Source organism: Vicugna pacos, chromosome 33 (assembly GCF_048564905.1).
Source record: "Vicugna pacos chromosome 33, VicPac4, whole genome shotgun sequence".
Taxonomy (NCBI): domain Eukaryota; kingdom Metazoa; phylum Chordata; class Mammalia; order Artiodactyla; family Camelidae; genus Vicugna; species Vicugna pacos.
In genome coordinates this window covers 16,519,600-16,572,755 of record NC_133019.1, presented here as the reverse complement: position 1 = coordinate 16,572,755, position 53,156 = coordinate 16,519,600, and the positions used below count along the sequence as shown (strand labels likewise).

At 39.0% G+C, this 53,156-nt stretch overlaps 5 protein-coding genes across 8 annotated transcripts in view; 2 read left to right on the top strand and 3 right to left on the bottom strand.

Annotated features, from left to right (window-relative positions):
* Nucleotides 1-1,248: 1,248 nt before the first annotated feature.
* On the bottom strand, nt 1,249-6,297 carry PIH1D2 (PIH1 domain containing 2). The gene is made up of 6 exons (XM_072953729.1): nt 6,156-6,297; nt 4,972-5,176; nt 4,227-4,350; nt 3,601-3,846; nt 2,808-3,073; nt 1,249-1,476 (listed from the first exon to the last, which is right to left on the bottom strand). Exons 2-6 carry the CDS (start codon nt 5,146-5,148, stop codon nt 1,342-1,344), a joined length of 948 nt encoding a protein of 315 aa, XP_072809830.1. The 5' UTR covers nt 5,149-5,176; nt 6,156-6,297; the 3' UTR covers nt 1,249-1,341.
* A 250-nt stretch (nt 6,298-6,547) lies between these two features.
* On the top strand, nt 6,548-15,790 carry NKAPD1 (NKAP domain containing 1). 4 transcript variants are annotated; one of them, XM_006217865.4, is made up of 6 exons: nt 6,548-7,187; nt 7,826-7,902; nt 9,683-9,783; nt 11,225-11,374; nt 12,637-12,690; nt 13,112-15,790. In XM_006217865.4, exons 2-6 carry the CDS (start codon nt 7,834-7,836, stop codon nt 13,617-13,619), a joined length of 882 nt encoding a protein of 293 aa, XP_006217927.1. In that variant the 5' UTR covers nt 6,548-7,187; nt 7,826-7,833; the 3' UTR covers nt 13,620-15,790. The 4 variants fall into 4 exon arrangements, with proteins under 4 accessions (XP_006217927.1, XP_015106343.1, XP_031531394.1 ...); XM_015250857.3 differs by having other exon boundaries at nt 6,557-6,629; nt 13,112-14,615; XM_031675534.2 differs by having other exon boundaries at nt 6,557-6,629; nt 13,115-13,853.
* TIMM8B (translocase of inner mitochondrial membrane 8 homolog B) lies at nt 15,707-17,733 on the bottom strand. The gene is made up of 2 exons (XM_006217864.4): nt 17,579-17,733; nt 15,707-16,106 (listed from the first exon to the last, which is right to left on the bottom strand). Exons 1-2 carry the CDS (start codon nt 17,705-17,707, stop codon nt 15,939-15,941), a joined length of 297 nt encoding a protein of 98 aa, XP_006217926.3. The 5' UTR covers nt 17,708-17,733; the 3' UTR covers nt 15,707-15,938.
* A 10-nt stretch (nt 17,734-17,743) lies between these two features.
* Nucleotides 17,744-27,610, top strand: SDHD (succinate dehydrogenase complex subunit D). Its single transcript, XM_006217862.3, has 4 exons — nt 17,744-17,881; nt 20,474-20,590; nt 21,971-22,115; nt 26,611-27,610. The coding sequence occupies exons 1-4, from the start codon at nt 17,830-17,832 to the stop codon at nt 26,774-26,776; spliced, it is 480 nt and encodes a 159-aa protein (XP_006217924.1). The 5' UTR covers nt 17,744-17,829; the 3' UTR covers nt 26,777-27,610.
* A 24,583-nt stretch (nt 27,611-52,193) lies between these two features.
* Nucleotides 52,194-53,156, bottom strand: part of IL18 (interleukin 18) — a 17,222-nt gene continuing 16,259 nt past the window's right edge. The window contains exon 7 of the mRNA XM_015250866.3: nt 52,194-53,156. Coding sequence (XP_015106352.1) covers nt 52,935-53,156 — 222 coding nt within the window. The 3' untranslated portion in view covers nt 52,194-52,934.

The following is a 53,156-nucleotide window of genomic DNA, read 5'->3' as shown; positions in this document are numbered from 1 at the left end:
ACAGTTAGGTGTGGAAATTTCTAGGAAATACGTTTTGACTGATTTCGTAGAAGAAAAGGTGAAAGCATTCCAAGTTTTTTGAGGGATAAAGAGAATATAACAGGTTTGTTAATTTTAGGAACTCATACAGTTCTAGAAAATTTTCAGATGATAAATTATCCTATTGCTAGAAAAATTCAAATCCAGGTTAGATTTAAGAAAATTATATTTGTCTTTAATTGTCTATCAATTTATTTCTATTACACACATTGGTTCCTCAAGTTAAAAAGTTTTAAAGTTAGTAAGAACTTTATTTAAGTACCTCATGTTGAGTTAAAAACTAATACAAAGAAGGTGTTTTGTATCTAGAAAAGATTAAGGGATGTTTAAGGTTTGATATGAATGTTGCTTACTTGGGGTATAAATTGGAAAGTTGATGCTTTTGTATTGAACAACCATCTGACAACTTAGATGAATGGGAGTTATAAAGTACATCACTTCGGTATTTAAAAAAAAATCATTTTCTTAGGAGAAAGGCACTTGTCCCAAAGTCACCTCCTTTTACTTAAATTAGAATTGGATGTATTTGGTGTCTTACATGTAATAACATCCAATTACTGTTACTGCATCGTTGTATCCAATCCTTAGACAAGTCCATAGCTGTTATTAAATGGTAGGCCTGGGTAGCTTGGACTCCTGCCAGAGCACAGAGGTACACAAAAGCAAAAGTTTGCATATTGTCAAATTGGCCCTGTATCTTTATTGCTGGAGGAAACTTTCACTGCTATGGCCCATCTTGGTAATAAAAAACTTCTTGCGCACTCTGGGATTTATTTATTCCTGATAACAAAAATTGACTAGAGACAAAATTTTTCTTTCAATGAGTAAACCAAGAATTCTCACATGTTATTGGAAACAAACAGACTTTTCCCAAATGATATTTAAGTTACTTAAGACCATTACAAATATCTTTAAGACAAATATATCCTAGCAATACTGTTTTTAGTAGCTTTTTTTTTTTAACGTTTCTATTTTTATGGGAGGGAGGCAGTTAGGTTTATTTTTATTTATTTATTTAATGGCACTGGGGATTGAACCTGAGACCTCATGCATGTTAAGCATGCACTGTACCACTGAGATACACCCTCCCACCCCCGTAGTTTCTTCTTGATGCCAAGTTTGAGAAGGAGAAAGAGTTTAAAAAAAAAAACAAAACCCAACAACAGTAACAGCTAATGTCATCAAAAGGAACTCAGAAAAATATGAAAGTAGTGTTTAAGCTAAATTTCTTTACCCATAATGAAGGTCCTATAATTCACATGAGTTTAACACTAAAAATCTAAAATCCATGACGCTCTTGACTTATACCAATGGCATTGTGACGATTAATGTAGCTTTTTCTTTGATAAATTTTGCTGTTGTCATTTCAGTATCCACAGGTTCTGGAAGATTCAGGTGTAATCTGTACTTCTCAGAGACCTCGATCAATAAATCATCCTACAAATAGTAAGACGAGAGATTTTACAAGATGAAAATAGAAATTTATTTCCTGATTTAAGGTGTTACTGGATTATTGTTCCCAGTTATTCACTTTTCTCATAACAAAAGGATCCCATTTATTATCATGTGACTTGTACTGAGCAATAAAGTGCTGTTGTCAATCACTGAGATTTGAGGTTGTTATATTGCTGCTCAATACATCAAAAGTTAACTGACATGGTACCAGAAGATGGGTATTGCCATCCTAAGTTATGTGGCATTGACTTTGGGGCTAACCTGCATACAGCAGGTAAACATTGGAGACTGGAAAGATGTTGATCCATGTATTATGCTGGTAAAGCCTTTTATAAAACTATAACAATAATCTGAAAGACAATGTTTAGGTAAAGAAGTGGGGAAACAGGAATGTTAGCACGCACTGGTTCTGTTGGTCACATTTAACAAGGTACTACAAAAAGATGAGCTGAGAAAAGAAGTTCCCAGTTTGCAAGTAGAATTGAAAGGGAATAAACAGAAATTCTAACACTTGAGGAATGAAAAATCCAACTAATTTTTCTTTTCAACTAGTAAAGGATAAAATTGAGAAATGAATTTTTTTTATCAACAAAGGCTGATTAAGACTGCCTAGAAGCAAAGATTAAATCACAAATCTTTTCTACCCTTTGTTAAAACTTGATTAAGGTGGACCTTATTAAATCCTTACATTTGGCCACATGACAGCAATCAAATCAAAAGAGACAGGCTGTTGAAAAATGCACATGCTTGAAAAAGAATTGTAAGCTGCAGCACCGACTGGAATCAAAGGAATAAAGTGCAACCAGCCTGGACTAAAACTCATTTAAAATGACCTTTGACCCCAACATTCCATGGGCAGGACACCGCTGAGTAAGCCACTAGGCACCTAATGAAGGCACATTTTCCAATGCTCTTATCAGATGTGGCTAAGGTAGACTATGTGCTTCCAGTGACCAGCTGTGAGAAGAATGTTCCCCAGCCCTGTCAGTGTAGGACTTGGCCTTGTGACTTATTTCATCAATACAACGTGAGTAGAAGTCATATACGCCTTATCTGAGAGGAAGCTTTAGGGTCCACTGCGTGGTCTGGACATTTCTATTTTTCCTTCTTCCATGAGAATGGCGTATCTCAGATGGGAACTGTGCCTTCACCTGAGTATTGAAATGTGCAGCACTCATGGAACAGAGCAGGCCTAGCTGCCATGTAACATGAGCAAAGTATTTTAAGCCACTGCGATTTTGGACTTTGTTATTACAGCATAATATAATGAATGGTGACTGATACAAATTTACAGTATTATCTATTCAACTTACCTCAGAAACACTGAGGTCACAGAGAGAGACTGAATTAACACCTGGTAATTCAACTATTAATTCAATTTTCAGAGGTTTCTCATTCTGATCTGCCACAATTTTTAATTCATAGGCTGGTCTCGTCATCTCCACTTGGATCTCCGTACTGGAAATCTCTTCTATCAGACATTCTGTTTTACCTGAAGCTTGGCTTTGGGGCAGTAAAAGTTGAGGAAACTGATCTGCATTGCTCACAGTACTGCTTCTTATCTGTTCAAGGGTTAGTTCTTTATGAAAAGAAGAGGAGGAGATGAAATCACAAAATTAACATGAAATACCATCAGGTGGTAAGCTGTAAAGATGCAGTGTTAGCCAAGATGGCAGATAAAGCTGCAGCTAAATTAGCTTGAGAATCTTAAATCAAAAGACTCTTTAACCAAAGAAACTAGTTAAAAAATTTGCAGGATTTAAACATCTTTAAGGGCATGCTAATATTTCTAGTATCTAAACTTTATTTTTTTATCTTAAGTTTCTTATCTTTTAAAATCAAGACTTCTGATAAACAACAAGGTCCTACTGGAGCTATATTCAATATCTTGTATAACCTATAATGCAAAAGAACCTGAAAAAGAATATATGTATAACTTAATCACTGTGCTGTACACCAGAAACTAACACAACATTGTAAATTGACTATCCTACAATTAAAAACAAAAAATAAATTTAAAAAATTAACTTAACAGTTTGCAAAACGTACACAGGATGTGAAAAAATGTTTTAAATAAGTCTATTTTTCCATTTACTATTAACTTACCCTTTCTCATTTGCTCTCTTAAATCTGTGGGAACAGTATGGATTCTCATCAGATTTTGTTTCATTCTGTGAATGCTTCCTTTTATTCTAAATTTGGCAATGTGGTAAGAGTTTGAGAGAGTGAATTGAAGTTGTTGCTCAATGCATTTCATGGCCATCCGTATTAATTGATCTCTTTTGACTTGGTCCTTTTCTGCTGCCTGGAGAACATCAGGATTGTAGGCCACATCGATGACTGTGTAAACATCTGTGTGTGTAATTCAGAGGGTGTGAAATGAAGATGAATTCCTTCACTAACGATATCATCAGGTAATATACGAAGCCATATCCTAATAAAGCTGCAAAAAGTGTAAATTCTATTCCTATATTTTTCAGAGGTAATCATGATGGTGCTATATACACAAAATTTCCAATTAGGGAATTTCTTGGCATTTTATATGGGTTAGAGTTAGCTCAAATTATTAGAGAGTTAAACAGTATTCAGTTTTCATAAAGGAACACTTATTAGTCATTAACTACATTATGACCAAATAAAATAAGCAGTGCCTTTTTACAAATAAAATCTGGTCCATGCTTATTTCTAATAAAATGTTTAAAATGTGCCTTGTCTCCCATAACTCTACATACCCGATGCCTCAGACATATCTTCTGGTCTGCCAACACTTAGAGGTACTGGGTGAGTAGTTGACTGGGGAGCTGGGATCCTTTTCCACTGACATAGGTTGATAAAAAGTGTTTTTTCTTTTGGTTTCTAGAAAGCAAACAATTTTGCATATCTCAAAACCTAGTTTTTAAAAATTTTAAATAATATTCTAAAGGTAACTCATCCCAGAATTTGAAGAGTAAGAATTTTAGGCTCTAAGTAAGTCATTCTATGTATTAAACTGCATTTGAAAAACTGTAAGAAATTATAGTGCTACCTGAGTTTCCCAAAGATGCTGGTTCTTCAATCAAAAATCCAGTTGCTGCTCCTCTAAGAACTGGGAGGGGGGGAATTGATTTAAGCAGCTATTCCAGGTGAATTTTTAAATTTCATTTCACAAATTCCTTACCTCCCCAACCAAATAAATTCTCTTTACTTGAAAAATCTCCAACTCTATTGTTCTCTATTAAAACACTACATTACTTTTAATTTTCATCCTAGCAGAAAAATGGTTCACTTTGAGAGCCCAAAATACGTCAAATATGAATGTCCCATTCTTACTCCTTCAACAGAATCTTCCATGCTATGTTTGGATTTCCATTTAGATCGGCAGTTTCCCTCAAGTTTTCTTGTGTTAAAGTAGCAGTAGCTGATGGCAAGCCATTCTCTGATTATTCCAGGATCATTTCATTCAGGACTTCCCTTTCCCTTGGCACCAACTTTACATACCAGGATCTTGGTTTGTAGACAGAGCTGTGGTTCTGGCGCAACACAGAGCTGTTTCCCCTCTTTCAGCTGCTGCTGAATGAACTTCTCATAGCTTTCAGGGTTATTTTCAGCCAGATCATCTAGGAGGTTCCAGAATTGAGTAACTTGGGTGAGCAGACCCTTTGATGATGACTCCATGATTGAGATGAATAGGCCTCTTTTTTTTCTATCAACAGAGAAGAAAGTATTTATGGTTGTTTACTTTGCCAAATAAAAACAACACAAGACAAATAGTGATGCTTTGTATAATTGTGATATTCATATTGTTTAAATTAAAGAGATAATAGGTTTGCTCAATAATATTAAAGTAGAATCTGGTATTATCCTTGATTTTGCTCCAAACTTTAATTTTTAAACCCTAAAATCCCTGGATATATATTTGAACCAGTAACATGACATCAATATAGATATATTTTTCACCTCCCCCAAATATCGAAAACCAGAGATGAAAAGGCCTCTTAAGTCTGTGGAAAGACATAACTTAGAGGGAAAAAATTTCTATTGATTCATTTATTCTCTGGGGAGAGGAGGAACAGGTCAGGAACTGTTTTGCTGACGTTAGCAGCTATCCTTGACACCTGTGTCTGTAAGAGTGGGGCTCACCACCACTATATCTTTCCCTTATTCTCCAATTATCTGGTACTCTCTCCTACATTCTCAAGATGTCCTCTCAGATAATAAGGCCTTACCTCTGCCTAGACCCTCACAAGCCCTGAGGGGCCAGAGTAGTTATTTAACCCTGGATTTCCTGGGATTTTCCAGTTCCAGCACCTGGGTATTGGCTGACTGGGGCCTATCGAGTTCCTGAATTTTCTAGGGATGTGCTGTGAATTGAGGGCCAAATGAGACTACCTCAATTCTCAGCATAGTTTAGTAGTTAAAAGCATGAACTCTTGAGTCAGAATGCCTAGACTCCAGTCTTGGTTCTCTCTCTTACTAGCTGTGTGACCTGAAGCAATTAATTATATATGTGCCTCAGTTTACTCTCTTCAGAACAAAGACGATAATACCTCTTACAGGGTTATCGTGAGGATTAATACAGAGAGGCTGCAACATTTGATAAGCTTTACATGTGAATAATAATATTCTCCCTACGTTTTGAGATAACCTCCCTCCCACTCCCCTCCCCCAATTGAGAGGTGTACCAGAACATCCACAGGATGAGGAAAAGAAGAGGTCTGGGTCCTTCGAATACTGTATTAGGGTTAGTTAGACTGAATCCTTCCAGCGGCCTGCGAATCCACCTCTTCTCTTGGTTCCTAGATAAACCGCGACGCCTGTCACCAGGGTAACCACACTGGTACAACATCTAATTGGGTCCGGGAAGCTCCAGGAAGAAAGATTTTTTACACTCAGTTCCGCATCTTCTCCTTCTGCTACTGAGCTAGCTTTTCAGCCAAGTCCGACCCACTGCTTTTCCAGGAAGGCGCCCGCCTTCCTTTCTGCACCTGTCGACCTCTAGAGTGCCCTGGAAATCCTCCCTGTGGGAGTCTCTGGGACTCCTGTTGGTGGGAAGAATTTCTCAGCAGCACGACTTCCGGCCCGAAACGGAAGTCGGCTCCCGCTTCTCCCAGACCGCTTCCTCCCCACACCCCCGCCACGCGAGGCTGCGGCGCACGGTATGGGTGTGTTTGTGTGTATTTGTGTGGGGAGGGCGTTTGGAGGGAAGGTTACCGGGCGCTCCGTGGCCGCTGAGGGGCAGGGATCCCGGTGACGAAGATGGGGGTATTTTCTCTGTCTTCCACTCGGAAGCCTCAACCCCCCCTTCAGCCACTCTAGTTACTTTTTGCAGCCCAGTCGAGTATCTAACCTGTCCAAAACGTCCCCATCCTTTTGGGGAGCGAAACCCAATCCCCGGGTCCGTCCCAGAGGAGCGGGAGCGGGGAATGCCCCAGCCAACCCGGCCGCCCGGATTCCACGCCGGAGCAGCCTCCGGCCTCAGTCCGGAGAGAAATCTGCCGGTCGGTCTGGGCTGGGGGAAAGGCGGCCGTGGCCTGGACCACGGGTGAGGGCGGAATAACCGGTGGGAAGGCTGCGTTTTCACAAAGGACTTGGGTGAAGCTGCAGAGCTGCTTTTGAGCCCTGACTCCTTGGTTTCCCGGGTCGGAGGAGATCTTGTAATGGAGTGGTTCTTCGTCTCACACTAACAAGATGCCTGATTTCCTCAGGATGGAGGGGTGAGTGAGCGGTGGGGTGGTTGCACAAAGCCCCTGCTGGCTACACGGGTGAATATCCCCGTCATCTGTTTTCTTGGAGGCTTAAATACAGAATAGAACATGAAATTCCTTTGAGTGGAGACATTTAGGGTATCTCTGCATTTGATGTTTTTATGTGTCAGTTTTTGTTATTGTTGACATTTGTGGTACGTGACACTCTCAAATCTAGGTATTTACTTAATTGAAAACTAATTTTGGGATTAGAGAGTTGATTTCTAATCTGGACTTTGTTTGCCTTGGACTGTGTGGCCTGGGGCAAGTTATAGCTTTAAGGATATTTCATTTACAAAATAGGAATGAAGATACTTGCCTCTCATAAAACATAGACTTATTTTGAGGATTAAATAAAATGATGCTCTTGAAAGCACTTAATTTTGTGCAGTTTCAAAGAACTCCAGTGTACATTATCTCCCTTCATCCTCATGTTATTTTGAGTGTGGTCAGGTGTTTTCTCCTCTTAATGGTGAAGGAAAAACTATTTCTCAGGACCTGTGACTTCAGTGATCTTTCCTTTATCTCATGCTTCATTATAACATAGTAACAACAGATAAGGTAATAAAGTAAATTATCATTAAATGCTGTTTATTGATTCATTTCAGATTGAAGAATGTCGCGAGTTCCTTTGGGGAAGGTCCTCCTGAGGAATGTCATCCGACACACAGATGCTCACAATAAGGTGAGAAGTACAGCTTAGTTATTCCTCACACTTAATGAGGGCATACAGTGTACCACAAATTATTTTGGTACAGTTGGGAGATACAAAGGTAAATAAAACAGATAATTAGAATACAGTTTGGTAGGTATTTATAATAGAGACACATACAAAATGGTTTCATGCACTGAGAAAGGAATAATGAAATCTGCCTTGGGAAATTAGGAAAGCCTTCAACAGAATGGGTGGGTTTTGAGCTGCTGATATTTGAAGTAGTTCTGGATGGAACAGGCTCAAGTTTACCAGGTGTAAAGATCATTCAGGACAGAGAGAACATCATGTACTAACATATGGCAAGAAGGAGCATGGAGTATGGAGCACTTGGGGCGTGGCAAGAGATTGTGTGCATCCAGAAAATTGAGAATTGGGGAGGGGGATAGTGGCAGAAAATGAGCCCTAAGTGGCAAATTAGAGTTGGACTGTGATACTTGGAAATAAGACTTTTTCCTCTACGCAATAAAGAAATCATCAAATTTTTTAAGTGGGTTGTGACATGATCATACTTGTATTTTAGAAAGATGATTTGCTAGCTGAGAGATGATGGAGGATTCGCATGAAAGCAGTGACAGCAGGGATGAAGATGAGGAATTTAGGCAATAGAGTCTGAAGAACTTGATGACTGGGTTGGATGATAGTGATAATTATAGAAGCAAATACATCCACCTTGTGTGACTGTGTGAATGATGATGATGCCATTAATTGAGAGAGGGAACAAAAGGAAATAGCCAAGTATGATGGGAAAGGCAACTATTTGGTTTTGAACATGTTGATAGTGAGATGCCTTATAGGATGTCCAAACAGTTGGAAATTCAGACTTAGAAGAAAGGAGAAAAGTTGAGACTGGATATAAAGGTTTGTGGATTACGGATATATAGGAAATGATAGAGGTCATGAGAATAGGTGAGGTCACCTAGGAGAGCATGTACAATGAAAAGAGGGCCAAGGACCCTTGTTTGGTTTTCTTTGGTGAACTGTATAACCCTGAGTTTGATATAAATGTTATTACTGTCATATCACCTGATACTTTGATTGAGAGTCTGTTATGTAAGCAGCCCCTACAATTGCCTTAAACCACCGCTAGTTGAATGGTGAGCTTAGATTTGAAAGGGGTGGTTAAAAAAAGATAAATCTAGCACAAATCTAACAAAATATTTTAGGAGGACTTAGAAATAAAACATCATTGTTCTTTGCAAGGCTGTACTCTGCTATTCAGGAAATTCTCCAAAAGTTCTCATACTGTTTGTTTTGTTTTGCTTTGCTTTTAATAAAAATTATGTTGTGGAAAGAGACTTTGCCTAGAAAGTTTAAGGACCTGTCCTTACTAGCTTTTTGACTTTGGTAAAATCTCTGAGCTTTTGTTTCTTAGTGAAATACAGTAATGTACCTGCTTTGCTTTCCTCATAAACTTGCTTAAGTTTCAATAGAAGTGATACAATTAAAGTCATAAAGCATTTTAGAAACGTAAGAGGTGATCATTGGCTAATTGCAGCAAAATTGCTTAATTAATAAGGTGATAAGTGTGTCTTTACCGGGGTTAAAAGCTCTTTTGTTCCTGCAGAATTTTACATGATTGAGACTTACTGGGTCAACTTGTTTGACCACTGTAGAGAAACCAGGTCAGGTTCCAATCATAACCCAGCCTATAATCCAAAAATTAGTGCAGACTATATTTTCGGTTACTTTTCTGTGGTGTAAGGTGTTGTTTTTAGTAACTTATTTTTATTTCTTTTAAAAAAAAATCTAGATTCAGGAGGAATCAGATATGTGGAAAGTAAGAGAACTGGAGAAACAAATGGAAGATGCTTACCGGGGGACCAAAAGGAAAATGTTACCTAGCAGTTCAAGGTGAAGTTGCTGTCCTGAGAACCAAAATAATTCTCATCTTGTTCAGAATCCTCAACTTTTGTGTAAAAACACAGTGGTATACTACAGATAGATGAATTCAGTTTTGTGAGTCCTTAAGCCTTTTCTCTTTCATAAATCTAGACCCAAGCATAAAGGTAATGGCTATGATGCATATGGCCCCACTCTTTATATGTATTTGCAATGGAGAACTTGAACACTTGTAAATATTAAGGATCCTGCAGATTCTGACCTTACTTGATGGCTTTTAACTGAAGATTTTTCTATAGATACCTTATGGTCACTTAGCTGATCGTACACATATTTCCCCTAATTAGTTTTCCAGTCTCTCTCAGCCTTTTCTTTGCCTCATCTACTCACTGTTGTCGCCAGGTCACACAACCTTTCGCAGTACCTTAATAATCTGAGTGTGAATCAGACGGACTATGCAGGCTTAGTCGTCTTTGCTGTGGCGGGATAGGGATGTCTGAGTATTGGGAGTATCTCCTGGGCCTCAGATGCCTGTGAATGTGGAGCTGTGTTTATGAAAAATGATTATAAAGTAATAATGCTTATTTCTAAAGCCACCCAGGGAAATAGTTAATAGTGAGATGCTTAAAGAGAGTGAGTGTGCCTGTGGAGTGTGTGGACTTTGGAGTGTTACTGGCTGTGTGTGAATAGCGTTGGATAAGAAAATATTCAGGGTATCCACAGTAAAGCAAGCAGACTCTTAGCATAAATACCTTTTTAGTCTATTTTCTCTCTGAAGACAGTCCTGCTAGAATTTAGAAGTACTTAGTGCAGAGGATGATTTGTTTTATATTGGTTATTCAGTTCCAAGTAGCATTTCCAGGAACAAAATAGTGTTCTTTTAGAGTGGACTGATAATGCCTGTCATGATGAGTAAGTCTTTACAACATAATCTCTTTAGGGGCAGCTTTCTGATTGTCTCAATTGCCATTTATATCCCAGCAGCTAGAACAGTACCTTCCACAAAGGAGGTCCTTAAACACTTTTGATAACTAATTAGCTGGCTTAATGAGTGGTTAGTGGATATCGTAAGCACAGGCACTTCTATAGACACGTTGCTGGCTCAGGGAAGGAGGTGTATTTCAGGAAGTCTCGGGCAGTTTGCAGTGCCCCTAGCTGTGGTTATGCTCTGCTTCCTTCTTTGAGAATCAGCGAGATGCAGCACGCCAGGGCCCAGAAGTCATTTTGTTTATACTCTCCAATAGAATGCGTAGTGATGATTGTATTTTCATTGAACAACTATACAAATTAATAGAGAGGAACAGATCATGTTTAGAAAGTTTTTTTTAAACATTAAGGATCAGGTTGCTTTGGTCTCCCCTTAGCTTGTTCAGTGAGTTCTATGCATGATGTTCCGTAAAGTAACCTCACAGATTGCATCTAAATCTAAAAGTTCTTTTGTTTACTGATTTAGCCGGATGCGTAGTGATGGTTTTGATGAAGAAGCTCAAAGCGACTATTGGAGGCCAAAGAATGAAATTTCTGGTGCACTGGATGACGATTTTCTTAAGGCTAAATCCTGGAACAAGAAGTTACATGATTATGAAGCTAACATGCCGGACAGGTTTGTGGCTCAATTCTTGTGACCATTAATGATATCTGGCCTGAGAATGTGTACTTTTAAAAATTAATTATCCCTACAAAAACTTATACAGAGATGTTCATAGCATAATTATTCATAATGGCCAAAAAAGTGGAAACCCAGATGTCAGCTGATGAGTGGATAAACAAAATGTGATGTATGGGATGGTAATGGAACACTGTTTGGCAGTAAAAGGAATAAAGCACTAATACATACTACAGCATGGATGAATCTTGAAAACATTATGCTAAGTGAAATAAGCCAGACACAAAACACCACTTATTATATGATTCTTTAGGGATAGAAAGTACACTAGTGGTTGCCATGGGCTATAGGAGAGAGAGGGATAGAGAGACTGGAGAAACGGTTTCTTTTTGGGGTGATAAAAATGTTCTGAAATTAGATAGTGGTGATGGCTGCACAACTCTGAATATACTACAAACCACTGAATTATACACTTTAAGAAGATAAATTTTATGGTATATTAATTATGTATCAATTAAGTTGTTATTTTAAAAAAGTTGTCCCAAAGTAAACAGCATTATGGCATTATTATTATTTTTTTTTAAATTTATTTTGGATAATAATTAGTTGAAGATAGACTACAATGGTGCATTGTACAAAAAGACTATAAAACAGTCTTGTGCTGGTGTTCTGACACATCTGTAAGCTTTCACTAGCTCCAGTGTCTGCAGGGCAGGCTGGCCGCCTTCTGCCCACATCCACAAATGGAGATGCTTTCTTTGCAAAAAAGGATTATTCACACACAGTGAACCTAAGCTTCCTTTTGCACAAGGGAATAATACTTTTCTCCATCAAAACAACATAGTCACATCATTAATTTTTCCAGTCCTGCAAGTCCGAAGCAACCAAAACTCCATAGATGAGAAGTCACCACTTAGTCAAAATATAGACAGCATTATGTTATGAAGTGTTTTTGAAGAAGTACTTCACAGCTAAAGAGCAGAGAATAAGAGTTCCTCACTCTTTCTTAAGGAAACGAGTGGCAAGTTCTCTTCCAGGTGGATGAAGGAATCCTTTGTATCTGAAATGACAGTATGCAGTACAGAAAATGTAGCCAACTAATTACTGAGCTATAAATGTGGGGCTGGCTCTTCCGTATCTCTGTTCTCTTTGTGCTGCGTGTGTCTGTATGTGTATGCACTCCTAAGCCTAATTTGTCTTAGTTTTTAAAATACATATGATTGCTTTAACAATACGTGTAATAAAATATTATCTTACAGATGGGGTCACAGCGGATATAAAGAGTTATACCCTGAAGAATTTGAAACAGACAGGTAAGGCAAATAGGCTCACTGAAAAAAAGTTAGAAACTCAGATCAGTAGAGTCTGAACTATAAATTGAGTTCCTAATTTTTGCAAAGAATATGACATTTGCCATTAAAAATGTTGTAACGAGAGAAATAACAGGCCGCACAGGTGGGAGGCGGTCGGCAGTTTCCTTTTCCCTGATTCATGTTCTGCATGTCTATGGCACGTAGGTTTTTACATGTAGTATTCCATACAGTCACTCAGTATGGCAGATTAGAATTTTTATCCTCATTTTAAAGATAAGGAAACAAAAATTTAGAGTGATTGTTTCATAGTAACCATATGTCGAAACTTTGATTTAAAATTCAGATATTCCCAACTTCCGATCTGGAAAGCAGAATACACTTTTTTATTTTCCATAATAAAGCAGTTTTTCTTTCTTACTAGTAGCGATCAGCAAGATATTACCAATGGGAAGAAAACATCTCCCCAGGAAAAATCATCTACTCACGAATCTCACAAACACAAGAAGTCAAAGAAATCCCACAAAAAAAAGCAGAAAAAAAAGTCACACAAGAAACAGAAGAAAAGCAAAAAGGAAGCCACAGATGTAATAGCAGATTCCTCAAGCGAGCTCTCAGAAGAAACTGGGGCTTCTAGTACCAGGAAAAGGAAACAACCACATAAGCGCAAGAAAAAATCCAGGAAAAAGTCTCTCAAAAAATCTGCTTTATTCTTAGAGGCAGAAAATGACACTTCCCAGTCAGATGATTCCGCATCAAGCAGTTCTGAGGAAAGTGAAGAAAGAGACACTAAGAAAACCAAAAGGAAAAAGAGAGAGAAAAAAGTCCACATCCCTGTGGTTAACAATGAAATACAGGAGAGGACAAACAAACGCACAAATTGGAAAGTGGCTACAGATGAAAGGTCTGCCGAGAGCTCAGAGGACGATTAAAGGAGAAAGAAACATTCTTCAGTTTCCTGAGTGACCGGAGATTCATAGCTCTTACACCTTGGGGTTTTGCCGGTGACTCAACCGCTCAGCACAGGGGGCCTGAGATCAGAGCCGTCCTGTGCCACCTGTGTATGTTCTGACAGACTTCTTGTCTTCTATTTTGGCCTGTTAAACTTGATCCTCTAATTGTTAATGGAGAATCTGGTATTTTGTTATGAAGGTTTCTTGGGGAGATTATTTTTTTGCAGTTAATCACATTTAGCATAGTGTGCACCTACAGGAAACTAAAGGACCCAGAAAGCTGAATCCAGTAGTGACCTGGGTACACCAGTTGGAATGGTGAATTTGAGGAAAGCAAGGGCTGGGGTCAAGAGGTGGATTGGAGCTACTGCTGTATAGTGGTCTGACCAGGGAACGTCGTGTTGCTGTTTGTACAGCAGGTGCCACAACTTGATTTTTTTTCGGCTTCATCCTTGGTGCTTTGATCTTTATGTCGGCCCCACAGGTGTGATCTAGTTTACTTACTGAGGAAATGAGCATATGAACAAGCATTTTCTCTTCAGATAATATCCACAGACAGCTGTTGTTGGTAGAGACGAGGGTTTTCTGTCCAGTTTCCCTGTTGGACAGGGTCTGCGGCTATACTCAGTATACCACTGAGCATGGTGATTGAATAGTAAAGTTTTCTAGTTCCATTGTTGTTTATTGACTAAGCGGACTTGTGTTCAAAATTAGTTCCTCAGTTTTCTTAGTTAAGTTCTCAGCCAAATGGGGAAGAATTAGGCATTAGTCATGCTGTCTAATGGTGCTCTGGACAGGATTCAGGGCAGGAACTGCCATTTAAATGTTGTCTTCCTTGTTCATTTGTAAATCTGTTAGTGAACTTTAGATTTTCCCTGAAACTACTTTGAATCAGTTCCAAAATGAAATTGGCTTCTCAGGGACATAGCCGTTTCTTCCTAGTCTGCCTTTGGATTAAAGCACCGAGCAGAGACCTTTGTTACTTCCCCTTTGCTATCTATGGACCCCTACTATGTTCATTCTTAAGAAACCAAAATACCACTGAAAAAAGGCTGGCAGAACACAAAGGAATTTTTTCATTACAGCAGATCAAGTGATGTAACATTGTTTTTTCCTTGTTGTCACTTCATGGGCTGAGTTAAAGGCTTGAAAACTCAGACTTTTGGTCTTGGTTCTGCCACTCATTGGCTGTGAGGTCTGGGGTAGGTAAGTCAGCCTCCTTGGCCTTTCCCCATGTGTAATACAGAAACACTTCATGGCAGCCTGACAGCGTAAGACACCAGCAATAGAATACGGCTATGACAACATTCCACTGATGTGGTAGTATTTTGTAGTTATAAACTATTAAATTTGTTCTCTATACAGAACAGATTTCTAATAAAATGTTTAATCATAAAATACATGGTTGGCCAGAGGTTCCCTATCCCTTGATTATAAGCAGGTGCTACCTTTTGCAATATTTATTTAAAATATGAATACTTTGGTACTCAGTTGTTGATGATCCATGGTGTATATTTTTATCTTTGGGATTAGTAGGGGCCCAAGGATGGAAGAACAGTCTGTAATTACTACCTCTTAACCTAAAGTTATTGTTCTTGGAGCAGGTGAAATCTTTGTTGGAAAGAGTTTTCAGCATTTTTTTAGCATTGTTTCTGTGCTATGAAAGTGTTAATTCTAAGCAGACTCAGGAAGATGGGCCAGTGGAATGAGGCATTTCCAGAAGTTGGTTCTGTTTGGGTCTTGACCTTCCCTTCTTCTCATACTAGCAGGCCTCTTTCCAGCGAATACACATCTTGCCTGTTTTGTTTTTTTGCTGTTTACCTTGGTCATGTATAAGCAATAAAGCTGTTTTCTGTTCTTTACCTTTCTCAACCCCCAATTCTCTTCTATGCCTTAGGCTATGGCTTTGATGGTTCTTCTAGCCCACTTATATATGGCTTAGGGTGGCTCTTCAAAACTTAAGGGCTCCCATTTGCACTACTGGCCTTGGAACATACTTATCTGTGGTGTTCCTGCCATTCAGAGATCTATATATTAACTCCTAAAATGGATTAAAAAAAAAAGAGTTGGAGAATTCACATTTATTGAATAACTGTTGTGATACAAGGTAGAATTTCTGAATTCCAAATAAATAAATTTCACTTTTTGGACATTTTGATCTGTTACTTTTTAGCACCCACAGGCTTGATGACAGCCTGAAGTTGGCCTGACAGTGGGCTGACAACCTTCCCCCACTGGCCCTTCAGTCAGCTTAATAACCAGTCCTTTGCTGCTTCTGTCATTCTCCCAGGGGATGGCCTACTGCCCTCCTTTCTGTACAATCTGGGCAAACCGACTGGTGATGGCAAGAGTAGTGTCAATGAAGCGGTCCACACAGCTAGAGAGACAGTTTTCAGTGCGAGAGTCTAGGCGATTCCCTGGTTTCTCCACGCATTTATCCCAACATAGCTCCATGAAGTGATGCACCTAAGAGGAAAGAAAAATAGTAACCACTGGGGTCTGCAGATAGGCCTAACTCTGCCAGTTTTCTTATTTCCTTCCCATTTTTCTCCTTTTCTGTCCCCTGACTAAACCATTCTTTCAATTTCTTGATTTTCCTAATTCGTCACCAGTATGGCCCAGATCCTCATCCCTACACTGCAACAATCCTTATCTTTTCTATTTTTCTCCTTTGTAATGGAAAAAAAAAAGGGTATTTTCCATCAAGCAACCCCAGTGTCAGCTTAATGCATCAATTTCAATTTCTCTGTTAGTCACTCAGGGCACTCTTATACCCAATCCATACTGTTTCAATACACACTACTCAGCTTGACTCAGTACTCCTGGAATGCCCTCCCTAAAGATTTTTCCAGAGTTCAAAGTATTACCTCCTGGAAAACAACTGTCAATTTCCTAAATTTGTCAAGTCCTTAATCAGATCCTAAAATTTCCGGCAGGATTAATACCTTCTTTTATATTTCCAGACTAGCACCAGCGTAAGCTGAGAAGCTGTACCAATGAACTCCCCCCAAACCACTGCACCCATTTCGTTCCAAACCTATTCCTTTGTAGTTCTTAAACTCTTAACTTTTTTGGGTGTCATGGAAATATCTGAAAATCTGGGACGGTTGGTTATGGACCCAATCTCCAGAAAAATGTACACACAGGCACACACACAAAAATCCGTGTGCACTCCCATAACGTTCCGGCAATAATTTCTAACCAGAATTCGTGCTACTTATCCTCCGCGACCCCTCCCCTTCCCACCATACCCACTCACCCTCTAAAGAGGGGAATAATCTTTTACCGAGGACGTAAGTGTTTTCGGAGGCTGGGTATTAACTAGTCAATCCTTTTTGCGGTACTAAAAGGTGACTGTCACCTCCTTTTAAGAGGCGGTTAAGTAATTAGCCCAAGGTCATGCAGCTAGTAAAGGACCACGCCGGGTTTCGAAACATCTCTAAAATGCTCCAACACGCTTGTTCTAAGCTAACAGTCTAGACTGACTACTTCAGAGCCCACCTTTATCCAATAATGTTCTACTGCTCTACCGTTTCAAGTGCATTATCGCATATGATCCTCAACATGCAGGGAGGCAGTGGGTATTTCGTCTAGAGGCACGTGGCCTGTAAGGGGCAGAGACAGAATGAGAACCCGTATCTTCCAAACGCCAGCCCAGAGAGCTCGCCGCCAAACTAGGCTCCAGTGCTCTGGCGCCGCCCAAATCTTTCTTCTCTGCTTTACACCTTCTCTTTTCCCCACGCCGGGCTTGCTTAGCGGGTATCTGAGCACTACGGGTCACCAGCGGCAGTAGTGACTCGTTTCTTTTGAGGGGCACCGTGCACAGCAGGGCTGGAGCATCCGGCGGCCGCACCGCGCCACCAGCGTTCGGAGCTCCGCGGGTGCCTGAGACCTGTACTTCCCCTCCTTCCTCTTCACACCAGCCCCTGTCCCCGCACCTGTGCAGTGAACTGCGCCTTCTGCTGTTCGGCCGCCACCAGACGCTGCAACTCCGCTTCGTCCGCCTCCCCTAGCTCCGCCATCGTCCGCTTCGGGATCGGGACCTTCCAACCGGCGTGTGTGCGCATGCGCAGCAGGCACGCGCCGACCCCTGACTTCCGGTTCATCCTTTTCGTTGTTTTTTTTCGTCGTCGTGTTGTCGGATGACTGCTTCCGGGTGGCTGGATGACCTTGAGCCTTCAGGAGCGAGATGGCGGCTCTCTGGAGGCTGAGTGTCCTCTGCGGTGCCCGAGGAGGCGCAGGTGAGGGGTCCTGGCAGCCGGAGGTTCTTAGCACAGCCTCCAGCCGGGGAAAGGGACGCGGTGAGGACTCGTCTGCTGGGTGGATCCCTTCTCCTTCCCTTTGACTGCTTTGGCTCCTAAACTACAATAGTGACCAGCGTTGCCTGCGCGCCCAGGTGTCCACCCCAGGGCATGTCTCCCCTGCGCCGGGCTGACGTGGTGATGGGGTAATCTGAGAGCTCCTTCTGGAAGGTATAATCCTGCTGAAGCTATTCATTTGAGTTCTCTTTTTCACCGCGTTCGCTGTCTTTAGAATGCTCTCACCTGGAATCAGAGAAGTGTTAGGATCTAAGTCCCAGTTCCTGGTCTTGCCCATTTTCCCTGGAGTTCAGTTCGATAATTGTTTAACTGGGCATTTGTGTTCTACAGGTACTGTAGTATGCTTGGAATATAAATATGACTAAAACGTAGTTCCAGCCCTCAAAGAGTTCGCCCTTTTGTAGGGAGAAACACATATAAGCATAATTTAACGTAAAGTAAAAACTCTTGTGCTGTACGTGTGTGTGTATGCCAGTCCAGAGGAAGAATATATTAGCCCTTTGTTTTGGAAGGATTACCCTGTCTCGGTTCCTGAAGGAGGTGTGCCTGATTTATTTAAGTCTTGAGGGTTAGGAAGGCCCCAGGAAGAAGGGCATTACAGTTAGGGCTACCGGGATGCGCAAAAGCAATGATGAAGGTGTAGAAACTGCTTGGTATGAGAGAAAACAAATTGGATATTATTAGAGCGTGAAGTTTAATTAAGGTGAGGCATGAGAGATGATTCTGGAAAGTTGAACTGAAATCACATCACAGAAGAGCTTCACCTGGTAGGAAGTAACGCATTTTACCTGGTGTGAAGGGGAGCCGTTGAAAGATTTGACATAGATTTGCAGTTTAGATTGACCACTTTAGTAACATTGTGGATGTTGGCCACATGGAAAATGGAGCAGGCTAAGACGTATTTCAGGGAGACCAGATAAGACACTGTTGTAGTAGTCCAGGCAAGGATGGTGAGGTCCTGAACTTGGAAAGTAGCACAGAAGAGAAGATTATCTCAAGAAATGTTAAGGAGATACATCAGTATGATTTGGCAGTTGACTGAATACAGAGGGAATGTCCTACATGACGTCCAGATTTCTGGGTTAGGTTGCAGAGTGGCTGGGATGTCATTAAGTAAAGTGGGGAGCATGCAAATGGGAGACAAGTTTGAATGAGAAAGTGAGTTGAAGGGAGATTTTCGTTTTTGGCGTGGTAGGTAAGTTTGAGAACCATGTTCGGTATCTTAGGGGAGAGGCCTTGCAGGCACTTACACTTCTGAAACTCTGGAGCAATATCAGGGCTGAAGATACATAATTGGATGTCATCAGTTTAAAGGCAGTAGAAGCTGAGTAGACAAAATGTCTAGGGATGGGCATAAGAAGCCAGGAGAGCAATGGGCAGATGTTAGAATCCGGGACAAAAATTTAAGCGTGGATGTAGGAGGAGACTAATATATAATGGTCAGAGACTCAAGGGAGAAGTAGGAGAGAGTTGTGTCAGAGAAAAGAAGGGGGGAAAGGCCAGCAATGCCAGGTGATGCAGAAAGACCCAGTAAGATGAAGACTGAACAGTGCCTGTTGGATGTGGCCATGTGGAGACCATTGGCGACTTACCAAAGTTGTTTTGGCTGGGATAAAGACAAGTTGCAGAGTCGAAGAATGATAGGGAAGTGAGGAAATCGAGGTGATTTAGACAACTTTGAAGAAGCATGGTGTTGGAAAGAGAAGAAAGAGCAGGGGAAGAGTGCATGGACAGTAGCTAGAGGACACAGGGTCAAGGGAACATTAAGTATAGTACGTCAGATGAGGGCAAATTGTCCATAGGAAGGAAGGAGAGATTAAAGATACAGGAGAGAAATTACCTTTTATTGAGTGATTATAACATTCTGGGAATTATGCTGAACATTTTACATGTGTTATTTAGTTTTCAAGAGACTATTATGAAGTAAGTAGTAGAGCTTGCATTTTACAAATGACAGTGAGGCTTGGAGAGCCTATTTAACTTAAATGCTCATCGTATCACAGCCAATATTGGTAGGGCTGGATGAATTTAGGTCTGCCTGTTTTTTAACCAAGAGACAAGATCTATAGGAGGACTGAAAGGGGTGAGTTCAAGAATGCAAGCAGAGAAATTCATCACGGAAAGTAGGGTGGTATTTCCCAAACTGAATTACTTGAGATCAAAGACTTTGTCTTTTGTCTCTCTTGCTCCAGTGCAGAGCACAGTCTTGCAGGTAGTAAGTATTTGTTGGATGAATAGATGAATAAATGGGAGGCGAAAGGAGCTATAATTTATTTATTTTTTAATTAGTAAAAGTGAAGCCCTTTTATGGAAGTGTTCATTGATTTTTCAGTCTTTCAGTGGCAACTTAGTTGACCTCACAGCAGCCCAGTGAAACAGGTGCTGTCCTCATTTTACAGATGAGATGATTATTCCCCATTTAGGGTTAAATAGCTTGCCTGTGGTCATTTAGAAAGTCTGTCAATCACGTTAAAGGAGAGGTGTTTCTGACACCCCTAATGTCTCTTTCCTCAGCTCTGCTCCTCCAAACCCCAGTGGTCAGACCCGCTCACGTCTCAGCGTTTCTCCAGGACCGACCTAGCCCGGGATGGTGTGGAGTGCAGCACATCCACCTGTCACCCAGCCATCACTGTATGTTTTCTCCATTGCTGCTGCCTTCTGGGCTCTGTGCATCTTCGTCTGGGCTGATTGTCATGCCATTGGCAGGACTTGCTGTCAGTGGGAGGAACTCTTGTGTCCCACTCTGTTAAAAGAGGACAGACCTAGCCTACACCTTTGCCAGCATAGGTTGAATGATGTCATTTACACTCATACAGAACCTTCTGGTCTAAGTCTTTTTAAAATTTTTAACTTTTTAAAAAAGAAAATAGCTCTGTAGGAAGACTGTTCAATATAGTTTAATTACCCTTATTTATTTAGTGGTTGGAGAAGAGCCAGGTAGAGTAATTTAGAATAGCAGACAGTTTACAAAGTCACACATAGTTATTTTTTATTTAGGTTGATAGTAAAATCATAAGCCATTTCTTGGATGAATAATGTTTAGATATTATTAAAGTTAGTCTTAGAAAATCTGTAAGTGAATAATGAGTTAGCTATTTCTAAAGTCTAAGAAGGTCAATATTTTACAGAGATAAAGACTTCTCTTGATTCTTACATCAGACACTTGTAGTTGCATCTGAATTCTGAGAAGTTAGGCAAGTAAATTTTTTCTGCTTTTTAGAATTATTTTATCTTTGAAAAGTTTTTGTTTCTGAACTTCGCTTTGTTCGGTTAGATTTAGCAGAGTGGTTTTAATTTGGAATGCATGGGACTGAAGGAAAGCCCCCAAAATTGTAAGCAGAGTTTTTAATACATACATATCCATGTTTCCTAGGAAGTAGCTCCATCCTTTCATTAGATACCCACAGCGGTAAGTAACCAGAAAAAGAGTCTCTCGAAGAGATATTTAAAGACCATTTTATTTTTCCCGAGTTTAAAAGAAGTTTTTATGTTCCATATCTTTTGGAGGCTGTTTATAAGTAACAGGACCAAAGAAGAACCATGATCCTAAAAGTTGACATTAGAACTTTGCTTCTCTTTGAGTTGACTGGTTTTATTTTGTTTTGGGAAGGTTTTTAATATTACTTAACTTACAAATAATTAGGTGTATATAAAAGAGTAATGTTTTAAAGGAATTCCTCAGGTGTCACCAACTTATATTCATAAGGTCCATTATACTGAAATCCAAGATTGGTAATTCTGCAGAGATATTTTGCCCATTTCTTGCCTGTAAGCAAAGTGGACCTGTCTTCTACGCAGTATATGTAGGTGTTGAGACACCCTGTGCTGAAAGACTTCAAAGAAAGGAGATAGCATCTCTCTCACTTTCTTTAACTTACCCTCTTTATGTTCAGAGTTAAGTCTTAAATGCATTCTGTTTGCCACTCTATCTGTTTGGTTTATTTTGTGGCAAATATTGAGCTGTGTGTTTTCCCCTGCAGCTGTTACAAATCTGGTCCTTCCTCTCCACAGCTGGTTCCAAGGCTGCGTCTCTCCACTGGACTAGTGAGAGGGTGGTCAGTGTTTTGCTCCTGGGCCTGCTTCCAGCTGCTTATTTGAATCCTTGCTCTGCGATGGACTACTCCCTGGCTGCAGCCCTCAGTCTCCACAGTCACTGGCAAGTACAGCAGTCCTTTCAGTATTACAGTGTCTGCTTAGATGGTTTATTGTGAGCCTGTCTCACTATTGCATACGAGGGAGAAGTTGATGAGATTCTCAAGACTTGAAGAGAACATTAAAACATATAAACTATTAAAACATATAAACCATTAGTATGCCCAAATTTATGTATCCATGTGCCTATTCGAAGTCTTCACTTCCATATCTGCTCGGCATTTTGAAGATCGCATGTTATAACCCTGAGTTCCTGAGCTCCCCTACATCTCTCCCTCTGGTACCCTTGCCCATCTGAATTAATGGCATTTCTGTTCTTCTGTTTGTTCAAGCCCCATATTTGGTCATCATCCTTGATTCCAGAAGCAGTCTCCTAACTGGTCCCCCTTGTGTCTATTCTCAACACAGCAGCCCCTGTGATCCTGTTAAAATATTAAGTCAAGTCAAGACATTTCCCTGCTTGTAACCCTTCATTGTCTCCTCATCTTCCTTAGACTAAATGTCTGAGTTCTTACAGTGGCCTACAGACTCTACATGGTCTGGCCGCCTCGTCTTCAGTGATTCTTTCCCTCGTTCACACTGGCTTCCTTGATAAATCTCAAACTCACCAGCGACACCCCAGGCCTCAGGGCTTTACTCTTACTCTTCCTTCCCCCTGAAACTCTGTTTCGAGTTATGTACTTGGCTTGTTTTCTCATTTCCTTCACATCTTAAATGTTACCTTCTCAATGACGCCGCCTCTCACCACTTACTCAAAATGACAGTGTCTTTCCCAACATTGCTTATCCCTCTCCCCTGTCTTAATTGTCTCAGTAGCACTTAGTTTCTTCTAATATACTTTATCATCTATTTATTGTTTTGTATATTCCTTGTATATTCCTTGTCTCCCCTCATTAGGATGAAAGCACAGGTACAGAAAATCACAAGAATCAAATCTATGGCACAATGAATTATTATAACAGTAGTTCCACCCAGGTCAAGAAACTTTGCCACCCGCCCCAGAAGCCTCTTCCTTGTGTCCTGTCCCGGGAACAACTTTATTCTGATTTTTATAACAATCATTTCCTTACATTTCATCATGGTTTTATTACTCAAATTGCATCCCTAGACACTGTCATTCAGCTTTGCCTTTTTTAGAAAAAAAAAATGAATTGGATTTTTGACTGTTTTTATTTATTGTTGTATCTTTAGTGCCTAGACACTGAGCTCTAAGTAAATGTTTATTGAATGAATGAATTTTCAATTTGCGTTTATTTTATCTTTTGTAGTTTGTTAGACTTTCTAAGTTAATGAAGCTTCTAGGAAGTTTGTTAATAACAGCTGGGTTCCTTGAGTTGTTCATTTTATATTGTTTTGCAAGGACAGTATGCTGTCATGGTTGGGGGGCGATGTTTATGGATTGTCTGAACTGAAATGACTTAAGTGAGTATTTTAACCAACCCTGTTACTTTACAATTGAGTAGCTAAACCCCAGGGAAGTTAAGTAACTCAGAATAGTTTTCTAGTGTCAAAGGGGATTTTGCTTACCTAGTATTCTTGGGTTGGTTAGGAGAATCACCCTTTAAACAGACAGACCTTTCAAAATAAAGGATTTCCAGTTCCATATGAAATACTAGATCACAAGCATAGTAATATTTCTCTAATGTATGTTTCTTAGAAGGAGATCTAGCCAAATTGATGAGAAATCAGAATAAGGATAATTCTAAAGTAGTACATTTAAAAAATTGCAGTTGATTTGTCCACTTACCTCATGGGTTCTCTCTTCCTTTTCACATACACACACAAAACGACTTGAAAGAGTTGTCTGTAATTGTGCACTAGTTCCTTAGTATCCAATCTCTCTTAACCCACATTAATTGGGCTTTTATTCCAACTATTTAACTGAAGTCACTGTTATCAAAATCACCAAAGACCTTCATTTTTCCAAGTCCAGTTTTTAGTTCTTTGTCCTCCACTTACTTGAACTCTTACTTAAGCATTCAACTTAATTGACCCTTCCTTTCTTCCATAAGTCATTTCCCTTTGGCTTCCTAGATGTCCTCCTCACCTTGCTTTCTTCCACCTCACCAGCTCTGCCTTCGGAGTCTCCTCTGCCAGCTCCTTCCCCTCTTACTGATCTCTGACTGTAAAGGTCTGAACTCCGGACTCAGTCTTGGCTTTATTAAATCTGTCTATGCGCTTTCCCAAGGTGAACTCAGATCAGACCCCTTTTCCTGAGCTGCGGACTCGTATTTCCAGTTGTGTAACTGACACATCCACTTGGATGTTTAATAGTCATCCCAAATTTAACATTGCCGGAGGTTGCTCTTTTTTGCCTCATATCTCTCTTGATTTCCTTTCCCCTCAAAATCTCCCTCTCTCCTGTTCTTCCCTAACTCAATTAAATGTAGTTGCTCAAGCCAAAGTCTAGCAGTCATTCTAGATATTTCTTTTTGTCTTACATCACAACCAGTCCATCAGCTCTTTCTCGCCTTAAAACAAAGCCTGAATTTTCACTTCACACCATCTTTCCTGTCACCAACCTAGGTCAAGCCAGCAGTCTTGCCTGGGCTACTTCAGTTGCCTCCTGACTAGCTTTGTTTCTCTTCTTGCCCACCTTCTGCCTGCTCTGTCCATTCACCATGTACAGCCAGAGCGATCTTTTTAAAAGGTAAAATTACATTTATCCAAAGAAGATAAGCAAATGGCAAAGAGGCACATGAAAAAATGCTCAACGTTCTTTGTTATTAGAGAAATACAAATCAAAGCCACATTGAGAAAAAGAATATGAAAATGAATATATGTATATCTGTGCATGACTGGGACACTGTGCTGTACACCAGAAATTGACACATTGTAACTCACTGTACTTCAATTAAAAAAAAAAAACCACGCTGATCTCAGGTGTACCACTTTACACCTACTAGTATGGCTGTAATAAAAAAGGTGGACAATAAGGAGTGTTTCAAGAGTGTGGAGAAGCTGGAGTCCTCATATATTTCTGCTGGGAATGTGAAACGTGGTGCAGCTACTTTGGAAAACAGTTTGGCAGGTCCAACAAAGAGTTATTACAACAAAGAGCTATAATATGAGTTAGCATATTATAAAAGAGTTACTGTATGACTCAGCAGTACCTCCCAAAATTGAAAACATGTTCCCATCCACACACAGATTTGTACAGATCATAGTGGTGTTGTTTGTAATAGGCAAAAAGTGGAAACAATCCAGCTGTCTCTCAGTTGACCAGCTGATGCATAGCTAAACAAAATGTGATGTATTTTTACAGAGGAATATTATTTGGACATAACAAAGGAACGAAGTGCTGATACCTGCCACAACGTGGATGAACCTTGAAAACGTTATGCTAGGGAAAGGAAACTTAACACAAAAGGCCACATAGTACATGATTCCATTTATGTACAATGCCCTGAATAGGCAAGTCTGTAGAGACAGAAAACAAATTAGTGATTGGGCAATAGACTCGAGGGTGCAGGGTTTATTTTGAGGGTGATGAAACTATTCTGGGATTAAACAGTGATGGTGTTGCCCAATTCGAGAGTATACTAAAAACCACAGAGTTGTTCCCTTTGTGGTATGTGAATTATATCTCAATAAAACTGTTATTTAAAAAAAGCAAAATTAGGTCACTCCTTACTTGGGTCCCTCCCTACTTGAAGCACTTCTGTGGTTTCCCTTATAGTTCAAGTCAAAGTCAAAGTCCTTATCATGACCCTCAAGGCCTATGTGATCTGTCCCTGCCTTTTGCTCTCCCTGCTCTCCAGCCACATAACCTTGTTACTATTGCTCGAAGGGGCCAGGGTTTGGAGGGTTCTTCTCATTCAAGCCATCCTTTCTGAGGCTTCCTGTTCTGTTTCTTCCTAGCACGTGTCTGCTTTTTCTTTCTTCACTAGAATGTGTGTTCTGTAAGCTCAGGAATGCTGTCTAATTTGCTGTACTCCCAACATCTGTAACAGATTATGACACGTGATATCTGCTAAATAAATTCCTTTTTTTTTTTTGCCTATTTAATTAATTTATTTATTTATTTGAGAACTCCTCTCAGCGGGTTTTTATTTTATTTTTTAACATTTTTTATTGAGTTATAGTCATTTTACAATGCTGTATCAAATTCTAGTGTAGAGCACAATTTTCCCGTTATACATGAACGTACATATATTCATTGTCACATTTATTTTCGCAATAAATTCCTTTTGAATTGATGAAAACCTCTGTAGACCATTTGTTTTGGTTTTGTAAAAAAAAAAACCCAAGATTTTCTAAAGAGAGTAGCAGTTCGTTACTGTCTCTGATACAAATGACTTGGAAAATGAAGTCTGAAGAATAGAAGGAAGTCTGTATTTATTATATTATTAGAAAGTGCTTGATTCCTTCATTTTGGTTTATGATTCTTGTTACTAGGAGTTTGGCATTTTGACCGTGACTATTTTCTGCAGTCAAGTTAACCGTATAGCCTTCACTTGCGGTTTTTCATTTGTACCGTGATTTGTTTTGTTCTTCAGGGGCATCGGACAAGTTGTTACCGACTATGTTCGAGGAGACACATTGCAGAAAACCGCCAAGGCAGGCCTCCTGATGCTCTCAGCTCTCACCTTTGCTGGGCTTTGCTATTTCAACTACCATGACGTGGGCATCTGCAGAGCTGTCGCTATGCTGTGGAAGCTGTGACCTTTTAGACTTAACGCTTTGAGAAGTGATTGTATACCTCCTTGCCTCTGCTCTGTCATGCCGTTCAGCTCACAATAAGAAGGAAATTACAGATAAGTCCACTGGGGAGACAGACCTCTTCTCCTAATCACCTGGTTATTTTTAGAATTTGATCTTTGAGGAGAGATTTGAGAGGAATTGCATCCCAGAGATGGGGAGGCTGAGTTCTGTATTCTGGGGAGTTAACAGGGCTGTCTCTCAGCTTCTCTCAAGACTGACTGTATAACTACACATTACATATGAGCTTTTGCCTTTTAATTTTCTCAGACTCTTAAAGGGAATTCGGCTTTATCACTCTCAATATCTGATCAAACGTCTGTTATTTGTCCTAGGATGCTGGAGAGAGGGAAAGACTGTTAATTCATAAGTAAAGACTTTGCAGAAAATTAGACAGTGTTTAATTTTTGAAAACTTCCCCCGACCCTATTCAGTCAATACCAGTTATTGATGGTTACATGTCCTAGGGAAATTTTAAAAGTAGGAAATACTAATATTTCAGTTACTAATTTCTAAATCCTAGGAAGAAAAGCCTGGAGAGTTTCTGAATATAGAGAAGTTCCATGTAAGGAAGAGGTCCCTTTATAGATGTATCAAAATTTTCCGCATTCTAGACTGGGACTTAATCCTCAGATGTGTTTATTTTACTTGTCCTGAAATAATTTGTCCACAAATACAAATTATCAGTAATTGTTGTTTTCTCACAGTGGGAATCTCTAATGTGAAAAGGTATTCTATGAAGATAAAGTTTTTTTAAAAATAAAATGCTGTATAATAAAAATGTATTCTACTCTTTTATGTCTCAATTGTCCTTAGTCTTATTCAGTAGAACTGAGTGTCTGTTGCATCTACAGCACTGAAACAGGAATGAGTGTGTAAATTTTCTTCTGGAGCTTAGCAGTTCGGTAAATCAGACACAAAGTACTGTAATGCAAAAATGACTTACCTGTAACAGGCAGAAATACACTGAGTCTAAGCCATTTGATAAGCATAGAGAAATAAGACTAAATCGTAGGAATTAGAATGAGGTCCAGATTGTGGTGTTCTGTGAATGCCAGCCTTTGGAATTCCAATTATATTCTGTATGCAGTTAGTCTGATCTAAGGGATGAGTGTGAGGCATGCTGGTTTGTTTCTCCTGGCATCACAGAGAAGCTGGAACTTGGCGCATGTCACTCACTGAGGACCTCGCTGGACAGCTGAGGCAGAGTTGAAGGGGAGCTGGCTAGAAGGGTGTGTTCAGGAATGTCTATGCTAGTGGTTAAAGATAAGATATCCCTAACGTGTTTATGGCCTTGTAGGATATTCAGTTGTGTATTAAGTGTTTAGGAAGAGGTGATTAATTCTGTTTTGGGGCCGGTTAAAGGTCTCAAAAGGGAATGATGCCTGAATAGCAGTGGTTGACCAAGGAGTGGTGGTGGTGGGAGCCAGGAGGAGTATCTTATTATGAACATTGTTTAGAATTGGTGATTCATGATGATGATAAAAAGTGGACCGACCTTTAATCAATTTTATTATTGTTTTAAAATTCTCCCCTTTAGTGTCATTCCACCCCCAACCCCCAGTACACCACTGCGGTAAAGGGGAGTGGTGAAATGGGAGGGCAGTAACTGGGTGAAGGGGAGAGGTGAAATGGGAGGGCAGTAACTGGGTGACGTGGGCCTCCTGTATCACTAATACCATCAGATCCTAGCCTGGATTTGGAAGGGTTTCTAATGCTAATTAACTTCCTTAGATGGTGATTGAGATGTTGGAGTGGAGGCTGGCTGGGTACTGCCTGCCCCAGGTCCCTGTTAGTTCTGTAATTAGGTTTCAGCTGAGCTGTCACTTTGAAAGATCATTGTTTGCTCTGAGCCGCTGTGACAGCAGGGAAAAATGAGGCAGGGGCTAACGGCAATAGGACATTTCTGAGGTTAAGCAGGACATGATCACAATTGTGCTTCAGGAAGAATTTAAGCGACATTAAGAAGGTTGGTAAGCTTCAGGCAGAAGGCTGTGTAAAAAGAAACATGGAAGAAGGAAACATGAACTCTGACGGTGGCAGTGGAAAGTAGGAGTCAATTTCACAAGGTTGTCAAAGAAGTCAGAAACATTCACTCCTTTGATAGGTACTAAGTACCTTACGTGATTGGCATTCTGCCAGTACTGTGGATAAAGTGATAAGAATTTCTCTCCCCTTAAAAGGAATTCATAGTCTAGTTGGGACAACAGATAAATGATTGCAGTGCAGCTTAGTAAGTGCAATAATAGTTAAGCACATCAAGCAGTGTTACAACAAAGGGTACCGTAAGAATTTGCTTGCAAATTTCCTGGGCGATGAGTTTTGACCTAGATTCTGAAAGACGAGCTGACATGTGGCCAAGGAAGCTGGGGTGAAGTGTGAGGACTACAAACAGCTCTGTAGAAAAGTGAGCAAAGCTAGAGACAGACAAATGACTTTTAAATATATGAAAATAACAACATCTTTAGCTTAATAATAATTAAAACCGTAATTAGATACCATAGCACTTGTGTGATTACCAAAGATGAGAAAGCTTAATAACACAACTGGTGAAGTTATGTTGTAGCAGGCAGAAAAGCAGAAAAGATGGAGAAAACAAATCAGCTTGACCAGGGTCCTGTGAGAAAGAGGGGTTAGACTCATTCGATGCCCTGTTGGGTTCCTTTCAACATAAATGTTAATATTCACAGAAAAAAAAAAAGAGTTCATCTACCCCATGAGCACATGATCTGGTGGGGGACACAGATAGGTAAGTGGAAGTTTATGATATAGACAGTAAAGGGCTGTAATATAAATAAGTTTGCAAGGTAAGTCCGGGGAGAAAAAAAATGGGGAATGGGGTTCCCATAGCATTTAATTTTCCTGCACAACGTTTTAAAGTTATAATGGGGGAGAGGATTTGATTAAAAGCAAAGCTCCCAGGCCAGCCTATTGAAAGATGCCCCAAAGGTTGTAGTGAAAGTGGAAAGAAAAAATTGCTATAATGAACCAAAGTTATAGAGAAGCATAAGAGGAAAACTGAGCAAGGGTGCCTGGTCACAGGTGTGTAAGCAATTAGATGCTGAAGTCAAAACATTATCAAAACATGTTTTGCATCTCTTCCCTCTTCCCGGAATGACTTTCCTCGCCTTCTCTGCCAACTCTTCCCCATCTTTTTATTCATTGTCATCCAGGATTGTGTGTGTGTACATGGGTGCCATCAGTGTCTTTTCATCTTTTTTTTTTTTGCCTTTTCCCAACTTATTTATTTAATTAGCTAGAGAGTTGCATATTCCATTTTGAATTAATCTGGTTACATATTATTCTCAGGAAGTTAACCCAGCTTTAAAATGATGATTGCTGCTATATGAATTTAATTGTATTTATGTATTTTTTAATTGGTAAAAGTTTTGTTATTGCCATATAACCTTTTTCCTGACAAAAAATGTGTGTGTTTTGTATTTTTCCTCTGGTTTTTCAGCCATGTTTCTCAGTTTAAAAAGAAAAAAATGCAACTATTCTTAGAAGCCAAGTGAAATGCAGTGGAATCATATTTCTCCTTCAGCAGTGACAAAATAATATGAAAATCAATATATGTATGTATATGCAAGACTGGGACATTGTGCTGTACACCAGAAACTGACACATCATAACTGACTGTAGTTCAATTAAAAAGAAACAAACAGTAACAAAACAGAATAATCTGCAGAAGTCTTCAGATTTGACTCTGAATCTTGTATAGTTTTCTTTCGTTCATTCTCAGAAAATACCTACTAATCATTTTCCTTCTTCTGGCAAAATTAGTAAACACTTATACAAATGGGACTTTAGTATCAGCATTATGGCTGTGAAACAACTCTGGGAGAACTTTAAAAAGGATGTGAAAGCAAAAGAGTGGTCTCTAAGTTAAATTTTCACTTAACTTCCAATCACAATGGAAATTTTCTGTTCATGTTTTACTTACCCAGCTGGATTGTGACACTTTTAAGGGCTAGGATCATGTCTCAGATGACTTTGGAGCCGCACTCCTGCACTCAGCACACTGTCCAGCACATGCTAAATAGTCAGGGAAAAGCCATAGAATGAATGAACAAATTGTGACTTCTGTAGCCTCTGTCTTTTTTATCAGCAAACGAGCAGTGCTCACCCGATGAATGTGTGGCTAGTGAATGATCAATAGATGCTCAACATTGTAAATAAAATATATATATTTTTTGCAGCAGCTGCTTCTGACAACAAAAACTAGACATTAAAAAAAAGGAAGCTGGGATAGGGAGGGTATAGCTCAGCGGTAGAGTGCGTGGTTAGCATGCATAAGGTCTTGGGTTCAATCCCCAGTAGCTCCATCAAAAATAAATAAACCTAATTATCCACCCCCACCCATCAAAAAAAAACTATGTATCATGGCCAAAGAATGCAGAAAAGTAACACGAGTTGTGCCCAGCTCTTACTTTATAAAAATGACTGAGTGAAAACACAGAGTTCAATGTTACTGTAAGAAAAAGTTGCCCTAAAAATGAAAAGCCTGTCATGCCACACAGGGCCACAGGGGACGCACCAGAGGCTCCTCTGGAGGCAGAGAGGAGGGAGGGAAAAGCACAGGCGTAGCCTTTGCTGTGTTTCCTTTGTTGTGTATTCTGTAGGAAAGGCAAAGCAGGGAAAAGCAAACAGTTTAGGATTGTTTGAGGAATTCCAGTGGGCTCTGGGACACAGGGCTGTGGCTAGTCATCTGGTGTCTAGCTCTGAGTTGATTTAGGACAGGCAAAATGTGGGCTGTGGGTGTGAGCGCTAGATAAAGGCCGTCTGGGCTTGGAATTGGTTGGTTTGTATAGGAAACGTGGGCTCACCGACCAACAGGTTGTTTACTGTCTCGGGAATTCACTAGCCCTGAAGGGCAGTCTCTCCCCAGCCAGCCAGGACCCTAAAGATGTCAAAACATCATAAAGCATAAAAAATATAATTAATGCATAAGACCCTAGAGCTTACAAGAAATGTTATGACAAAGAAGTATATGAATAAGAAATTTTAACCCATACCTATTAATGTGATCTGCTTTAGGTATTTGCATTAAATCTGCATATTAACTTGAAAAGAACTGCCATCTTCACAACAGTTTTCTTGTTACGAGCATTTATCTGTTTTCGGGTTCCTTTATTTCTCTTAATAAGTTTCATCATTTTTCCCCAAATAGCTTTTATTATCTAAATTAGATTATTTCCACGATGATCATTCTTACCATTTTAAGTGAGATTTTACAAATTGTTTTCTTACTCATATCACTCATACACTGAAGTGAGATTATTTCTTTGTGGCTGAACAGATTGCAATGTTTTGCAATTTTGCAGATTTATTATCTCTAATAGATCTTTAGTTTTTAAAAACTGGTTCTATAAAAAAATTTTAAACTTACTTAAAAGTACCAATCACCATAATAGCTTCAAATTATTTTGCTTATCTTATATCTTCTATTTCCCCACTCTCATACATTCATGTCTTCTTCAGTTCTACTTAAGGTGCCCAATAATTTCCTATAACTTTTTTCTGGCCCCAGCCAAAAATCATTAAGGTATATATAAAGCCTGTGAATCTCTGGAATACTTTTTCTTTCTCTTGTTTTGTTTTAAATAGTTTCCATGCTGATTTTTTTCCCCCTCTGTTCTCAACTTTGAATGTGGTGGTATCTGTTTAGAGTCAGTGTTACCAGGCAGTGTGAGTAGGAATTTCCTTTTGTCCTGATTCCTGTCCAATGGCGTGGTAGTTCAATCTTCCTTTAAAATCTGTATCTGGGAGGCACATTGGGATGCGTGTGTCCCAGCCTCGTTTGCGGTTTCTAGCAATTTTTCACTTGATAGATTTCTGCTGTGTTGAAGTTGTATCTCCCCCTCACTCCTACCTATTGCCTGGTTTTCTATTAGTCTCAGCCAATCTAGTACATGAGGAATTGTGATTTTTAAAAAATGCTGTTATAGTAAGATTTTCCTGCTTCCTCTCCTAACTCTAAATCACACACAACGAAACAAAAAAATCCCAGCTACGTGTATGATTTGGGGGTGGGTGGCGACCTTCAGGAGAGAAACCATGGACAAGAAGCAAGAAAACTGTTCCTTCTAAAGGAAAGAAAGGAATATTTTTGCTAAAAGGCTTAAGAAGAGCTTATCCAAATCTTTCCTGGCCTATCTCAACATTTTATAAAAACAGAGATTAAAAAAAAAACCCTACACTTAAAATAGAAGGAAACTAAGATGCTGTGAATAAAGAAGGAAGCGACACTTTCTGTTTTCTGCACGTCTCCTTCTTCCAGTCTAAAGATTCTTCCGTAAGCGAGTAGATGTGACTGGCGGCAGGTATTGAATTAACGGTGCCTCTTGAACCATGACTCACCCATGTGGTGGCTCTGCCAAGTCTCAGGCTAGGGCGCCTCCTCCCCTTCCCCAAACCATGACCGTCACTGGTTCCTCTCCCTCAAGGCGGTTACAGCAGACTTCGGGATTTGTTTGTCATTGATGTATTTCTTCCTGTGATTTAGAGGCTTGGAGAATTGAGTAACTTTTTATTTAGCTTCTTTGTCTTACCTAATACATTTCGAAATTCAAAATATTCTTCTGGCCAGACCAGGGTCTATCTGCTATGGATTATTTCTAACTCAGTGCACATTTTAGCCCAACTGTGCTCCACATCTCACGTCAACACACTCAGTGAGGTGAGATGACCCTGATAATATTCTCTGAAAATTTTTCACTCGTTGACCGACCCATATTTTTGTTTCTCCTCATTCCCGCTCTTTAAGGTCAAATAAATGCAGGAGGGAGGGTATAGCTCAGTGGTTCCTTAGCGTGCACAAGGTCCTGGGTTCATTTCCCAGTACTTCCGTTAAAATAAATAAGTAAATAAATAAACCTAATTACTTCCCCCCAAAAGAAAAAAACACACAAAAATTTTTTTAAATAAAAGGAATGCAAACGGGAAATTTTGAACAGTCTTTTTTGGAGACACTGCCCAGTTTCCTATTGGGTGTAGAGCCCAGTCTCTGAACTGGTGGACACGGTGCAGAGGTTTGAAGTTTTAGTTTTGGGGGGTCCCCTTTCTCTCTTCACAATTCATTCTTACATTTTTGCCATCTAAAATACTTCAAGAAACCTCATTTTCTCTGGTTTACATCTCTTACAACATCATCTGAAAACGTTCGTCGACATTATGACAATAATCTTGCTCTGATACACATGCACCTTCACTTGCTCCCCTGTGTGGCTTTCATAGTTCTGTTACTGCTGTTGAGAAAGTGTGTACATTCGTCTGTTGTAGCTTAAGGACATAATTCCTTATTCGGAGTCATAATTCTTGGTGTGTTACAGTGCCTGAAAATTTGCAGGGAGATTTCACATTAGTCTTTATTATTCATTCACTCATGCATTAAAAAATATTTCAGTGTCTACTGTATACCAGGCACTGAGCTGGGCCCTGGGAATATAAAGATGAAAGAGACACAGGTCCTGATCTCCAAGAGTTCACAGGCTCAACGGGGAGTCACAAAAGACGATAGATGGGATAATATAGGCAAAAGTAAACTTCTGATAATGATTTGATTGCTAAATAGATCTTTTTAAAACTGGGAAGTGATTATATTGACTAATGGACACTGGAATTTTATCCATTTGACAGTTTGATTATGTGCATTTGTGTGTGCATAAAAACTGAACAAATTGGCATTTTGGCTTATAAATTAGTCTCTTAAGAGCACAGCCAAAACTTAATCTCTACTGTATAACTGGAGAAATGTGAGGACCTGATCCTTGAGCTTGAAGCTCATATCCATGACCCTTGGTGACCCCATCAAGGCTCAGACAAACCGGAGAGCTCAGTCTGGTTGGTCACTCGTCCCCGCTTTGCTTCTCAACATTGGTCAATAATGTCAGATAAACAAAGGATTCCTGTAAAAGGTAGAACGTTTTTCTCCTTTACTGGTAGTCATGTTGTAACTCACACAGAAGGAGCTGAGCCTTTTCCCACGCTGCTTTATAACTTTGGCATCCTTCAAAGTGGAAATGGATTCTGGTGGCGTAAGTGTCATTTCCTGGGCAAGAAACATCTTAAATGGAGAAGTGAGTCAGCAGGGCCCATGAAACTGATGAACCAAGATTAGTCACGCGGGCAGTGGAGCTGCTTAATCTGAATATAACTTTCTTTTCAAGCAATTACCCTTGAAATTGGGTGGAAATCCCCACACCTCTCTCAATTTGGCAGCTGCAGGGGTGAGTGAAGGCTGAGGACTCTGGCAATACTGTGGTGAGAGTTGTAGCTATTTGAATAATTAGAGTGGTGAATCCATTTTAATTTGAGATTTTCCTTTGTATACTGTAAAATGCAAGAGTTATTATAAATATCAGAATATCCAACTATAAGGAAAGATGATTGAGAAAAAGACTCAGAACCATAGTACAAATTAAATGCTATTTTCCTTCTAAGTTGGGAGTGCTTTGGGAAGAAGCAGTACTCTCAAAAAAAAAAAAAAAAAAGGAGGGGGCTGGTGGGATGCAGTGTGACTGCTTTTCAGTGGCAGTAGGACTAGTTAGTAATTGGATTACCTATCTCAAGATCTCAAAATCTATTTGTAGAAGTTACCTCATTTCTTTTTCTCATTGCAAAGGAAAAGTAAACTTTCATTTCAAACCCGAATTTTTGCATGGGGAACACAGAAGTGTTATTTCTCAAGTTCTAAGCTAATTGATTCTAAGTGCAGCTCGATGCCTGTCGGGCAGAACTTTAAGATGGGGCTGCTTCTTGACTTTTCAATGGAGGCAGTAAATCACTTACAGCAGAAATTACCCAAAGAAATCACTTGACTGGCCTTTCCTGACTATGGAATTGTGACTTTTTCCTCCATTGCCCCAGGGAGAAACTATAACTATAACTTTCCTTCCGTCTTCCAATTTTCTTAATGTGCATGGCTCGGAGGAGAAGGTAGAAAATTTATGAGGAACTCAGGGAAACTTTCTTTGGAAGGACAGACACTTTGCTCCAGCGTTGAAGGTTAGGGAGTGTAGTGGGAGGCAAACTGAGAGGCCAACTTCAAGACTTGGTGGCAGGTAAAGCCAGGAGTTCCAGTTTCCTGCTATGAAATAACCATGATGGCTGGAGAGGGAACCAGTGGGCCAGCCTTGGTGCTGGTGGAGTGAGGAGGTGAAGGGCACAGTGCTGGGACCTGGCCTCACCCAGCTTTCTTGGGGCAGACTTGCCTCCTGGGAAGTAGCTGCATCAAAAGAGCTGTCAGCCTGAGAACCTCTGAGCGAACTTCACAGTGAGGCATGAACTTGATGTCTCTCGAGGAACTTTTCAGTCTAGACTGTATCAGCAAGTGGAAAGTCCCTCAGAGTTTCCTCAGGGCATCTGTGCAACCAGCTCCCAGAGTGACTCTTCCAGGGACAGCTAATCTGGTGATGACAGAGGCATCCTTCAGCGACAAATGTCAAGAGAGCTTGTCTCTCTTTCCCCCTCTTTGGGCGCTGTACTTGCACAGGGTTGCTGAGCACTTAAGGGGGAGCAGAAGGCCTTGAGGAGATTGAACTAGACTTGCGTTTGGGAGGCTGAGCATTATATTTCAGGGGAGGGCATTGTTCACTCCAACTGTGCACTTGGATACCACAGTTACACAAGTAATGGTTTGCACATATAAGGGCAAATATTTTAAATAAGAGGCAAAACAAGTGAAGGGAGTCAAAAGGGCAGGGCAACTATTGTCAATAATACTATATTGCATATTTCTTTTGTTTTTGTTCTTGAAGATTTCAGTGCTCTCTTTAACAGAACAACCGGACAGAAAGCATACAATACTTGAACACTACCAAGTACCCTGACTTAAAGTGACATATTGGGACATCCTACCTAACTTGATCAGAATACAAATTTTTTCATGTTCCCAGAGAGTATTCTCCATGATAGATCATACACTATGATCTGCAAATATGGTTTGCATATTTGAAAGTTCCTAGGAGAGATCTTAAAAGTTCTCACCACAAGAAAAAAATTTCTGTAGCTCTCTATGGTGACAGATGCTAACAAGACTTACTATGGTGTTCAGGTTGCAGTCTATACAAGTACCTAATTGTACACCAGAAACTAATACAATGTTATATATCAATTATACCTCAAAAAAAAAAAAAGAAGACAGTGCAGTTTTCCACCAAACAAACTTTTCCCTACAGTCTTATTCTCCTTACTGTAAAAAAATTAAAATACATGTGATGGCACTTTTGAGAAGTCGACAGTATGTAGTAATTATTTCCTCATTTTCTCTACCAAAACAAGTCTCTTAAGTCTTGATTAAAAATCATCTATTCTAGGAAGAGTTCACTGATGAAACTTTCCCAGCTTGGCTTTCCTGTTATCACCATCATCATTAGTGAGCATTTTTGTGTGTGTGTGTTTGCTGTGCTGTGGTTCTATCTGACACTTATTGTCAGTATAAATAATTGTAGTTCTGTAAGGCCGTGAGTAACTGCCATACTTATTAAAATTACTAGAAAGGTCCGAAAAAAAAAAGTAAAGCAGTTGCTTTTCTTCAATTGCAAGATGCCAAATCATCTGCCTAGCTAATTAGAACAAAAACCAGGTGTTTTTTTTTTTTGTTTGTGTTTGCTTTTTATTGGGGGGAGATAATTAGTTCTACTTATTTATTTATTTTTAGATGAGGTACTGGGGATTGAATCCAGGACCTCATGCATGCTAAGTGTGCACTCTACCCTCCTCTCCAAAACCAGTTTTAAAAGCTAAATTTACTAAATTGATGAATGATTTTGGTTTATATGGATCTAGTCTAGAGTGTATTTTTTTATTTCTTTGCTTTTAACATTTTTTCCATATATATATTATATATATATGTATCATATATATATATATAAAATATATATATATATATATATAATATATATATATATATATATATATATATATATCTTCTAGACAGGTTTCTTGAAAGCAGGTTTTGTGTCTGGTTCATCTTTATATGCCAGGCACCTAGTACAATGCCTGGCACACTGTTGGCACTTACTGATATCTTCCAAATGACTAACTCTGATGAAATTTCTTGAGAGCAGGGATCTTGCCTTCTGCCTCTCTGACATGCTCAGTAGATGTTGGCTTGCATTTCTCTGCTAATCTCAATTAGACTCTCTATTTTGAACTTCACTTTTTTTCTCTCCTTGGGACCCAGGGATGTCCAATAAATAGCATAGTTGTTTATGGGAAAACCTGGAGGCATCATGGAAAGAGCACCACATTGACCAAGGGGCTGGAAGGGATGGCACTTCCGGTAACTAGTATGTGATCTCAGGGCAAAATATTTCACTTCCTGTGCTTCCGTCTTATTATTTCATGAGCACCTCGGTTTACTCTTCTGTGCAATGGGGATAACAGCTTCTGTCTTTTTTTTATTTTTATTTTTATTTTTTTGACACTTTACTTGGCATTTATTTATATGCCTGCATAAATCCAGAGACGGGTTTGAGAGCATCACAAATTTACTTCTCAGATTAGCCAGAGGAGGGAACCAGGTCTTGTTCTGGTGACTCTGTGGAGCAGCCAGAGAGAACTTTGCTCTGCCTCGGACATACCATTTTTCCGCTCAAAACACTCCAAGAGCCTCCCTCTGCACTTTAAGAACCCTCGCCCCATGCCATTCATCGTCGTGCTCACTGCATCCCACCTCACACAAATACATTTATGCCCCAGACTTCCTACAAGCTGCCCCTTCTGCTGGACCATCTTCCCCTCCTCTCCCGGCTCCCCTCTGACTTGCAGGCCTTGGCTTAAACTGCCACCGCTTATCTGACTATGCCAGCTAAGTGTTCCCTCTTGTCTCTCACTCTACTCTTTTCCTTCCCAGTGTTTTTAACAATTTGAGTGCTATCTTTTTTTAAAAAAACTGGGTCACTGTGATTATAAACAAGACCTATTCTGCATGTTGAATTCTACGGAAGCAATGAAAGGATCAGTGGTATGATCTGAAAGTTATCAGAAACCTGTGCTTGTCAAAGAGCCCTTTCTATGAATCTTCTTGAAGATGAAGCATTTTGGCAAAATCATCAGAGTGAAACAATAACCATCTATGAAGTGTGGTTAAAGATCTGATTACAATGCAATCGACAAAGAAGTTTAACCAAGTTGCTATGAGTTTAAGTTGAATCAGATTGCTAACATTTTAAGGTTTATGGCTAAGCTATTGTTTTATCTTGCTGGACTGCTTTCCGTTGTTTCTGCATGTTCTCACTTCTCTGACTAAAATTGCTCTCTGGAACTCAGGAAGGCCTAGGAGGCTAAAGCTTTGCTACAGAGAAGAGGTGGGACACAATGGGTGTTTGTGTCTGGTCGGAGGGGTATGTCGCTGGGAAGTCCTGGATCTGTACTTAGATAAAATCCACACTCCTTACCCAAGTCCGCAAAGCCTCTGACCAAGCCCCAAGCACCTTCTTACCCCACCCATGGCCAATCTCCCTTGAACCAACTCTCCTCCGTCCATAGTAGACTCTTTCTCTGCCTCACAGTCCAAGCTTGTTGCACCCTCAGGACTTTTGCACTAGCTGTTTTCTTTGCCTAGAATGTACTTCCTCATAATTTTGGCATGGGAACTCCTGTCTTGACCTTCAGATCTTAGTTTCACTGTCACTTCTTCATAGAGGTTCTTAATTCTGCACATGATATTTTTTACTATTTTTGATCTTTAAAAAAAACAGTTGTCTAGTCTCATTTCCCCTCTACTAAAAATGTAAGCTCTTTGGGAACAGGAATCTGTGTCTCCTATTTGCTGAATCATCAATGACTATAAAAGAGCTTGGATCACACTGGGTGCTCAATAAATATTTGTCAGATGCATGAAAGGCGCTCAAATAATTTTTTAAGTTGGTTTGTCTTCCTCTACCTGTGGGTGAAACTTACATGTGAGCGTTGGGCAACACATGGTTTCCAACCTTGATGAGCTGGTTGGGAGGCAATGAGGTGAGGAGGTGAAGTGGCAGATCAAAGACTGACAGTCAGAAGATGGGAAGGGACCGGGAAACCAGGCGCACATCTTTATGAAACCACCAGCTGATGAAACTCATGACTTTGACAGGCAGCTCAGGCTTAATTATGACGCAGAGAAGCAGAGGGACTCTGTCCTACCCCCCAACTCTTCAGGTTGTTATTGCTTCTTTAAACAATTTGTGAGCATCTGTCATAGACTCTACCACCCTTTGGAGCCTCTGCATTAGAAATTTGTCCCATGGATATCTGTGTAGTCAAATGAAATAATGTCTGGCTCGTAATAGGCATTCAATAAGGGGGAATTTCATTGCTCCATTGCCTGGGTGTAACGATCCCTCTCTCAGGGTGCCAGGAGGGGAAGGTGGAGCCTTTCTGGATACTGCAAGGTGAGGGTGTGAGATGTCAAGAAGGTGGGAAAGAAGTGCTGAGCAGCCAGGGTCACTGCGTTAGTTCTGTATTTTGTGCCCCACCTGCACAGCTCCCTTTCGTGGCCCTGGGTCCAGCAGGGGCTGGTGCTCTTTCTTTTCCAGTAAGTATTTAACCACACAAGATCCTGAGGTTGCCAGGCACTGCTGAGTGATGGGCGAAATCAAAAGCCACAGCTGTCGCCCTCTGCTCCTCAGCGCTTTGAGTGCTGGGGTCCTCTGGGGTCCACTGACTGGGGTCCTCAAGACTCAAGAGAGCTTGGAAGTTTGTGCTTTTGATTGACTGACTTGCTCTGTTCGTAAGAAACAATTTAGTCCCAGAATTTATATTTTCCCTTTTCATTCGTTCATCTGTATTCACCTACTGAGTGCCTTCTATGTTCCAGGTTCTGCACTAGTACTCAGGACACATCAGTGAATAAAATAGACAGAAGCCCTTGCTCTCATGGAGCCAGCATTCTATTGGGGAATCTCGCAGGAAACAATACGATGGTGTGTCAGCTAATTATGGAGCATATTAGAAGTCGATGGGCCTGTGGATGAAAAGTAATGCAGTGTGGGGGTGGGGGGTGGTCAGTAGTGCCTGGAGGTGGGGTGGGGCAGGTTACAGTATTAAATAGTCAGAGAAAGTCTCATTGAAAAAAAGATATCATCAAGTTTTCAAAGAGGTGGGGAATTAGGTGATGGACATCTGGGGACACGGAGAAAATTCCAGGCAGAGAAAACAGGTAGACCCTGTGGTGGACATGTGCTTGGTGTGTGTGAGGAGCAGAATGCCAGTGTGGCTGGAGCAGAATGAATGAGGAGGAGAGAAGTAGCAGACAAAGCCGAGAGGTAAGAGGGGACCAGATGGCGTACAGCCTTGGTAAGTCATAGGGACTCTGGTTCTCACTCTGATGGAATGAGGAGCCGTGCAGAATTTTGAGCAGAGACATCTCATGATTTGGCTTATGTTTTCGAAAGAACCATTGCAGCTGCTATTGAGAAATGATAGTAGGGGAGCCAAGGGCAGAGCCCAGAGAGCAGGTGGAGGGCTGTTGTAGCATCCAGGGTGAGAGATGTGGTTCTGATCATGGAAGTAGCAGTGGAGGTGCTGACAAATGACTGGATTCTCAATACATATTTTTTTCATTTTTCAGTTTTATTAGGTAAAGTTGTTACAGTTTGACTGCACATATACAATATATTGCATGCAAATACACATACACAATATACTGCACATATTTTAAAAATTACATATATGTACTGTTCATTGTTTCTAAGAACATTTAGACTTAGCTTTTTAAACTGTGCATAGTTATCAAAGGAATAAAGCCAACTGCAAAATAAGAATTAATTCAAAAAGATACATACACCCTGCTATTAACAGCAACATTGTTTATAATTGCCAAGATATGGAAGCATACTAAGTGCACATCAATAGATGGATGGATAAAGAAGATGCAGCATGTATGTGTAATGGAATACAGCTCATGCATAACAAAGAAGAATATTTTGTGGCCCTTCATTCGCTTTTTTTTTCCTTTTCACTTCAAAAATCAGAATTTTATAATTGGCATAAACATTTCCATTGCATCAAAAACAACAACATACCTAGAAATAAACTTAACCAAGGAGGTTACGTATACTCTGAAAACTATGAAACATTGATGAAGGAAATTGAAGATGATACAAAGAAATGGAAAGATACCTCGTGCTCTTGGATGGGAAGAATCAACATTATCAAAATGGCTGTACTACCCAAAGCAGTCTACAGATTCAATGCAACCCCTGTCAAAGTACTCACAATATTCTTCACAGAACTAGAACAAACAATTCCAAAATTTATACGGAGCTATAAAAGACCCTGAACTGCCAAAGCAATCTTTTGTAGATAGATTCTTTTTTATTATTACCTTTTTCTTCTTTTTGTTCTCTTTTCTCATGGTTTGATGACTAGAGAGTTTCCTTTAACATTTGTTGTAAAGCTGGTTTGGTGGTGCTGAAATCTTTTATCTTTTGCTTATCAGTGAATCTTTTGATTTCTCCAGCATATCTGAACGACAGCCTTGCTGGATAAAGCATAAGACTTATACCTGCTACATCAGTTAGGACTCTGACCATCAGAGGTAACTTCTCACAAATCCAGATTCACAAGCTAGGATGAGAGAGTCCTTCCTCACATTTGTCTGTTGAGATTCTTCTTGTCCTTAAGGCTCAGCTTAAATGAGAACTTTTCTGTGAGGTCTTCCCCACCCAGCCAGCCAGAAGCCCTCCTCTCCCTCTGCACTTTGTTCTTAGCCTCTGGTTGCAGGGCATCTATGGGGGGCCCAAGGCTCTGCCCGATGGGTGCCTCTGGTCTCCAAATGCATTGGGTTCAGAATATGGTATTTGAGAGCTTTCTGGAAATGTCTCCACCTGTTGTTTTTGTTTTTGTCAAATGGCAGCAAAAAAGGTGAGTTAATGATTCTAAAAACGTAGGCCATCTTGCAGCCTAAGAGCTAGAAAGAGAAAGCACTTTCTTTGCAGTTCATTTGAGGAGCTCTTTTGGGGCAAGTGGAGTTTCCTGGCATCTTGCCCCAAATTTTATGATTTCCAATGCCTATCCCTTTGACGATTACGTTCTAGTTTCCTGAACTGAGCTCTGTGAGATATCATTAATTTAGGTCCTAGACAGAAAATGTGAACCACTCATTGGGGGCAGGGGCCATTCATGAGTAAACCCATTACCATTTTAGGAAAAATAGAAGGCCAAATTTTGAGCATGCTTTCAGATGTGAATACAAAATTTTGTTCTGCTATATGGGTTTTGTGGGTTCAGAGACAACCATAAGTAAATAGCAAAATTCCAAACTGTAAATTGCCGTTTTCTGTGGTTTAGGTTAAACTGGATTTCTTTTGTGCAACAAAATCAAGAGTTTAAAATTTGGAAAACAAACAAGCAACCTGGCATTTTCTCTTTCAATTATAATGTACACATGTTGAAGGAAAATAGAAATAATGCAATAGATGTTCAAGAACTAGAAAGATTGGTAGGAAAAGCAGTGATGTTTTTATTTATTCAGAGTGAGCAATGAGTTTATATACTGTAGGAAAGGAAATGACCTAAAGCAGGTTGGATTTATTTCTTGTAGGAAAGAAAGGCCCTGTTTCTCTCTGACAGGTAATATGTGTGTGTGTGTGTGTGTATGCATATGTGTGTGTGTGTATGTGTATGTGTGCGTGCATGTGTGTGAGCTCAGGTGAAAATGGGTAGTGAGTACATGGAGAAGGGTGATAAAGGAAATAAAATGTATTAGCTATTATGTTCCAGTGTCAGATACTGCTAGGAGCTTTATACTGTCTCATTTAATCTGTAAAGTACCCTATGAAGTAGGTGTTTCTTTTCATACCCCTTTCATATGTGAGTAAACTGAGCCTCGGAGAGATACGTCCAAAGCACACATCTCTTGTGCACTTCAATTAGGGGACAAGATTCAAAACAAAGCTGCGTATCTCCAAAACCCATTCTCCTCATTTCATCACTTCATGCTGCCTCTTTAAACATCCACATTATATTTTTAGGAGTCAGATATAAGGAAGCAAGACCAAAGGAGTTTAGAAAACTAAAGGGCATATTTGAGAGTTGCTAAGAGACTAGATCTTAAAGATTAACATCACAAGAAAAGAAAATTGTCACTATGTGTGGTGATAGATCTGAATTAGACTTATTGTGGTGATCATTTTTCAATATATACAAATATCAAATCATTATGTTATACACCTTATTAGAAAGGAACAACAGGCCCCAAATAGAGTCACTCTGCTAAGGCCCTGTGTCAGCAAAACAAACTTAATACGTAACCAAGTTGCAGTTATAACCTTTCCCAGGAAAGTAACCTTTAAACAGTCAACACGGAATCACCCGGTCAGCGCTAAGGAGATCATCCATCCAACTGGCCCCTCTGTTCCGTTTGGGAGGGTGACCTTGCCTAAAACAATGCATTCTTTTATAATACTTTCCTTTTTTTTTTTCTTTCCTGTTTCTGCTCTGCCTTTGAACCCTTTCTTTCTCTGCAGTTTGATGGAGGTCTTTTCTGTTTGCTAGGTGGGGTGCTGCCTGATTCAGGCATAATTTAATAAATCCAATTAGATCTTCAGATTTACTCTGTTGAATTTTTATTTAGCAGAGTTGGTGGCAGCGATGGGATTGGAAGTGAAACTTGGTGGCATTTGGGGACGAGAAAGACAGGCCTGGTACTCCATGAATGCTTTGAGTTCATTGTCCTTGCCATTTTTGAGGGCCATGGGGAAGACCCTCTCAGTTCTGAGCTCTGCTTTCTTTGTATTGAGCTTCTGATCTAATTGGCATTTATTTACAGGGCAGGTCAGCTTCAGCTGGCAGATAATTCTGCCTGGCACCCCACTGAGCTGGTAGACAGTTCTGCGAACAGTCCAGCCCCTACCCTTTTAGATTGCAATTCCCAGCCCTTAATTTTGCCTAAAGAACCACACGGGAGTCGCTAGTGGCTGTGTGCAGTTTCCATCCATGTGGAGCCCCAGTGTGCAGTCCTCATTTGTTGAGGTCTGCTGGTCCAGTCCTTTCCTTCAATCCAGAGTTCCATGGGAATTATTGGCGGTTACCAACCAGAGTTGGGCTGGATCCAACTTAAAAGCCAAACGGGGTCCAGGATTGGACTGGGCTTGATTTCAGCCGGACTGGGTCCAGTGCGAGGTATTGGGTGAATAAAATTTTGTTTTAAGTAAAAAAAAAAATGGGATTCTTAAAATCCCGAGTTAAGTGTGCCATGTTCCAGCACACTGCTTATTTTATGTCTAAGAACTGTGGTCCTGGAAGCTATGAATACCTACAAAAGTGATGAAAATCTTAACTAAATTTGTTTTGTGTCCTGAGAGCTTGGTTTGGTAACCTTCAGGTTGTAGACCCCAAAATATAGCCAGACAGAAATGTTGGTTATACCCCATTTGGGGGTAGATATGGCTGGTAATAAATGTGGATTAAACTCCATTTGCAGCTCGGGTCCTACCAAACTGCTGCCCGCTCTTGGAAATCACAACCCAGGATTACAATGGCTATTATGAGGAACATTCCAATTAGATAACATCAATCAAGAAGTGCACTTAGAAGCAATAAATATCAATTTTAATTGGCATGTAGATGCCTCCGCAAGGCTTCAAAATTCCAAAATAGTTTCATTGAAACATTTCCTGCAAAAGGCTGATGAAAAATTATAGATATAAAAGGTATCCCCCGAAAAGACTATAGGACTGGTGTCATTCCTACTGCACTCCTCGAGTCTCCTTTGAGTATTCGTTCTAGTAATCCTCTGTGTAAATTGCCTTTCCACTCGGAAGAGACTATTAGTCATGTTTTTAAAAATAAAATCTTGACTTGGCTTTCTGCCTGCCTGGGCCATGCAGGCTACTTGTTCTTTCTTTGGGCTCTCTTTGGGGGTGACTCTGGTTCTTGGGAAGGTAGGAACATTTGCACCTTCTTTGAGGACACATTTTGGGTCCATGGAGTTATTTAATACTGCCAGAAATATTTACTCTTTGTCCTGGCTGAAGCCTGACAAGATATTGAAAGCTGATATTGCAGCCTGAAAAGATATTTTTCTTTTTAAGGGCTCCTCTTCTAGGATAAATATCTATGCCTTTGAGGTTTAAATATTCTACAAATTTCAGGGAGGTAATTCTTACCAGAAGAGAAGAGGCAAAGTTCATTTGAAATTTAGGCAAATGAAAAATCATATGTCTTCTCCACAAATACTAGTAGAAAACATTTTAGCCATCTGAACATACAAATTTAATCCAAATGATCTTTCATAACTAGTAAATTTTATATTATCATGCCTGTCTTACGGCTAAAAATTTAAAACCAAATTGTCAGTTTGTGCCTGTCTGTATAATCTGTAAAAGATCTCTATTTAATCGGCTTAAACAAACAAGCACTTATATAAATTTAGTATTCATAAAAACCCACAGAAATACAGTGAAAACTAACCCAAGTGCTTTCCAGGTTCAAGTGATCAGAAAAATATTTGGTATTAAAGCTCGTTTATTTTGTTGGTTTAAGTAAAATAAATGTGTCTTCAGAATTATTAACATTAAGTATAATAAAGATAAACAGCTTTTATTCTATTTGAATTTATTAGTCATGAGAGTTCCTGTTATCTCTTACAAAATTTGTCAGCAAAAAAAAATTAACTTGGGATGATGGATGACTTTACCTAACGTTTCATGAAGTTTTTGTGGGTAATTTAAATATAACTGTTAAGAACACATAACTTAAATAGACATAAGATAAGAGTTTTTCCATGAACTTTTTAGCAATGATTGTTTTATAATATTTCTACTTAAATAGTTTCTCAAATCTCTGTGATAACTTATATCCTTAAAATTTTCTAAGTTAAATGATGGGAATTTGTTGAATGCCTAGATCATTTCTAAATAAGGTAAAATACTAAAATATTAATTACTGAACATAGGCTTGTCCACTTTTGGCTTCTTTTTAGAGAGAAACTAAAGCTATTTGGATTCATTAATAAACATATGGGTGCTATGCAGAGAAAGTTCTATGAGAAAGCACATGTTTCTAGAAGGCCAGTCTACAAAATGATAATGTGAAAGACTTGTCAGTTTTCACTAGAAATTAAAAATTTCCAAGAATTAAAAGAATTCTGATATATGTGATTAAGCCTACTAGAAATAGTAAGAGAAATATCTCTGTATGCAAGCAAAGTAGGATGTAGATTTTTGGTAAAAAAAGATTTATGAAGAAGGAATCTTGGAAAGGAATTTTATATGTGGTCAGGACAAGCTATGATTGGTATAAATTCAGTTAAGTAAATGAGTTTTAGCATCAAAAGTAAGCCTTTGCAAAATTAGAATTTAGTTTTCTCTCTGTTGAAAGGATGAATTTTTATTGAACTATTAGTCTGGTCTTGATAAATGATTGTAAAACTCTTTTCTTTTTACCTTTTAAAAATAATCTACTTTAACAGAAGGATTCTGTGCTTTGTCAAAATAATTTTCTGTGTTCAGAAATCTGAATCCTCTCTATTAAAAGAACTAAAGTTTTTTTTAAACAATAGATAACTCTCTGTATTTGCCTTTAACATCTTCTATTGTCACTCTAGTTAAATGAATAACTAAGCATTGTTTTACAGTGACCTATGATTCTATTTGACCAAGTGATTTAAAACCTTTTCTGATACTCTTGACAAATTTCCCCAAATCAAATTCTATATGAAGTCTTTTTTTTTTTACTTCAAACTAACTGAAATTTTCCAGTATGTTCCTGGAATATTTCAAAAGATTCATTCTATCTCCTTATATAAAGGAAGATGTTAAAATAATTAGGCTTATTTGCTATGTTAAATTACATGGTAAGCATTGTCAAATAAGAAGTGATGTAAATAGTTTTAAATTGTATCTGTATTTCATCAGTGCTAAGATATGATCCAGCGATCCTGATCCTGGGCATATATCCAGAGGGAACTCTAATTCAAAAAGACACACGCACCACAATGTTCATAGCAACACTATTTACAATAGCCAAGTCACAGAAACAACCTAAATGTCCATTGACAGGTGACTAGATAAAGAAGTTGTGGTATATATACACAATGGAATATACTCAGCCATAAAAAAAGAATAAAATAATGCCATTTGCAGCAACATGGACCGACCTGGAGATCGTCATTCTAAGTGAAGTAAAGCAGAAAGAGAAAGAAAAATACCATACTTGTATGTGGAATCTAAAAAAAAAAGACAAAAATGAACTTACTTACAAAGCAGAAACAGACTCACAGACATAGAAAATAAACTTTTAGTTACCAGCAGGGAAAACGTGTGGGAAAGGGTAGATTGGGAGTTCGAGATTTGCAGATACTAATATCTAAAAAATAGATAAACAACAAGTTTATACTGTATAGCATAGGGAACTATATTCAATACCTTGCGGTAACCTATAATGAAAACAAATATATGAAATATATGTATATATATATATGTATGACTGAAACATTATGCTGTACACCAGACATTGACACAACACTGTAAGCTGACTATACTTCAATTAAAAAAAGAATGCACCTTACAAATGAAGGTATGCCATAGTTTAGTTGACTGTGTCTTTTCCTTTTTAGTGGTACATAAAATAATGGGACATTTTATAATCAATGGCATCTTAAATTCAATGATAAAGGGAATTCTACTTTGTTCTTAAAAAGTTTTCTGGTGATTTCTTTCTACTTGAGCTCTACCTTGTTGCCGTGGTGCTTGATCCAGTCTGGTTTGATGTCACATAGCTTCAGCCACTTCGCATTTCCACAGTAACTGCAGCGGACAGCTCCATGCTAGCTCATACTAACAATATTGCCATTAGTGTGCAGTGTCTTTTCACTTTCTGCTACAGATAAATATGCCTGGCCACGCACTGCTCAGAAGTATGGGGGTTAACATCTCCAGGAGCAACCTTCAACTAATGGGTGTCAGGAGCTGGTGGGTAAATGCCCCTGCCTCCCTTCTTCCCTTCCTCCAGAAGGATAATTGTGGGAAGCATTTGGTATGCTTCTTAGGAAGTTCTGGACAAATCTGACCCACAGTGAGAACCTTGATAACACATCTTGTACTAGCTTCTGCACCTTCCTTTTCTCACCCTCCTAGCTTTCTCATTCCTGCTCCTTGGGAGCACCTGTCAAATAATAAATTACCTGCACACAAGTCCTTGTCGTAGGCTCTGTTTTTGGTGCGGAGTGGGGGAACTCAAGCTAGAACTCCTTTCTACTCTCCCTGTCAGAGCCCCTTCGTTCCTTATACAGAACCATTCCTTATGTCAAGACTCAGCTCAGGCTATAACGTTTACATGTTCAAGATTTCAACTGCAGCTTTGAAAGATTGTTGTAAAATTATACCAGATTCTGTTTGGGCAAGAGGTAAGGAGTTTTGTGGTTTTTCAGTTCACATTTTAATAGAAACAAAGACTAAGGATCTATGCCAAAATGTCAAAGATGGCTGTCTGAAGATGGAAGGATGGGTGCCTTGAGTTGTCTTCTTTTGTTACATCATATTTTCTAAAATTTCTGTAACAAATATGTCAATTTTATAGTAAGCAAAACAAAAACAAAAGCAAACAAAAAAACCCAATAAAAGTTAATGTAAAATTCAATCAAACTGACTTCTTTGTCTTTTAAGAATGAGTTTATTGAAGTATAATTTACATACCATAAATCCATCAATTTTACATATACAATTCAAGGATTTCTATTAGAAAGTTTACCAAGTTGTGCCATCACTATGACATCCGGTTTTAGAACACTTTCTTCTCCCCAGTGAGATTTTTCATATCTGTTTACAATTAATCCTCATTCCCACCCCCAACCCTAGGCAAACGTGAATCTATTTTTGTTGTTGTTTTTATAGATTTGTCTCCTCTGGGCATTTCACATAAACAGAATATCATATAATGTGTAATCTTTCGTGTTTGCCTTCTTTCATTTAACATAATGTTTTTAAAGTTCACTCATGTTATAGTATGCATCTGTGGTTTACTTTCTCATTAGTATTTATACCTTATTATCAGTATGCCACATTTTGTTTATCCCTTCGACCAGTTGATGGACGTCCGGGCTCTTCCCACTTTTTGGCTGTTATGAATAATGCTGCTATGAACATAAACATATGAATCCTTGTATGAACATGCTTTATTTCCCTTGAGTAGACATGTAGGAATGGAATTGCTAGGTCATATGAAAAAATTATATTTAAACTGTAGAATTATTTTCCAAAGTGACTGTACCACTTCACATTCCTGACAGTAATGAATGAGAATTCCTGTTTATTCACATCCTTGTCAACACTTGTTACTCTTTTTTTTTTAAATTGAATTATGGTTGATTTACAATATTATATTAATTTCAGGTGTACAGCATAGTGATTCAGTATTTTTACAGATTATACTCTATTAAAAGTTATTATAAGATAATGGCTATAATTCCCTTTGCTATACAATATATCCTTGTTGCTTATCTATTTTATACATAGTACTTTGTATCTCTTAATCCCTTAACCGTAATTTGCCCCTCTCTTGTCTGTCTTTTTAATCATGGCCATCCTGGTGGGTATGAAGTGGTATCTTACTGGGGTCTTAATGTGCATTTCCTAATAACTAATAATGTTAAGCATTCTTTTATGTGCTTATTAGCTATTTGTACATCTTCTTTGGAGAAATGTCTATTCAAATCTTATGCCCATTTAAAAAATTGGATTGTCTTCTTATTGAACTGCAAGAGTTGTATATTTCTGATACGAGTTTTTTGACATACATGTGATTTACAAATATTTTCTCTGTGCTTTGTCCTTTTGTTTTCTTAATGACATCTCTTGAGTGAAAAGTTTTTTTTTTTCATTTTAAATTTTGGAATAATTTTTTTTAATAGGGGTACTGGGGTTTGAACCCAGGACCTCATGCATACTAAGCATGTGCTTCACCACTGAGTTACACCCTCCCCTTTAAATTTTGAAATAATTAAAAATTCACAGGAAGTTACAAAGATATTATAGAGAGCTCCCCTGTACTCTTCCTCCAGTTTAACTCCCAAATTCTGAACTTTGATTAAATCCAATTTATTAAATGTTTTCTTTTATAGATCAAACTTCTCGGGTTGTGTCTAGAAAATCTTTGCCTAGTCCAAGATCTTGACATTTTCTCTTGTTTTATTCTAAAAGTTTTATAACTTCAGCTTTTATGCCAATATCTCTGATCAATTTTGAATTAATTTTTGTAGATAGTGTGAGGGAAAGGTCTACGTTCATCTTTTTTTTTTTGCATATGAATATTCAATTGTCCCAGCACCAGTTGTTGAAAACTTTCCTTTTCTATCAAACTGCCTTTGTCAGAAATTAGCTGGCCATAAATATAAGGGTTTACTTTTGGACTCTCAGATCTATTCCATTGATCTATAAGTTCATCCTTGTGTCAGTACCAAACTGTTCTGGTAACTGCCACTTATATTAAATTTTAAGATTAGAAAATGAAAGTTATCCAGCTTTGTTCTTTTAAAAATTTTTTTGGCTATTCTGGGTCTTTTGGATTTCCATATATGTTTTACACACGGCTTGTCAGCTTCTGCAAAAAAGCCTGCTGGAGTCTTGATGGAGTTTGAGTTGATTCTGTAGATCAATTTGGAGAGAACTGCCATCTTAACAATATTGAGTCTTCCACAGAGAAAGACAAATACTGTATGATATCACTTATGTGTGGAATCTAAAAAATACACAAACTAGCGAATATAACAAAAAAGAAGCAGACTCACAGATATAGAGAGCAAACCAGTGGTTACCAGTGGAGGGTGGGGAGGGGCAATACAGGAGCGGTGGGTGGGAGGCACAAACTATTGGGTGTAAGATAGGCTTGAGGATGTATTGTACAACATGGAGAATATAGCCAATATTTTGTAATAACTGTAAATGGAAAGTAACCTTTAAAAATTATATAAAAACAAATTTAAAAAATAAAAAAAATTTAAAATATTATCTTCTGATCAGTGAATGTAAAATGCCTCTACATCTATTTAGATCATATTTAATTTTCCTCAGCAATGTTTTGAAATTTTCACTGTTCAAAACTTGCACTTCTTTTGCTAAATTTATTCGTAAGTACTTTATTCTTTTTAATACTATTGCAAATGGAACTGGTTTCTTATTTTTAAGATTAATACGTGTATACAGAGATACAATTTATCTTTATATATTAATCTTGTATTCTGTGACCTCGCTGAACTTGTTTATTAATTTTAATGGGGTTTGTGTCCACACGTGTGTGTATATTCCTTAGGATCTTCTACATACAGAATCATGCAGTCTGCAAATAAGGACAGTTTTACTTCTTTCTAATCTGAGTGGTTTTTCTTTCTTTTTCTTGTAACTGTGCTGGCTAGAACCTCCAGCATGATGTTGAATAGAAGCTGCAAGAACTGAAATTCTTTTTTTTTTTTTTTTTTGGTAATCATTAAGCATGGCGTTAGCTTTAGGTTCTTCATAGATGCCCTTTATCACATTGAGGAAGTTCTCTTTCAAGTTTGTTGAGAATTTTTAATACAAATTGGATTTTGTAAAAACTTTCTTCTGCATTTATTGGGATGGCTGTGGGTTTTTACCCTTTATTAATATTGTGTATTGTATTAATTGATTTTAGAATATTAAGCCATCTTTGCATTCCTGGATTGAATGGTACTTGATCAGAGTGTATAATCCTTTTTCTATGTTGCTGGATTCAGGATCAATTTGACTTTTAAAGATATCCTGACTTTGGAAGAAATGCAGAAATTACTCAAATGAAGTGGTTTCTTATAAAATATTTATGGTTTAAATTATTTTCTTAAAAACTAGAAAATTCAAATATCAGTATTATTCATCATTAGGACCAAGAATCCAAAATATTCAGAACACTTCTACTGAATACAATCTATGTTTCAATTAACAATGTAGAATGTATTTTCAAACCAAGCATTCTTTTTACATTATACAAATATTTTTTTCACCATTTTTCAAATGTATAAGGGGAAACCATTTCAATTTTGTGAAAATTTATTATCAATTTATTAGTGGTACCTCTTGAGACCACTATTCATTTTATTTCATCATTATAATACAGGTTCAAACTCTTATAACCTTTCTGAAAGACACAAAGTCAGAAAGGTCAAACTGTGCAATTTTAATATCTAGTTCTTGTCTTGAACAGTAAACATTATAGCTTTATCTCCAAAGTCCTCTTTTTCTTTCAAAATGAGTTTGAAAAAGTCATTCTCTTTTTTGCAAGCTAGAAAGTACCCTTTGTAAAATGAAGACTCAAACTGTATCTTATCATCATGTCCTGGAACACTTCTCTGAAAGAATATGATGTCATTTCCTTCATCATCAATATTATCAGGAGGGCTCATTTC

What these genes read in the sequence shown, in the direction of transcription:
- PIH1D2 (XM_072953729.1), bottom strand. Translation starts at nt 5,148, where the DNA reads ATGGAGTCATCATCAAAGGGTCTGCTCACCCAAGTTACTCAATTCTGG. An exon ending in GTCTACAAACCAAGATCCTG is followed by an intron (nt 4,351 to 4,971) that starts GTATGTAAAGTT and finishes TTTGCTTTCTAG; the next exon opens with AAACCAAAAGAAAAAACACT. An exon ending in GTGACCTCAGTGTTTCTGAG is followed by an intron (nt 1,477 to 2,807) that starts GTAAGTTGAATA and finishes TACTATTTGTAG; the next exon opens with GATGATTTATTGATCGAGGT.
- NKAPD1 (XM_006217865.4), top strand. Translation starts at nt 7,834, where the DNA reads ATGTCGCGAGTTCCTTTGGGGAAGGTCCTCCTGAGGAATGTCATCCGA. An exon ending in ATGTTACCTAGCAGTTCAAG is followed by an intron (nt 9,784 to 11,224) that starts GTGAAGTTGCTG and finishes TTACTGATTTAG; the next exon opens with CCGGATGCGTAGTGATGGTT. An exon ending in GAAGCTAACATGCCGGACAG is followed by an intron (nt 11,375 to 12,636) that starts GTTTGTGGCTCA and finishes ATTATCTTACAG; the next exon opens with ATGGGGTCACAGCGGATATA.
- TIMM8B (XM_006217864.4), bottom strand. Translation starts at nt 17,707, where the DNA reads ATGCGCACACACGCCGGTTGGAAGGTCCCGATCCCGAAGCGGACGATG. An exon ending in AGGCGCAGTTCACTGCACAG is followed by an intron (nt 16,107 to 17,578) that starts GTGCGGGGACAG and finishes CTTTCCTCTTAG; the next exon opens with GTGCATCACTTCATGGAGCT.
- SDHD (XM_006217862.3), top strand. Translation starts at nt 17,830, where the DNA reads ATGGCGGCTCTCTGGAGGCTGAGTGTCCTCTGCGGTGCCCGAGGAGGC. An exon ending in CCTGTCACCCAGCCATCACT is followed by an intron (nt 20,591 to 21,970) that starts GTATGTTTTCTC and finishes TCCTCTCCACAG; the next exon opens with CTGGTTCCAAGGCTGCGTCT. An exon ending in CTCAGTCTCCACAGTCACTG is followed by an intron (nt 22,116 to 26,610) that starts GCAAGTACAGCA and finishes TTTGTTCTTCAG; the next exon opens with GGGCATCGGACAAGTTGTTA.